At 44.5% G+C, this 72,089-nt stretch overlaps 1 protein-coding gene, 1 long non-coding RNA gene and 1 pseudogene across 2 annotated transcripts; 1 reads left to right on the top strand and 2 right to left on the bottom strand.

Moving 5' to 3' along the window:
• Positions 1 to 568: 568 nt before the first annotated feature.
• Positions 569 to 5,253, top strand: LOC126538700 (uncharacterized). The gene is made up of 3 exons (XR_007601120.3): positions 569 to 698; positions 1,464 to 1,552; positions 4,862 to 5,253. It is a non-coding gene; the product is annotated as an uncharacterized lncRNA (long non-coding RNA).
• Positions 5,254 to 27,487: 22,234 nt separating this feature from the next.
• Positions 27,488 to 60,117, bottom strand: LOC126538755 (uncharacterized). Its single transcript, XM_055074945.2, has 4 exons — positions 59,561 to 60,117; positions 50,823 to 51,014; positions 48,369 to 48,453; positions 27,488 to 28,217 (listed from the first exon to the last, which is right to left on the bottom strand). The coding sequence occupies exons 2-4, from the start codon at positions 50,939 to 50,941 to the stop codon at positions 28,038 to 28,040; spliced, it is 384 nt and encodes a 127-aa protein (XP_054930920.1). The 5' UTR covers positions 50,942 to 51,014; positions 59,561 to 60,117; the 3' UTR covers positions 27,488 to 28,037.
• On the bottom strand, positions 32,244 to 34,091 carry LOC140212905 (uncharacterized; annotated as a pseudogene).
• Positions 60,118 to 72,089: the final 11,972 nt, after the last annotated feature.

The following is a 72,089-nucleotide window of genomic DNA, read 5'->3' as shown; positions in this document are numbered from 1 at the left end:
TATGTACTTCGCAAATCCTTATGGGCTAGCTGGAAATGGCAACGAAGCACAATACAGGCATCATTGAACACTCAATAAAATGCAGGGCTTTCCCTTTACTGGTTATTATAGGTGTCGACATGACAGCTTCGGACACTGGCCTAAATACTGAAGTCCGATGTTTACTGCCGTAGCCACATGTCATTTTCAATAATTTTATAGTAGTCCATGCGGCCGCTAGAGTTTTCCTTCACGTATCTTCCGTTTTAGAGTGTGATAACTATGTAAATTTCTTAGTTCTACTATGCTTCCCAAATAAAACACGGTCTATATGGGCTGTAGGCAGACAATGTAGGCATCGGGAAATCAATCGCATTAATATGTCGACAAATGCAAAATGAAGGGAAATAGGCCGCTTTTACTTGCTGACTCATCGTGGTACGAAAATTCATAACGACGCATAACGTTGCTCTCGGCGAGAGTGCTCTTTACCCTGCTCGACCACGTTCGTTCCGAACGATAGAAAGCACTCCCATCTATCCCTCCGCTAGAACATGTACACGCGTATGTTGTTGCAAACGTTGCCAGGTGGTGTGTGCAATACATGACTTGTGCTGTCAAGGCTCGCGTAGCTTCCCGTTAGGCCTCGCGTTCGGGTTCCGTCTAGGTGGAACGTACTGGCGTGTGTTGCTTCGGAATAATATGAACGCCTGTGCAAGGTCAGACTCTTCTTTTTTTTTCATATAACAGGCTCTGTGATTGTTATGCGCATTTATAATTGGGTACACGTTTGTTGGGGCGTTTAAATGTCATTATAACGGAACTTATGATAACAATATAAACAAATATAAAGAATACTGCAAAGGTTGCAGAGTGGGCGTGTAGGTATAACATACTAGATGTTGGATTGCACAACAATGTGGCGGGACGCACAGGCGAGAAACACAACGGAACGCTACTTGCAACTACCGATTTATTCCCGTTCAGGCAAATGTACTTATTCCGCTGACTAGGGACTAAATCTATAGTTGCAATAGTGCTCCGTTGTGTGTGTTTCTTCCCTCTGTCACCAAATTGTCGCGCAATCCAACATTTAGTAGGAATACTGCATTTTCATCCGGTTCATGAACATTTGCGGAAAGCTTAGATTTTGGCTAATGCACTTCAAATCATATTGCGTCCTTTTCAGTCACTTTCGGACTTCTAAATGAAAACTGGTGAAGTGACAATTGGTAAATCAAAATGCTCTGCGAAAGATATTCCTTAGTGTGGTGCGAGGGTCTGATCACCACCGGAGGTCTGCTTCAGAAATACGTAACAATGTTATTTATATTCATGTGTATGATTTGATGTATGGCCATTACTACGATCACATTCATGCACAAGGCTAGAGGGGGAAAATATGAAGTGGATCCTTATATGTTGCCACTGTTAAAGCATATGCATCTTGCTATTCATAATTTTTACGATTCATTTTTCATCAGATGGACGTGTTCCAGCAGCGTGTATGTGAATTGTCTTAGGAAAATTACCCATATTTTTGGGCTCTGCAATTTTATCTCGGTGGCAGTCGGTAGGTGTTTCCTTCATTTTTTTTATTATTCAGTGAATGCTCATGACGGTGAAAAGCTTTCGTAGTCGGTACCGGGGTTCGTCAAAGTAGTAATCACAGTGGCTCTATACCAAGGGGTTGGCTAGCTCTATGATGTTCTGTCGCGTAGCACAAGCTAGTGAGCTCTCTCGCTGGACAATTGCCTGTGTTTTGATCAGGACAAAGTGAAGAAAAAAGGCGTTCGTGTAGTTCAGTTAATGTGCGTGTTGAAGAATCCCCGCTGTTCAAACTTACGTTGGAACCCTTTACAAAGGCCACCCTCACAATCCCAATGTTCTTTTGCTACTATAAATCCAATTATATAGATATAGCGGTTGATCTGTATGATCGTGCACGAATCTGCAGAGGCACAATATTTTGTACAATGAAGCTTTTTCATTTTTTTGTCGAACCACGCACAATGGCGTGGCACCTTTTCAAATAAATACGTTCCTAGATATTTTTTTCTGCACAATAATGCAATTCACTTCAGCAGTTAGAACACACATGATAGCTAGCCTTCGACAAACCGGCGCAGATAGGAGGGCCCCTTCAGTATGTGCCTGCACACAAAAAAATGTGTTCAGCATTCACATGTGGAACTAGACCTAGCAATATTTTCAAGATCATTTCTATATAATTCTGCTTGACTTTGTATAGTTAGAAGTTCTGGTCTGTGTTCGTAGATTTCCTTGAAATACCTTGACTGCATTTTCCACATGCGCTGCTTACACATTTTCCTTATGTCTAAATATGTTTTATTACAGTGAAGTTTGGTTTTCGTAGTACAGCATAAATTAAAAACAATATAACGCCTTCATGCTCCTATTTTAGCGAAGTGTCTTGTTAGTCGTATGGGCAAGTATAGTTATGTTGGAAACAAGCACAAACATAAGATGAACAAGAAAGTACAATGTACACAGGAAAGCAGCCGCCCTAAGCCCCTCCTCGCTTTTCTTCTTTTTGTGCTGAATTATATGATTTTACTGCATCAAAGAGTTCTCTACCTCTGCGCCATGCTTCGCGTTTTATTCGTACACCTAATACGAGTAGCACTATCTCGTAGAGCCTACCTTTGCTACAGCTATGATCGCACCATGGCAGTAGCATTACTGCGCAGGAAAGCAGTGAAGTAATATTAGGGTAGACAGAAAGCGAGTCGGTGCAAACCACCACATTTTGTGTTTGGTGCTGTTGCATAACACAGTACATCATGGAATAATCGTTTACATTATACGCGTGCCATACCCGTTTTTATATATGTCCGAACTATTTTTAAAGTCAACGGTAAAGCCTGCGTTGGGCAAGCTTCTTTTTTCAATTCCAATTCCGGTGACCAGTGTTTAAAGGCGGAAAAGGAAGCAACATAACTGAGTACCTCACTGGTTAATGGTTTACATTATACCATAGTTTTTAGATATACGCGAACAATTTTTAATGTCAATGGTAAAACCTGCATCGGGCAAGTTTCCTTTTGTTCAATTCCAATTTCAGTGATCAGTGTTTAATGGTAGAGAAGGAAGCAAAATAGCACAGCACCTCATGTACTAGTCCTTTACATTATACCATAAGCGCTTTTAGATATGCCCGAACTATTTTTAAAGTCAACGGTAGAGCCAGCATTGGGCAAGTTTCCTTCTTTAAATTCCAATTCCAGTGACCAGGAAAGGCGCAGAAGGAAGCAAAATATTTCCGTAGGAAATTTCCTGTTGCAGCCCGGTGAAAAGCTTGATCAACCTAATTGAGAGTTAAAATGTGATTTCCGATAGCACTTGTTGCAATGAAGTTGTCTAACGTTTTACACCATACATCCGAGCGTGCTGAACATATGTTTTGAATTTTAGCTGATTGAGCGGGAGAAATGCTCTGTCCAGCACCTAAAGGTCAGTGAGGTGTTCTAGGTGCATTATGATAAAAGACTACTATATTTCTTTTACGACCAAAGCATAGAAGAAACGAGGAACCTTGCTTGATTGTAGAACAGCAGCTGGGAGAGGGCAATAAATACACGCATGAGTACTTTGTATATGGTTGCGACTTTCTCATGATGACTGCAGAAAAAACTCAGTGTCGCGAGCTTTCTGCAGAGTCACTGCCTTAAATGAATGCAAGAATCAAAAGCGTGATGAAGGGCTGTGTGCGTAAAATGCTCCAACAAGCACGCTGGTACCATATATGCGCGTAGGTGCAGTGAGAGTGAATCAAAAAGCTCTCTATGTAGATTTTTTCTGTTCTTTATGATCAATGTAAATATGTTGGTCAGCAAAAAGCATCTCTTGCAACCAGTTGATTAAGATTAGATATTGCACTTTCTTAGGCAAGGTTCCAGTTTTAGCGAAACGTCTGCACACTGGTATCGGATAAGATAGCAACGTAAAGGATACTGACAAACATTCTCTTTGATCCAATTCGAATAAGTAATGTTCATTGCTCCACAGTGCACATATTTATTGATCTCAATTTCTCACATCGTTCCGTGTCTCTCACACTTTCAGTAAGTATGTACTATCACCTACCATTCTGTAGTGAGGAGTTAGTGCGCGGGCAGTGTACTGTCGTTGTATGCATGTGTTACAGGTATCTAATTTCAATAATCTTGCACTTGATTTTCTTTAGTTTTTTTTTTTCATGTTCTGGTGGGTAAGTACTACTATGTTTACCTCAGAGTTGCCACTTGGGTCAGTGATATAGGCTGGCCGAAAAACATTTCCAGCCTTTACACCAGATTTCTGCTCATAGCTAAGGAGAATAAGCCATACAGTTTCTGGGGTGTATAATGCATGCACAGATGACCTTCCGCTTTGCAAGAAAGTTACCTTTCATAATAAGAATATTGAAATATATTTGCCGAGTTAAAAATATGGAAGGTCTTGAAGAAGTGGTTTCCAATTCCCGCCCCTTATGCTAAAATTGGCATACATGTATATCTAGTTAAAGATGCCTAAATAGCAGAAATTTATTTTGATAAGATAGTGGTGAGATACATAGGCGTTAGGCTGTATGTTAACTACAGCCTTCGGCCAATCATACTGTTAAACGGGGGCGCGTCACACACTATAGGTTGCGGCAAGTTTTACGTGAGAAACTTATTATTTAGAATGTATAAATCTATGTAGGAAAGCCCGCAAATGGTATCTTACAAATACATTTACCGTACGTAAATATATTGATAGCGCATACTACTCAGTCGTGCATTAATAATTTCATTGCGCCTAAATAAAGACATCTTATTGCAATTGCTAGAAGAAAAGCATGGCATGATGACCCGTTTTTTTTTTCATTCATTCGCAGGAATATTTTTCATCGCCTCACAACTACTGGGAGCAGGAGTATGCAATGCAGCTCCATTTACTAATGTCGACGTTCCAGGTTCCCAGGTAGAAAGCTACCCTCCTGTAGTATGGGACGAAGTTGACCCCTACCTCCAATAATAAAAATTAGCGTGAGAAACTTCACCTGAATCTTTTTTTTTGCTTGCGCCTATCGTTATAAAGGCCATACAAAAAAACGAAAGGTACATAAACGTTAAAGTAAGCACATATCGGCTGTTGATGTTGGCGTATTTAGGGAGCTTATTGCAATATCCTTAACAGCTGCAGTGAAGCAGACCAAATTCGTGCGTACACGAAGAATAACAATTCGTGCATCCCTGTATAAGCTAGTTGTCAGAAACAAATTGCCGCTTATCAGTAGTTGACATGAAAACAACAACACAAACTACTTAACTATTTCGTTGCTTGTGGACTCGAAATACGAAAAGTTTTATTCATTACTTAGTGAATATACCTGTACACAACTTTCGCGCAACTAATCTCAAATTAGGTCCTAGCGTTATGTTTGAGGTTTGAGAGACCAGAATAAGTTCAGACTGCAGAATAAGTTCAAACCTCGTGATCCCAAGCGCAGCGTCCAATTTCTGTCGCGAGGTATTTCTTTTTCTTTGTTAAGCTAACATCCCCATTTACCAATTTGCTCGCATGGCAGGCAACGAATCGGGCGCAAGTGTTGCTGCTCTTGAGGTCATTGAGCTCAGCATCTGTGGCATAGTTGCCTGTCAGGCCATTGTTGCGGCTTATTGGAAAGTAACAGCTGTCTTTTTATCTATTACGCTGGAGCAACTGTTCTCGCTTCGCTGGAGAAATCAAGGAACCAGTCATTATCAGCTGCAGCGAAATTGAGGCAGAATTGAACAAGAATTAAATCTACAGCAGGAACATTGCTGCAGGAAAATTTGCTCTATGGACGTGTTACGGCGATGATAGATTATTGAAGAGCGTCTATAAACAAACACCTGTACATATATTGCCAAAGAATATTTATTCTACGGATAAGATGATTGCGCCCTATTACGGCACACTAATCCTCTCAGTGGGGGCGCACAGAACTCATCTGGCACGCAACACGTCTCACTCTGTGACAGTAAACGGTACATCAACAACGAAATTTTCTATGCCAGATCGCCATCCGTGCAAATGAGTTTTACTCACTCACCCAACCAAAGCAAACAAAACTTACTATATTCGAATATAAACATTATAATTTGAGTTGCTATCGTTGAACTTCAAGGCATTAGCAACAGATTTTTAGATTCAGATGTGTTAAACGGCTGACAGAGGATTGACGAGCTTCGAAAAACAACCACTTGTATATACAATGCCAGTGATTATACATACCACGGCATATATATGGCTACCACTAATAAATGGGACCCCCATATAATCGAACTTACACGCCTATAAGTCAAAATCTGTGGTACCAATAGCAATCAGAATACGAGCACTTAATTCAGTAGGATATCGCTTGTGCCTGGCGTTCATGATTGAGAGCACATTTTCTTCACGAAGAGAACGAGCACTTCGCAGGACCTTGATGAATGAATTTGTGTGCTTCTCGAAGCCGCTGCTAGTACTAGATAATAGTTTCCAGAATCCACTGTGCCTGTAATTTATATAGAAGTGCAGAAAGGCATGTGAAGGGAAAACTGGATATTTAGAAATACTTTGCTGAAAAAGTACATGAATGCCTTAAGTAGAAGCGGAGTTATTGGAAATCAAACGCTGCCTCCGCTGTGTTCCCGTTCCTTCCTCAATGCCTTGCACAGCAAATATTTGTTGGATTTGGCCGCACGTGCCCACAAGGCTCCGCCTACTAAATGTCACCGAGGGGGGCAGTTCAAATTTAATTGTGTATGGTAACGTAGACACCAGGGCTTTTGATTCTTGTGCCTAACACGCGCTAAACCTAAGCCTAACACGGTTGTGCTCAGCGAGCCGCAGTGTGCTTAGCCACTCCACTCGTGGCGGCATCCCACGGCGGCCGCGGGATCTACGCTGAGTAGCCGAGCGCAGCTACCAATAGCAGCCCCTATGGGAATCCACTTTATTACGAAATCAAGCGTCCAGAGGAGAGCGAGAAGCAGGCTTCAATATGAAATGCCAGCGTTCGAGAGAAAACTGGCTTTGCGCTCCTCTTGCAAGCTCCGCGCACCGCGCATGACAGTAAATCTTACCTGTACTGTCTGTGCTAGCAAACCAGTAGCTCAACCGTCGTCCTCTCTCCTTCTTGCACTACGTACGTTTAGTAGTGCTATAACTGCATTAGACTAGCCAATTCTGCCACAAACGTGGACGGAAGGGGCCTAATAGGTGTAACAGAAACAAGCTTGTCCCTGCCTTGACTTAGAAGAGGGATACCATGGGTGTCAAGCGAATTATTTTTGGAAAGCATTCTTTGGAGCACCTCAGGCATTTCGCGGTGGTGTGCAGTTAGGTTACTGTTCGCAATATTTTTGTCTTCTTATATATATATATATATATATATATACATATATATATATATTAAAAAAGTGGTAGTATATCCATCGTTTAAAAATGGCGATTGCAATGCTCCTAGCAGTCCACCTTATTATCTGTGGGTAATCTTTTATTATATGGCTTCGAGATTATTTATTATAAGGCGCGGTACACAACCAGTGACACATACCCAGCGGCCCAAGTTGACACCGGAGAGTATAACTGAAGAGCACCACTTACCGCGAATTATTTAGTCGACGACTCTTGTTGATCCGACGGACGCTTTCGCGCGTGGTTCCCTCAGCACAGCAGTCTGGACCTCTACACAGTTTAACTAGGACAATCTGGTTACACAATCGTTGGCGGTAGAGGAAAGGCACGGACATATATACATAACTACATAGATACGTGCCAGAAACTGGGGCAAGTTCCCGGAGAATGGTGATAGCGTTCAAAAAAATTCAAGTGTCTGATCGTGGCATCAAACATCAGCCTCCCAGCACATCATAATGCTGTAAACATTGTCTCAGGATAATTTTTTCCTCTCCTGATTTGCACATATTTTCACCAACAACACAACAGATCTTCGAACACGAGAATGAATATATATACATATAACATGTACGAACCAGTGCTACTGCAATCCAATCGAAATTATTGAATAACATTGAGAGCCATTCCGGAAGGCGTTGTACTTAAAGATAGGCGCTTATGCCTTCTCTGAAGTCTATCCACGTAGGTCTTGCATATGGATTGCAGTAATACTGTGCCATTCGGGTGCGCCAGAGGCTGTGATGGGCACCCAGGATTATTAAATCAAATCTTTTGCGTCGCTTTATACCTTACGCACTGCAGATTTTGTGGTACTCGTTTTTTAGCTGGCATTCGTAACAATTCGCAAAAATACACACTTTCCTGACCATGCAAGAAAACAACTTATTTTCTCATGTTCTACGCAGAATAAACAATCATTTCTCAGGATCTATGAGCAATAAACTATCACTTCCTCAAGGTACAAACAAACCTTTCTTTCAAAACAGCAGTTAATGAAAGCACTTCTGTATCATTTTCAAGAAAACTGATTTCATAGTTGATAAAATTTACGTATCATTTTATAGTTTTAGGAAAACCCTGGCCTTCCAGTACACTTCATATGAATGTGTGCAAGTGAAATTGCTGTGCCACTACACCAGCATCACAAGCCTACTTGTTTCGGGCTAAAATGAGCTAGTTGCCTGAGACGAATAGGGCGCGCACATGTCGCACTGCACGAGTGAGAGCATGGACCGGTTTCTGTTTCCATTATCAGCGACCAGTCTTTCTGCATTGAGCAGTTGCAGGAATTAAACCAACGTGACGTTTTGCTTCGAATGGTATGTTCTGGGCCACTGAAAAATTGCTGATTACCAACATCGCCTGCCCAAATCATAGTCGATAAACTGCATTGTGTGGTTCACTTTCGATTGGCAAAATGAAAAAAGAAAAGCAAGACCAGCACTAGCAAAAATGCTCGCACGCAAGCTGTCTCTCGTCTCTGAAGCATCGTAGAATTTCGGTTTGAATAACGTTATTTGATCATGTGTGTAACCAATTCGATGGTGAATCATGACCAGATGGATGGGTGCAGATGAAGTCTTTGGTGTCTCTCCCTAATAAGCATTTGCAAAAGCACCTGACGCGTAACTAGTTCAAAGGAAGAAATAGGAAGAAACTTGGAATAAATAATTACGCCGATACAACGCGCAAATAGGATTCTATGTGAAGCGAAGCTTCTAATGTAGTGGGTAATAAAGTGCTATGAAATTTTCCATTCATTTCATTCGTCGTCGGCTTACAGGAAACTGGTGCACTCGCATGTGCTATCTCGTACACGTGTTACGCAATATGACAAATGTTGTATAAGCTTGTATTCAGTACTTCATATTTAGTTCAAATGTACTTTTCGCTACCTGGGAGTTCCTTTGTTGTGGATTTTCGCTATAGTATGGGTATCATAATCATCAGGTACGTACCCAAAGGGGGCGGGGGGGGGCGGGCTCGGCATATAACGTTCATCAGACTTCTCCGCTGATGCCCACGATATGAGTGTTGGCTTCTTCCCTGCAACCGTGGTCTGATTTTGTTGGCGCACTTACCTCACCACTTCTGGGCTTGACGGCGGCGTCTGCAGCAGCATGCTTATGCCGCCGATCCCTCACGTGCTGCCTATTGTACGCCAGCTTTTGCAGCTGAACTTGTGAGCTTTCTCCGGGGGATCGTTGCATGCGTGAAAGTGTCTTCTTCCTGCTACCTCAAACGCTATCACTGTAGCCATGGTGTACTATGGCGTGCCATTTTGTAAATCCCAGCAGGGGAAGACGCCCGGCGTTTTCTTTCGCGGATTTCCTAGCTTTGCGGAACTGTGTTCTAAGTGGCAAAAAAACATTTCCCTTGAAAATCTGGTCATCAACGACAAGTCCGCACCAACTGCAGTGTGCAGCAAACAGTTTAATGAAAGCGATTATGTTCCCGGGTGCCGAATACGGAAGCTGCTTGCGGGAGCTCTACCGACCATTTTCGAACTGTATTTGTCCTGCATGGTGCCAGCTACAAAGATCGCGTAAAGACCCTGCATGTCGTGACCCCCGAGCTCCTGGAAATCCATCAAAGCGAAAAGCACAGTCAGCGTTGCCTGCTCATGAAGATTTTGGTGCCCGGGACGAGGTAACCGAGGAGAGACAGAGTGCTTCAACACAAACCAACAGTAACGACGCTCACCGAGCTAGTCGCTACCTTGTCATGATCAAAAGGCTTCGGGCTCATGTTGCCTACAAAGGGGATCCTTTGTTAAACCTATTGCACGAACAGGACAAAAGTGGACTGCAGTATCCGAATCACAGGTTCTTGGCACTTTTGGACAAAATTGTGGCTTTCTTCAAAACGGGTGCGAAGCACCTTCCACGAACGAAAGTGAACGAGGTGCTGCAACTTCTCGTTACACCATACCTTGAACAATCGCCCATCTTGAAGTGCCCAGAAGATGGCGACATTGGTCACACGAAGCGCACAGCTGGTGTGATTGCTGACAAGTTTGTCCGACTACTTCTAGTAAATTACACAAAGATGGTAACGAAAAAAAAGAGAAACCAGTTGCTTGTGTACATAATCCAGCAAGAAAATATTTTAGGCTGAATACATATGTGAAGGATGTTGGTTCCAAAATGTACAAGAGTGCACTGTATTGATCAGTAAATAAATACTTTGTACCTGTAATTTCTTTTAGTTGTAGCTTCGCAGTATATGTACCTCTCTAATAATTGAAGTGCGTGTACTGAAATAATCATTTGCCCTAAGTAACGACATGTGTATCCATTAACTGTGGGTGTTGGCTTAACCTTCTCCTTTAATCTTTCTAGCGTCGTCTGCTACAGTCTTACGGCTTCAAGCAGAAGCTGTAAGCAGTTTCATTCAAATATGTTAAATAATATGCTCCGAAAAAGAAGTGAAGAAGCCGAAGTGAGAAGAGAGCGTGGAGCCGAGCGCGCGCCTGCATTTTTTTTTTTAGTTGTTTTTTTCAAGCGTCGAATAAAGAAGACGTTCTCTACTTCGGCTCCGCTTCCTGGTTTTCAACATATGGTGCCGTGACCAGGATATCAGATCTACAGTTGAAGACCCCTGACGATGAAGCGAGCTACCTGAAGAGGACGACCGACCGACGCGATCAACGCGACGACGCTGCGACAGAATCGAAGAACGATCCACGTCATCACGAAGCCTCCGATTCCCGACGTGACGACATGGACAGACTACGACTGAAGCGTGCTACCGTTCGAGCGGCGGTCACCAGGATCATCAACGACATGACAACTCCTATGCAGACGGAATCAACGCCATATGGTGAGCTGACCAACCTTCTTTACCTATTAAAGATAGAGGAAACTATGCTTTCGGAACTTGATATCCAAGTAGAAAAGCATGTTACTGATGATAACTTTGAGGATGAGCTTCAAAGCGTCGGACAGTATCAAAAATCTATCGTCCTCGCGAAATCTCACACTGAACGCATTTTATCCGCTTTGCAATCATCGACTACGCACGCATCTCACGATGACTTTCATCAAGCACACGCATACGTTAAGCTACCGAAGCTCGATGTGCCGAAGTTTCATGGTGACCCCATTAAATGGTCAGAATTTTGGGATCAATTTGAGTCTACTGTTCAGCAGACCGATATATCACAGATGTAGACAAATTGAAATATCTTCGGAGCTACTTGATGGGTAAAGCGGAAGGTGTCATCAGCGGCCTGTCGGCAACTAACGACAGCTATAGCACAGCTATAGATCTTCTCAAAGAAAGATTCGGTCAGAAGTCACTGATTGTTAACGACCACACGCGTCGTCTCCTAAACCTACGTAAAGTTCGTTCTTGCGAAGAGTTAGAAGGGCTTCAAAGGTTCCATGACGAAGTGCAGACGCGCGTGAGATCCCTGCATAACCTTGGCGTCGATGAAAAAGAATATGGAGTGTTTCTGAAAACTACTATAATACAACATCGTCCGCAAGAAATGGTACTCCGTTATACTCAACGCATCTTGTCTTCGACAAATACAGGCGTTACTAATGACAGGCTAAATGAAATGTCTGTTCTTCTAGACTTCTTGAGCCTTGAAGTAAGAAGCCGGGAACAGGCAATATTGATGACTTCCGACAAGAGAGAACAAGCTTCAACCGCAAAACGACAATCCAATGAGCATTTCCAAGGTTCTGCATCTATGTTAACCGTGAAACCGACTCCAGAGAGTTCTATATTATGCGAAGACAAAGATCATTCGGTGGATGTCTGCCCAACGGAACTAACATTAGACGAGAAAAAAGAGAAACTAGGCAACTTAGGATGCTGTTTCCGCTGCACTAGACAATTTCACAAAGCTAAGGAATGCCGAAGCTGGAAGAGACTAAGCTGTGCGAAATGCAAGGGACGACATATCACCACGATGTGTGACCCAAAATGGAAGCAGAAGAATACAGAAACGCAGTCCACTGTTTCCAGCTCGTCAACAGACCCGCTAAAGTACAGAGTTCTTCTGCAGACCGCCCAAGTTTGGGCTCTGGGCACTGGAAGCAAATTCTTTGTAAGAATGTTGATTGATGGTAGCAGTCAACGCAGCTTCATTACGGAAGAATTGTCTAGGAAGCTGAAAGTCACTGTGTTAGCCGAAGAGCAGCTCACCATCTCGGGATTTGGAAACGTTTCAGCACGCGCGGAAATATTATTGGAGAGTGCGAGCCACGCTGCAAAGCCAGTACAACTCAAACTCACTTGAAGTAGAGGCTATAGAAGTTCTCGAAATATGCAATGACTTGTCAGCATTAAGAGAGACAAATGTACTTGCAAAGTTGAAAAGCAAAAACTTACGTTTGGCTGACGTCAACGCAGTTCAGGTCTCGTCTGAGCCTGGAATAAGCGTCCTTATACGTGCAGACTATTACTGGCAGCTCGGCCGCGAAAGAATTCCTCGACTGGACGACTCCTTGACCGCCATCAAAACTATCATAGGATGGACACTTCATGCATGGAGATACCATAACTCCACCTAAGTTCTAAAAGCCGGAAACCGTAAGGCACTTCAACATATGCCTAACGGAAGCCAATTTTTCCCCAGAATCTGAGGTCTTTCTGGGAAGTAGAACATCTGGGACTGACTAACGAAGAGACACTTTCGAAAGATGACGAACACGTCCTGAAGAACTTCGTGGAATCAACTATTAGAAACAATGGTCGCTATCAAGTTGAACTGCCGTGGCGCAACAATTGTTCCCAGCTTAAAAATAACCGGGATGTCGCGAAGAGGCTCGAGTCATTGCAGAGAACGCTACATCGAGAGCCAGAGTTTCAGAGGGTATATGACACTGCCATTAGCAGCTACGATAACAAATACTTCCCTGAGAAGGTCACAATGGACAGTACGAGTCAACATATCACGTACTATATGCCACACCGATCAGAAGTGCGACGCGACATAACTACAACTAAAGCACGGGTGGTATTCGACGCATCTTCTCATGCTTCGGACTCACCTTCACTCAACGACGTCTTGTGGACAGGGCCGAATTTAAACCCCAACATCCTCGACTTACTGATGAAGTTTCGCAGCTTCAAGATTGGAATTTTCGCTGACATCGAAAAAGCCTTTCTTCAAATATCGCTGGCTGAACAAGACCGAGACGTGTTTCGTTACTTCTGGTTTGAAGAAGGATCTTCCAATATTGAAGAACTGCGCATCACAAGGGTTCCTTCTGGCGCCTGCAGCAGTCCTTTTCTCCTTGCTACAACTCTGCGACACCACTTCCAAAAAAAAAAAAAAAACGAGAAATGCAAGCAGTGCAGGGCTGCAATGCTGGGCTCGACGAGCCATAAGCATGCATATTTAACTGCACTAAAGGAGTATGTTCATGATGGTAAGAACTTATGTTATCCGAGCGGTGAAGTTATGAGCTTGCTCACATCCTGCGAAGAGCACTTTAAAGGAATCACGTCCTGGACTGACAACCTGTTCACCCTGAAGTCTCCTCTAAAGGCTGTGACAGAATAGTTAATCATGAGGGCTCAGTGCAGTCTGAAGGCATGCCAGCGAGACAAGGATTCTCTGGAACACATGCTGATATTAAGTTATGCAAGAGTAAGGCTACGCGTTCACCTGCGCCAGCTCGAAGCTGCGAGAATTAGTGGGCATGGAAGCAAGACATGCGCTGCAGGTAATTTGTAGTGATTCGTAGCACTTGTTTTTGAAATCCTTAAAGTTCCCGACCAAATAAACAAGCTATCACATCGGAAATTGCTACCTATTGAATGCACTTTTTCTCAGTGTTGAGAAGCCGTGTGGCCACTTTATTTTAGCAGCATCGATGACCGGTTTATAGCAATTACCAGTTGACAATATATTCGTGCAGAAAATATGCTAAACAGGGCTTTATAGTCAATTACTACGTGAGAGTCGTGATTTAGTGCTATATAAGCCACATGTAAGGCACCAAATTATCTGGTATGCATTCAATATATTTTGTTTACCCTCATCTGCATATTTACAGTAAGGTAAAAGAATTCAAAACAAAATTAAGAATAACTATGGAAGCACTGCTAAACAGAATACGGCCACAAAATAAAACGTTCAATGAAAGCGCATGCTATATACTCAGCTAAACAAAATATGCGCCAGAAATGGTTCATTTCGTAGTATTAGTGTGTAATATTCCACAGAACAAGTATAAATTACGTTTCGAACTACAATGAAGCAATAAAAGCGACCCGGATGTATAGGCTCCGTAGCTATCGCGCTCGACTGCTGACCCTGAGGACGTGGGAGCCACCCAGCCGCGGCGGACGAGTTTCTATAGAGGTTATAAACGCATGGTGCTGTGTACTAGGTCGGTATCGGTGCATGTTAATAAAACCTCAGGTGGTCGAAATTTCCGATGCCCTCTACCACGGATCCATCCCACCCGATGCTACGAAATCACAACGAACGGCCGTGGATGCGATATTGGTTGAAATATGCGACGTTAAAGAATTCGCAAATGCCAGCACAGGTAACACAGACACAAACAGGTAAGACAGACAGGTAACACAGACACAAATGAAAAGCTGCCACATTCACTGCAGTTTCCGTGACCCCGAAACAACCATTCAACATTAGTAGAACATCACTTACACACGGCCTCGTTTCAACCGCAAAGTGGTTATTTGACTGTTACGATCATTGCTTTCTACTCAGCGTTGCAGCATTCAGCCGTAAATGGTCTAACTGATGACTGCTCCGAAAACAATATTTGAAAGTAGGGTGTGCGATGACAATTATTCTTTTGTCCCGTGGCAGCACGCGGTTTCTTAAACAAATTGGGGTTTCAGCCGGCAGCCAAATAGTCTTTACGCTTTGGTTAAAGGCACGAGACTCACACACAGACACAGCGAAAGACGGCGGGACTCGTGCCTGCGTATGTTTCGTGCCTTTAACCAAGGTGAACAGTCACCAGCTAGCCCAACAAGACGTTCTTTTAAGGTCTGAGCGGCTGGCGTGGAAAGCAGTTTTCTGCTGCCAGCCAGTCCAGTTGGAAATTCCGCTTTAAAAATAAAAATGACACAATATTAAATTGATACCTTCACACTGCTGATGCGAAAATTTCGTGTTCTCGACATATCATCAAAGCAGCACACGCTATCAAAGCGACCTGTACATGCAGCTGCGCGACGCCCGTTGATTGCCTACGGGGCGGGCATCATAATGGCGGACGCCGTAGTACACGACGCGGTTGTCTTCACCCTGCATGGCGGCGGAGGTGTACGAGTGCATCGAGGCACCCTACTCTAGTTCTGGCTGAACTGCTTTCTAAAGACAGTGGCGCCACAGTTCCCTTTAGTAATTATACGAAACTCTACGACTGGCAGTATAGTTTCGTCTAGTAACTGTATGAGACCGTATGGTTGCGAATGGGACGACTGAAGGAACCTGCCAGCGCGCGCCGATCTCGGAGGACATGCTGCATCTGCACGCGCTCACCCATTGACCGTGGCGCAACAGGTGGCGCAACACGGCACGTTGCACCTCGTGTTTTCATCAAGCAGCCGTGCGATGAACATTTACTTAATTCCAAGCCGAGCCGTCCGCATTTCCCATCTTCTTCTGTACAGCGTCATTTGCAATTCTACCAGTCGTGCTGGCTGTCCGCGACCGCCGTAGTCCAGGAACCCTCAGTGTCTGGCAGTTTTAGCGAAACCACCACGGACTGTGAAGTGCGCGAACAAGCATGGGTAAACGCATGCGGCGTCCGGGTGAAGACGCTCCGCTGTGCGGGCGTGCCCGCCACATGGCGAACGTTGCTAGAAGGCTAGCAACGTTGCAAACCGGATTCTTCGACGTCAAAGCCACCGGGTTCGGTGCCAGGGAGGAGCCACGTGTTGAACATGTATCTCAGCCAGTGCCGGTGGTGGAGCGCGCTGACAAAGCGGCCCAGTGCGAATTGGGGCCAAGCAGCTTTGTGGATGAAGTGTACACTCAGCACCTGGCGCGTATGGAAGAGCTGCTACAACTGAGGAAATTCTATCAAGCAAAGCTGCGCGATTTGGAAAACCAACATGCTGCCGCTGCATCGCTAAAAATCGCCATTCCAGAATGTAACGCTGGTTTTTGAATTGCCTTTTTTTTTTTTTACATAAGTATGGATTTGTTTGCTTTCTAGCTGTGCTTTATTCCGAACGAATATGTGCTCGGGAAATTTCTGACAGAATTCATTATCAGCCACATCATGCAAGCATCAATGTTACATCATAACATGTTTTTAGTGTCCCGGCAATAAAGGGTATTTGCTTCCCATTGTGTTTGTATCTGTGGTATATGTGACTGGCAGATATTACTGCCAGTCATATCATTATATACTACTTTAATATGTTAATTCTATTGCAAGTCAAGATCATTAGAACTTTCCTTCAGTTACTCTGCAATACAGACACAAAATCTTAAAAGCATGTCACACAATTGCTACTCCAACCCTTTGTGGTAGAGTTTGATTTCAAGAACTGGGTGAAAAGTAGCCATAGGAAAATATAGTGGCAATTTACCAACAAAATCAGAATTCAGGCTTGTCGCTTAATCGTAACTTGCACGGGCTTGTTGCCTAATTGTAACTCGTATTGCAGTAGTAAAATTAAAGGAATTAGTCATTTTTATTTGCAAGAAGTGTCAGTACCCCCCGGGTGGCGTGCAAGGCTAGACAGAAAGATTAAAACCCTTACGCTTGTGCTTCTGCTAGCCTACCATTGATTGGCAGAACAACCATAAAGAGAAAGAAGGGGAGGGGCAATTGAAGGACAAGGGGACACAACACAGACACGTAAACTGGGGTAGTTCATGTTGAGAGTCTCCTGACAAAGCGCCTTCACGGGCCGTTCGATGAGTGAAAGTGGCTATTGTTCTTGGAGCACATCTTTCGATCCTTCAGTGGTGGATGGGATAGGTGCTTATATACTTAGGGGAACGGAGAGGAAATCCTACACTGCGAGTGGGAGGGCAGAGGAGCCGTGGCATTTCGTCCTCGTGTGCAAAGGCTCGGGCTGAGTGGTACGCTTGTTCACACGTCATCATTTGATCTATTTCATCAGCAGCATAGTGCTGATGAAATAGAGTTTCTGGAAAGTGTGCCATCACGTATGGGTCACAGCCGCTGCATTCAGGCCATTTCGTGACGATGGCGTAGGGGCAGCTGCTTTGACGTGTCCAATCAGGCCGTATAGTCCGCCTCGGTGAGCCCTACATGCTCGTGCAAAGCATGCGTGAAGCTCCATGAACGCTTTCAACATGGGTGACTAGGTGCTGCTAACTGGTTGAGCACGCTGTGCAACCGTACTCGAGAGTTGGGAGTACAAGTGGCATGTACAGTAGGTGACAGTAGAAGCCATGTGACCACCTGGCTTCTAAACTCTGCAGACAAAACCTAGCAAAGCGAGGGGTGAAGTTCAGAGTGGCCGTGAAGGTGACACCCAAAATATTGAGCGACTCCCCAGTGAAAACACTTTTCCCTCAGGACATGCGAATCATGACCCAATGTCCGTGCACCATTTCAGAGACAAATAAGACATCCGCCGGGCATGTGGTTTCGGATATCCCACCACGGATGTGTCCCATATGGACTTTTTTCGGCATACACTTGGTTAGTCGTTCTCCATTTGAGGCTTTGTCTTTGAGTTGTCCAATAAGATAATTATGTTTTCTCGCATGTTCGCATTACAATCCGAAGCTATGACGTCTGCAGCTCGTGCGTACATCATACTTTCTCAATCAATCAATATTCTGATGCAATTGATTTTGAAAACTTCAGTTCACTAAGCCACCTGAGCTTGGTGGAAGGCTTAGAAGAATGAGGAGTATGGTGCACAACACAAGTGTGTGCGTGTGAAGCACGCACACAAACTGTTCCTGTTCTTGAAGCGTGGGCACCATGCCCATTGTATCTGTCACACAGCGTGTGCTGTGAACATAATTGACATTGCGGCAAACAATCCAAAAGGCCTTGGCACTGATGTCCGCATAATGTACGCAGCAAGTGCCCGTGATGTCCCCCATGGACACGCAAGGCATGTCTGAAGGCACTGAAAATGTGGCCGGACGGTCATGTGAGGGACATCCACAAGACACATTCCACACATCCCTACAGTATATTTATGTCCTGGAAGTGAATGTCTAGAGGATATCCCTTGGAAGTCATTGTTGTCGCTAGGTCCTGCATGATCCGGAGGCACACTATGGATCAGGTACGAGGGCTTCACTGATCCGAGGTTGCTAGAGAACCTCTTTATACTGCTTTTGGTGGGAGACAGCTTTAGGTGGTTCGCAGAGACCCAAGATTCATTCACTGCCAGGTACCCCTGCAAAATATGGCTAGTAATACTGGAAACAATAACGGGCCAGGATGGACGTGTCATCTGCATACTGCATGAGAAGAAAACAGTTGTCCTAGGACACGGTGTGAGAGGTATGTATATATGTAGGATGTGGGTGCATCCGGATAATGCCCCTTCACACTACCCTTGAACAGACGGATGATCGTAGCGCCATCCAGTGAAAAATGGGCACAACATACCACTGAAAAGCAGAACAGAAAGGAAATGGCATTGTCGCCAAGGCAAGTCCACTCGCTCATCGTGCACAGGACCGGCACGAATCTTTCTGCCTTGTTAGCGGCAAGGTGCTAGGTTACTTATGGAATGTTTGAATAGCGTGCCAGAGTACGTCATTTTAGTAGCTTCAGCTTGGGGATATGCGTCATCAAACTCGCCGTAAAAATGCACTGTTGTTACACTTACCTTTTTAACAAAATGCTATTTTATGCATTGAAGCACAAAAGTAACTGAACGCCCATGTATTTCATTCCACACTTAGGAAAGAAATATATTGAAACTGGTGTCATCGTGGAGATTCACTCCAAGTGAATACATCTTGCAACCTCACCGGCTACAATTTGTAAATTGTAATATGTGTTGTAAAGTAATTAATAAAGAAGTTATTGAGTGTCAAAATTTTTAAGTTACTTTAACATGTGTTGCAATTTTTCATGCATGTCTGCGTATTTGAATAATCCAACTCAAGGATAGGAATTATGCCATCTGCCACAGGTTATTCTTAAAAATTCCAGAAAGCCTAAATGTGATCACCCCGTATCTACATGCCCACATTGTGGAGAAAGCTGACGTGGGGAAGTTCTCACCATAACAAATTTCAGCTTGCACCGCTTGCATCATGCCCAGTTTTCTTGGAACCACTTTACCATATTTGAAAACAGAAAATCGGCTTGCTAAATTTAACCTAAGGGGATGGGTCTAAATAAAGTATTCTAATAAGCCATGTCCAATGGTGGCATGAAATCATTGGATTATCAAATACTGTAACTATCGAATCTTTGCCGAGAGATAGTTGACATGGTGTTGCAGTCTCTCTTATCACCTTAAAAAAGATAATAAAACCCCTTGGAACACTGACTGACTAATTTAGTTGTGTAATCACGACCGATTCCTAGATCTGTTGGCGAAAACAAGTTTGTCCAATGTACAGAACTGACCACATACCATTACAGCGATAATTTGAATTTGTTCGATGGACATGTGTTTCTAACGTTATAAGCCCCTTTTCACGGTTTTCTGAAAGGACTAGATCACTCACGAAGGCAACATCTTAAAAAAATGTGTGAAATTTTAGGTGCAATAAGCAAAATAATTTGCTTATCGTATTAGTTTTTTCTCTTTTTGTGTTATCCTTGAACCCCCGGTGTTTCAATTTTCACACTTCATTCTTATCTTTATTCCAACTTTAATCCACTTCCAATATTGGTGTATGCGTATTTTGTGGTGTTCTTACTACGTTTGCTGAATTGTTTATTCTTACTTTTTTTTTTTATTTTGTTTCGTATGCCCCCCCTATGTAATACCCTCTCCTAGAGGGCCTTTAGGGTATTTGAATAAATAAATAAATAAATAAATTTGAAATGTGTGCGTCAATTAAGGGCTAAAGGAATGTTGCTAAAGCCTGGTTTTCGGCAGGCTTGGAGGCATCATATGAAACACTTCAAAAGTCTTTCTGCTTCCCTAGCCGGACGAAACATGGCAGAGACTTGATATTTTGAGGAAATGAAGGCCACTTCGTGGGAGACTTGTACTGAAAGTCTTAAGAGTGTTGGTTATTTATGTTCTGGAAATACTTTCTGGACACAGTACTCGCCTTCTCCCTATCTTTACGTGTTGTAAAGGTGCGTAGTTACTTTTCCTCGGTAGCCGCAGTCAACTACGCGATGCATGGCGTTTATATTTTGTTAAGTAGGAAGCATGTTCCGAGTGATGAGCAAACATTTTTTCATTTTATTTGGAGCCTTTGTACAAATCTACTTATTCGAGTGTTCAAGGGTGCAATACTGCCATTATTCGAAATGCTTCCCAGTCTCCTAACACAACTGTACAATATACTATCGTCAACTTCTGCTAAACTGGGGAGAACTGGGCAAGTGCAGTGTATTGCAAAACTTACCTGTTTCTGCCTTAAACAGAAGCACTGCAAATAATTACTGGACCATCGTTCTATTTCTTTTTCTACTTTCATGCATCATATGAGGTTCCTAGTTTGTTTCACTGGTGAATTCAGTCCACTGAACAAGGCACCTTGTTTACATTTTCCAAAATAAGGCACACGTTATGAGTAATGTGTAAGGAGAGTTCAAATGGGTGGAATGAATGCACCTCTACCAACAAGTGACATATGAGAGTACTCCAAAGTGTTTTACAAGTGTGTTTACGAGCGGTGTAAAATTTAGACAGCTGCCCTGGCATAATTATAACTATCGCCGAGGTCGAATTTTAGGAACACGGAGCAAACGATGCACCCAATTTGTGTGCGAAGCTAAATTCGTGTTGATCAAATACCGCTCTTGCAAAAAAAAAAAGGATAATAAAGCGTTCAGGAGTTTCATACTGCCGCCATGAGCTAAACTTCCTAATGTCCCGACAAAGCTCTACATTACACAAAATTCACACGTAGAAGAAACGGGGGCACTTTAAGTGCACTGTGCTGCAAAGTTTCAACATTTCTGGCTTATTTAGGAGCCTTACAAATAATTTTTGAATCCTTGTGTTCATTACCATGCGTGAAATGAGGTTCACCAGGTTTCCTTGTTGAACTAAACAAGGCAGCTTCTTTATGTTTGCCAACAGCAGGGGCCAGGTGATGTGTAGGCAAAGTTCAAAGTGGGTGGGTCAGTCGGGGCTTTAGTAATAAATTACGTATGCGAGTGCTCTGGAGCATTGCGAGTGTGTCTTGCAAGGGGGGGGGGGGGCAGAATTTAGCCTATTGCCCTAGCAGAATACCAATGTCACCCCGATCAAATTCAGCGATAATGGGGGGACATTATGGGCCACATTCTGCAATGTTAAATGTGTGACGTATATTTACTGCCTTTTTAAAAATTCACCCATCAAGCGCTCGAAAGCAGTTTATGCAGGCAAGGTTTCAAACACAACAACCACGTACAGACAATGTTTTCAAGTGTGTGATATAATTACAGGAGACAAACTCTGATTGTGACTGCTCCATAAACAGCTTCACTTGAAATTGGGTCGTAATGGTGCTAGGTTGCACACATCTGCTGTATCTTTTTCTCGTGCATCTTGCAAGTCCTTTAAGTCGATAGTACTTTGTGGTGTATAACCTTGGCAGTCCCGTTGCTGTCTGCCGATAAATTAGTGCTATGCACTCAAACAAGTATTATTCTTTGTTTAAATATTCAGACTGTTTGTAGCCAACGTGCTTTTATATGCGCTGCAGAGGGCGCTTGGTGCCTTCCAGGCCATCAAGTTCCTTTGCAGCCAAGTCTGTCCCAGTCTCGAGAAAAAAAGAAAGGCGTGAAGGGTAAAGGAAGAGTGGCGATAACCAGCAAGAAACTTCTGCTTGACAAATTCGTGCGGGTTCTTCAGCTCAATCCACACTTCTGCATCGAATCATGTCCGAAGCGAGTGGACAAGGTGCCCACGGCGAGAATGGTAACGTACCACGAGAACAGACCAAGCTGCGTTATGGATTATGTAACAATGTTTTATGCTTCTTCCAGTGCCTGCAGGTATTTGAGACACTTGAAACCTCCACTTGATGAGTATTTCACTGCAACTGGCCAATGTGTCCTGGAGTCAGACAAGAAAGGGTAACTTGTTGAATAAACACAGAATGTTATTTATTCTATTCCTCTTACAGCAGCATTCAGTATACAACCGAATCCCCTTAGAACGATATTCAGGTGCTGAGAAAATCCCATTGTTATAATCGATAATTATTGTAACTTGTTGCATGAAAAAAGAAGAGGGGGTAACCATACAAACTTTTTTATTAGACACAAATAATTACAATTGAACCCACTTCTAGCATTATCAGCATCAACAACACTCGTATGTAACAATGAATGAATGCTGCACCGAGAACTTTTGTCTCCGTTCCATGTTATAACAGCTTGCAACAGCGTTCCCATGCCGCATTATCAGTTATAACAATTAAATCCGGCTGTTGAGAGTGTGCGTCGAAAGGTAAAAGAATGCAAAATTCTTGAAAAAGAAAACAATATGCATCGGCTGCTCATTGTTATATCTGATATATGCATTGTTAAAACCGGTATCATTTTAAGTGGGCTCAACTGTATAGGACAAATTAGAAGATGCCTGAATATCAGGTGAAGAGAGCACCATAGTTCACCGAAGGGCTTTGTACATTTTTACCTTTCTTTGCATTGTCATGATTGCAGCTGTCATCCAGTCATTTGTAAGCACTACTGTACTGCTTAAGCACTGGGAAAAGCTGTCCCAGAAAATAGTAGCCGCCTACTACCTAAAAATTAAATTATGTGCCAAAGGCACGATCCAACTATGAGGCACGCCATAGTGGGGCACTCCGGAATAATTTGGACCACCCGGGGTTCTTAAACGTGCGCCTAAATCTAAGTACAGAGTTGCATTTCACCTCCATTGATATTATCTTTAAAAGAAGGATACAGAGTGTGTTAAGTTCGTTGCACATACTGCTGCAAGAAAGCAAAGTTGCTTTGCTAGACATTTGGTGAGAAGGTCACTCATCTGTCTGGCACCTAGCGATATGGCATTCTTTTTTATTTTAAAAACTACTTTTTGACTTGTACTGCTATATTTTCTTTCTTTCTTTTCCTCGTGCTGTTCTGTGCCTTACCGTGCTTTTGTCTTTTTTTTCCCCAAATAATTATGCATAGCATCTTCGAAGCTTTGCAGTTTACTTGCTCATTGTTCTGAAGTGGTTCTTAGTGCGTGCAGAGTACATGTTGAGACTATGTGATGCACGCTCAATATGTATGGTTTGTTTCCCTGCAATAAAGCTCAGTTGACAGTCGGCACCTGTGTGGTGTTCCCTCGTTTTTCTTAGTCCTTGTCTTTTGTTTCACTGTAGCAGCCATGAACGTGTATGAACCAACTCACTCAGTTCTCTGTCCTTCTGAACCTTTCCTACATGCGGGTGCGCAGCTTCGATATGATGCACGAAATATCTCGTGGTGTGTGGCGATTCTTGAGTGCTTTGTGTCAGGTGCTCTCGCTTGTTATAATACATGGCAACCATTTAGCTAGCATATTGTGGTTTGTCCTAACGTTATTTCGGTCACTGCAGCCCCACACTGCTCCAATTTGGAAGCAAATATTGTTGGTTTACTGCCTGCCGAATGCAGTATTGTAGAAATAATGCCCCTGCTTTTAAATGTTTTCGTATGTGTGGTTCTTCCCCAGTTTTTCCAAACAACTTCTTCGAAAGGATGTCTTCCGGTTGAGGTCGACCAAAGGAAAGAACGCCCAACAAGGCCCCGGCAACAAAGATTGGTGACCTGATGAAATTACAATTGCGGGGTTTTACGTGCCATAACAACTTTCTGATTATGAGGCACGCCAGAGTGGTGGACTCCGGAAATTTGGACCCCCTGGGATTCTTTAACGTGCACCTCAATCTAAGAACATGGGCGTTTTCGCATTTCGCCTCCATTGAAATGCAGCCGCCATGGCCGGGATTCGATCCCGCAACCTTGTGCTCAGCAGCCCAACACCATAGCCACTAAGCAACCACGGCGGGTGTGAGCTGATGAAGAGGGTACGTAAAAATGCATGCAGTGTTCATAAATGCTAGTAACTACTCCCAGCAACTCTTTTTTTTTATATATAGTAAATTACACTCTGGTGCATTCTCCAGATTAGTGCTAAAGAAAATTAAATTCTGGGGTTTTACGTGCTAAAACCACGATATGATTACGGGGCATGCCATAGTGGGGGACTCCAGATTAATTTTGGCCACCTGGGGTTGTTCATCAAGCATGTAAATGTAGGCACACAAACATTTTTGCATTTTGCCCCCATTGAAGCGTGGCTGCCAAAGCCAGGATCAGATCGATGCCATAGCCTCTGGGCAACTGCGGCAAATTCAGGCTAATGTATTTTGCTTCGTGTGGCCTCGCTCGGCAATTCAGGTTAAGGTAGCCTAAGGGGCCACAGACCTTCATATTTTGAAAGGAAAATTGTCCTACACCCAAGAATTGCAAAAAGCCACGAAGCTCCATTCTAGCTTTATGCATACTTTTGGGTGGATGACTATCTTTTCCCTTTCATAAAGCTTTCTCCACCATGTGGATTTCCACAGAACTAATTTCTCAGACCTTCATATTATTGCATAGGTCTTTTGGTGTATCAACGTAAGGGCCAATGTTTGCCAATTGGCTTTCAGGCCAATTCACTGAAGGATGGGTGTACCAATAGGCTGACAAATTAATACACCAATACACTAGGATCAGTATGCTAATAGACCGATACACCAACAGGACGACACAGCTCGCGCTACCCATAAGTTTTTTTAAAATTAATATTCATTATCAGCAATTATGCCCCCAATATAGAATCATGAATACTTCCCAAAGACGTTAAATGAATATCAAGACCGCATTTCCTTGCCTCACACTATTAGCAATTGTTTTCAGGCTAGATGAAATAGGGGAATAGTGGAATGCCCTCAGATATGATGGGATCACCGAGTCATGCCCTATATTCGTTCCTATCAGAAAGGGCTCTGCAGCAGCAGTCTATCTCAACAGCAACACTCTATCTTACCATTGAGAACAGCACAAATGCTGAAGCATGTTTAGGAGCATAACTTATCACTCTAGCCCCTTTCTCTACATGTTTCATCACTTTACCTACACTTCTTTGTCTTTTGTGTTCTTTTAATCCTTTTGCTGGCTGTTTGCCTTTACCACCGGCTCCTCAGCCCCCGCCGTGTTTTTATTGCATGTTTACTCAGTGGACATTTTGTTACATAGAAGCTGCTGCTTTGCCATAAGTTTCTCCCAATACAGAATTCGCAAACAGTTAATAAATTCCTTTATCTAAAGTGTGGACGGACCTGTCGCATTGGCTCGCTGTAGTTGACCTGCCAAGACACAACGTCACAGTACCGAGAGATGTACTCCACCCGCTGTCAGAAATTTCACTTGAAAGTTTTGTGTGTTTAGATGACCTCTCCATAGGCAACACAACAGGCAGGCAATGTTCTTTGTTTGCATAAGTTGCTTCAGGAGAAGCAGGGAGTACACTAAAACAAAAAAAATTTGGAGCAGCTTCGCACTAGTGGCACGAAGACTGGGCAAACACCGAAGCTGGCAGCCCCGCCTAGGTTACTCTTGGTTCGGCTAAGTTTATGCGTGGCTACGCGTGGTTTATTCTGTGACAAGACATGTCTGAGAAGAGCCGAGGTTTCATTCACATACCGCCCTGCTACCCCGAAGAACGCATTTGCATGGATTTCTGAACTTGTCCCTAAAAGTTCTCCGCGACTCGCAGGCCCGGATCGTTCAGTAGACGCGTCTCGTTGCACGCACACTTTTCCTCGGTAACGCAAGCTCGTAACTCCCGATCCTCTGCAACTTGCTGATGTTTCGCCAGCACTTCACCGGCGTGATATTAGGGATTAGACCAAAGTCATCACGTTTGTTCTTGAGTAGCGGCGCGGTGGCTTTCGCGTCACGCTTCCTTTTCTTTGGGAGTGACGCTCTTCTTCTGTCGCCCCACCTCTCTCCATTCATCAGAGACTCGGCTCTTCTGCCGGCGCGGTGGTGGAGCAGAGCTGCTTTTGTACCCCCGTGGTAACGTCACGGCTTAGATCCGCATCTGCGCATGCGCGGCCTCCGTACGGCGCGGCAAGGCAAAGCTATGGTGAAGCGGTGCCCGTGCGTGCGATGACGTCATCGCTCGGCGAGGTTTTGCTGCCCACGTTCGCCGGCCTAACCACTAGCTTAAACATTGCATTGCTGTTAAAAAGCAAGAACAGTACTCAAGAGAAACAGGGGTGTTGCAAGGGTGGGTTCCCCGAGTTATCTCGGCAGTGAAAGGATTCAATACAGTGTTGTCGCTGGTGTGTAACTGACTCCATTTGAAGTGCAGCTGGTTGTCTCTGACGCAATAATTTCCAGGCACCGGCATCATAATGAGTTGCTCTAGGTGAACGGTTTTAACAGTGCTATTGCTTACAATTGCTGCTACCACTCTGGCTACCCGCCAGTGTCTGCATATGCTAGCTAATTTGTGCTGCGCGTACACCTAGCAGGGGATGGAGCTGATGAGCTTGCAGGCAGGCAGGCTAGAAAGTGGCCGTAACAGTAAAAATATAACTGTGCAGTAGCTGGTGAACAGCCCTTGTGAACATCCCAGTCATGTGATGGGTTCAAGCTCTAGAAGCGGCAAGGACAGTGTGCTTACACTGCCTACAACTTCCTGTGGCACAACCGGGGCTGCTGGAACCGTGGCATTCCCGGTGACAAGGTCCAGTGCTGTCCCACTAGCTGTGCTGAGCCACAATGAACTAAGCACCAAGGCTTATCTGGCTGTCTTCGGGCTCCTCAAGGACACTTGCTGTCCAAGATTGGGGGTTACGCTATTCGCACTCTCGGAGTCGGAGGGGATGGGGAGACAACAAACCCACCCCGCGTGCGTTTATTGATGGTTCAGCTGATGACCGGCGATAAGGTCCACGCCTGATCGGCCGTGAACCAGAGGCACGAGACGGGAGGCGACGTACAAACATACTCAATTTAATAAAGTAAAATCATGCCAGAGACAGAATGAAAAAAAGAATACACAAACTACAACAGACGGTGCCAAGCTTTGCGGAAGGCGTGCGGGTCACACACAACGCACGCCATGGCGCGACGCAAAGCCCACCACAGGGGAACTACTAACACTCGCGAAATAAAAAAATGTGTGACAAATGAAAAATACACGCGACAATAAACGTGGCAAGCACTACGCTAGCTGAACATACAAGAATTAACACGCGATGAAAGATGAAACGCGATAAAAAAAAAAAAAAAAGAGTCCGGCGGAAAGTTCTGAGAGTGGGCTGGACCACGAGGCTTATCTGTGGCGTGCTCGCTGAGATCCCGATCTGAAGAGCGTCGGGCTGCTGGCACCTCACTGCCAAAGATCTTGACGGACTTGCACCGTCTGTCGATCGACCGGCGAAGAATTCAGTCTGGAGATTTCAGCCTGCCGACCGCATCTTCGGCTGTCTCTCGGTGCACGACCACGGTGCACTCTGCCCGCTCGCCGAGCCGCCTCGTCCCTCGTCACGCTCCGGTGACCCATGTGACCCACTGGTGCGGCAAGCTCGAGAACAATGGGGAGCCCTCTTCCCCATCGCCGTGCAAGCGGCGTTGCGGCTGTGACGGCAATGGCGGCCCCCTCGAGAGGGACGTGGGCATGCACTTTGTCACACCTGCCCACTCTGCCCACGAATGACAGTCAACCTGCAAGTTGAAAAGAAACATGAACACCATCAGTTTTTGTACACAGCGCAGTGATTCTTTAAACTACAAGGCACGAAAATTTGTGCCCTCCTGTTTTCACTTTTGTTTACAGAGGTAGATGGTATCAACCAGTAAGATGGGGAACCAAGAGGCATTACGGCTGTTCTAGCTTGACACTAAATTAAATAATTTAGGAAAAAGAAACACCACCTAGTAAGCGTCCCACAAAAATGACACATTTTGAGTGAGAACAGCTCTTCACCAGTATGAACACTTGGTTCAGCCCGATGCATCCAGCCAGATCCCATCCGTGGCCATCCACATGCAGAGACGTGCATGTACTTCTACCACATCCTAGAACATTAGTGCCCATCAGCTCAAAAGCTGGGCATCAAATTGTACCTCGAGATAAGTGCCAAGTTTGCAAGTGATAAATCGCAGCATGTCACATGAAAACTTCCTCTGCTTATACGGCAGTGTGTTGCAGCTTTGCTGCTGGCACAAGAGGCCCACAGATTGTTTAGGGCCTAACTTTATGGTACCCTGGCAAGAAATTGTTGCACCTTGAAGTTACGCATGCCTTTTCTTTTTCTCACTGTTTGCCAGCAAAAGCCACAGCCTCGTGGCATTCGGTCAATGATATGAGACTTGCCAGTAGAGCTAGTAACTAAGTTGGAACTGAGAACTACAGTGAACTGTTGCAGCAGAGAAAAAGGGCTGTGATAGCAGATTAACAAGTACAATTTCCAATAATATTAAGGCATAACAGAATAACAATGTCTGGTTGTTACAATTGAGAGTGCAAAAAGTGCCACTACGTGGCACACAGACTGTTTAAGCTGCAGCACTTAGGCTCTTCTTGTACAAGTGTTTTCTTTTTTTTTTACCTGAAGAAAAACATTTGAATTACACTTCGAAGCACTTCGAACATCCAAAATTAGTTTCGCCTAATTTGCTGGCTTAGGGTGAAATTCATGTGCATGTTATGAAAAAACTGAAATTGGCATCCACAGGTTTTCCCAATCAATCTTAAAGGGCCCTGACACAAAATTTTTGAGATTGAATTCACGCACAGAAACTTCACATAATTCCTTGTAACTAATGACCACTTTTGCAGGCTGTATTTCTTTTTGTGAGAGTGACAAAGCAGAGAGCAACTTTGGAAGGGATGTCAGCATGACATCATTAAAGGGGCCCTGATACACTTTTCTAACTGAAGTCCCTATTAAACGATGTTGTCTCCCAAATCTCATGCGTAAAAAATTTTTTCAAATACTTCAACTACAAGTGGAGTCATTTCAACAACCGGCTTTCTTTCTCCTTTCATCTCTGCTAGCACTCTGGAAGCTTCACAGCAGAGAAACTAAGAGCGCAAAGCCCCGCCAAAAAGCTGACCATCGCAGCAGCGAAACGGCTCATTGTGGCACCCCGTAGTGGCCGCTGCAGGCTATGCTAAGCAGCATGCTACTTCTGCCTTATGAAACTGACAACCCGTTGTCTGCATTAATAACACCACCCTCAAATTCCAGCCTAAAATTAGAATTCATGGCACTATTTTCGATACTGACCTCATGTTTAATGACCACCTAAATTGTACATTCGAAAAGAATCGGACATTTCTCCTCTCACCCGCTTGGCATCTCTAGTGTTGCGCTGCTAAGCACCAGGTCACGGGATCATATCCCGCCATTTCAATGGGGGCGAAATGCAAAAATGCCCATGTCCCATGCAGTGGGGGCATGTTAAAGATCCCCTGGTGGTCAAAATTCATCCGGGGGCCCCCACTATGGAGTGCCTCATAACCAAATCGTGGTTTTGGCACGTAAAACCCCAGAATTCAATTCAATTCTCCTGTTGCCTCAGTCTCTTTCTCAAGATGCACTACTCCTTCTTATCAGCAGATATCCACCTTATCTATAGTAAGGTCCTTCTCCCTTCTATAACTCATGCATTTTCTGTTTGGAGGCCTACTTTCCTAAATTTGCAATTTAAAATGAAAATAACTTCTATCCAAAGAACCCTCCTTCTCGTGATTACTGGCTCGTTTTGCACTACGTGAACATTATCTTTACAAGTTTCAGCTAATACGCTACCAATTTCTATAGAACTGGATCATATCAATGATCATATTTCACTCATCATCACCATCATCATCAGCCTGCTTACACCCACTGCAGGGCAAAGGCCTCTCCGATACTTCTCCAACTGCCCCGGTCATGTACTAATTGTGGCCATGTTGTCCCTGTAAACTTCTCAATCTCATCCGCTCACCTAACTTTCTGCCGCCCCCTGCTATGCTTCCCTTCCCTTGGAATCCAGTCCATAACCCTTAATGACCATCGGTTATCTTCCCTCCTCATTACATGTCCTGCCCATGCCCATTTCTTTTTCTTGATTTCAACTAAGATGTCATTAACTCCCGTTTGTTCCCTCACCCAATCTGCTCCTTTCTTATTCCTTAACATTACACCCATCATTATTATTTCCATAGCTCATTGCGTCGTCCTCAATTTAAGAAGAACCCTTTTCGTAAGCCTCTAGGTTTCTGCCCCGTACGCGAGTACTGGTAAGACACAGCTGTTATACACTTTTCTCTTGAGGGATAATGGCAACCTGCTGTTCATGATCTGAGAATGCCTGCTAAACGCACCCCAGCCAATTCTTATTCTTCTTATTATTTCAATCTCATGATGCGGATCAGCGGTCACTACCTGTCCTAAGTAGATGTATTCCCTTACCACTTCCAGTACCTCGCTACATATTGTAAAATGCTGTTTTCTTCCGAGACTGTTAAACATTACTTTAGTTTTCTGGAGATTAATTTTTAGACCCACCATTCTGCTTTGCCTCTCCAGGTCAGTGAGCATGCATTGCAATTGGTCCCTTGAGTTACTAAGCAAGGCAATATCATCAGCGAATTGCAAGTTACTAAGGTACTCTCCATTAACTCTTATCCCCAATTCTTCCCAATCTTGGTCTTTGAATACCTCCTGTAAACATGCTGTGAATAGGATTGCAGAGGTCAAATCTCCCTGCCTGACGCCTTTCTTTATTGGGATTTTGTTACTTTCTTTATGGAGGACTACAGTGGCTGTGGAGCCGCTACAGATATCTTTCAGTATTTTTACATATGGCTCTTCTACACCCTGATTCTATAATGCCTCCATGACTGCTGAGGTTTCGACTGAATCAAACGCTTTCTGGTAATCAGTGAAAGCTATATATAAGGGTTGGTTATATTCCGCACATTTCTCTATCACCTGGTTGATAGTGTGAATATGGTGTATTGTTGAGTAGCATTTACGTAATCCTGCCTGGTCCTTTGGTTGACAGAAGTCTAAGGTGTTCCTGATTCTATTTGCGATTACCATAGTAAATACTTTGTAGGCAACGGACAGTAAGCTGATCGGTGTATAATTTTTCAAGTCTTTTGCGTCCCCCTTCTTATGGATTAGGATTATGTTAGCGTTCTTCCAAGATTCCGGTATGCTCGAAGGCATGAGGCATTGCGTATAAAGGGTGGCCAGTTTTTCTAGAACAATCCGCCCACCATGCTTCAACAAATCTGCTGTTACCTGATCCTCCCCAGCGGCCTTGCCCCTTTGCATCCCCAAGGCTTTCTTTACTTCTTCCGGTGTTACTTGTGGGATTTCGAATTCCTCTAGACTATTCTCTCTTCCATTATCGTCGTGGGTGCCAGTGGTACTGTATAAATCACTATAGAACTCCTCAGCCACTTGAACTATCTCATCCATATTAGTAATGATATTGCCGGTTTTGTCTCCTAAGCCGGCATATTTCGCTATTTGCCCTCAAAGTCCTAACATTCTATGGCCCCACCACCTACAGCCCCTCAAACATCCACTACACCATCGATCCTTGGACCTTTCAGCTCAGCCACAAGCATCATTTTCATTTCCACTGCCTACAACTTAACCAGATTCATACCATTAGAACCCTCCCTGTTTACCATCCCTATACAGACAGCTCCTACACCAGGGTTCGCACAAGCTATACAGAAAAAAATTCAAGCATATTCGAATACTTTTAGGCCCTTTTAGGAGGTATTTAAGGACCTACTACGAAGCTGTATTTCGTAGTTTTGCAACGTAAAAGTATGTAAAAAAATAAATATTTTTATTGCACTCAATGTGGAATAACATATCTGTCAAGATGCACCAAGGAAAGTTCAAGAGACCTCCTGAAGCTTTGCCTCATTCTCTCTGTTCAGGTTTAACACTTGCTCAGCCTTAGCTTTTGCCGCTTTTCTCATGGAATTTGATTTGATTATGTAAGTGGGGTCATTGGCTGCTTCTGCCTTTTCAGCGTAGTCATCTGCTGATGCAGTCAGGTCGCTAACAGCTCCTTCCACTATCTTCCTTTTTTTATTGAGACTGTCAAGCTGGTCCTCAGCACAGCGCATTTTTTTATTGCTTGACACGTTCTTGTTCCTGCCTTTTTGGGCAGGAATGATGCCTTGCAGCTGATACGGCCGTCCTCAAATCTTTTGTGATGACAATGTTAAAAATAAAATCTGCTTTTTTCCACTGCATCGCACACAATTCATTGCGAGATGTAAAAGAGGCCTTTCAAGTTCTCTACAGAGATCTGTCGGTTTATGCTAAAGCCTCTCTCAACAGTTGCCTGACCATGGTTTAGCACAAGCAAGGACTTTACAACTTTCCACAGCTCTGCATAAGGAGCATTGAACTGCAAAAGTTCACTAAAAAAGGTGTCCAGACTGGTGGCTTTCTCAAAAAGTCACAGTTGTTGTTTTTCTTGTAATAGCTCCATGTACTCTGCAAGTACAGTCTCGATGCTGATCTGTCAGCCTCCCTGCCTCAATGAGTGCTTCCAACACTTTCTTGAGGCCTGCCAGGCACTCATTAGGCCTGCAGCACATTTGGCAAAGGTCAAGTGACGAAAAGCCTCCAAACACTGAGAACCTCAAGGGGCTCTTCTCAAAGACCTTCTTCACCACTGCGACTAGGAACTGCTTACACTCCATCTTGAACTGAAATATATCTTTTGCACTTGCATTGCACTTCAAGATTTGTTCGACTGTGTGACCAACGTCCACTTTTTCCAGTGGTGTGTGAATTTTTGGGTCCTCTATATCAATTTGCAGCAGGCCAGTGATCCCCATTGTGGCCAGTGATCCCCACTTGATAAATTTTGTCATTAACTTTTTGACTATCGTCTCCAAGTCTCTCGCCAAAAGAAATAACATCGGCTTGTCTGTTTGGTATTCCATTAGAAATGGCTTCAGTGTAGCAGCAACACTAAGAGCAAATTTCAGCTTTGCCACTACTAATGTGTCCCGAATGAATTCAACAATGTTCTGAAAAGACGCACACTTCGGCAGACGCACTTGCTTCTTCCTTGCGGATTCTACAAACTTCTGCACATCACTCCAGAGTTCCAGAGCTCTTCTGATGACAGCCACATTCTCAACCCAGCGATGGGCAACATACTTCAGAGGAAATACTGCCTTCCCAGTGACTGCTGAAAAATCATGCCTCTTTGCTGGGGCATCCTCAAACAGTGCACTCAGACTGCACAAAATGGTCCCCACTTGCTCGCTATGATGCCTGCCTTGTAGGCATTGCGCACAGTGTGGAGGCTACAAGTACCCAAGTCAAGACAGTGGACCTGAAAGTTTTCCTACACGTGAGGTTGCAGCACCTTGAAGAACTTGAGGTTCACGTTGGGTCCGTCCATTGAGATTTGAAGAATCTTCGCCAGTATCGGTTCTAGTGCTTTCAAAAGTTGGTCTTGAATATCCTCAGCCGTTGCGTGCCCCATGAAAACAGATATATAGTACTTAGTTATCACCTTTTTGGACGAGTCCCGAAATCTTATGTGCACATCCATTTGCTTATCTTGCAGGCACTCATTAGCAGACTTATCAAAAAGTACGACATAGTTTTCGCACCGCTCTATATCTCGTTGCAGCGATGATACAAAAGAAGGTCTGAGGCCATGGCAGGTCATGTAAGCACATTTCTTCTCACCACATAAGAAGCCTTTAGCAATCTCGCTATCAGGAAGCACGCGTTTAAACAACTCGCCTGTTTCCGACGACGATCTGTAGAAGCAGTGGTATGTGACTAACTTCAGAGTTAATCAAATTTCCGCATCTGTCACCAGCTCGTCTACCTTGCACGCGCTGTTGACGTCAGATGACTGGGACGGAGTATCTACGGGTCGCGCGCTCGTGCTAGTGAAAAAATACTCGCACACCGAACCTGCCGCTGCTCTCTTTATACAGGCGCTGTGCTTTGCACTCTTCATGTGGCCTTTCAGTGCAGACTTACCCATGGCAACCAGGTTGAAGCACTTCCCGCATGGTTTGCATTTTGCTCGATGTGGATTCATTGCCTCCGGTGCCACCCAATCCTTGTAGGTGCTGTTACTGCGCCACGCGCTTTGAAATTTACTTTCCAGGCATTTCTGTGCATTGCGGAATTGCTGCAGTCACACGCAGAGAACTGTCTGAATGCACGGCTGCCCAAAGAGTCAAACGTCAACGTACACACGTGCAACGCAAAACCATGAGATGCCGAACTAAAGTGTACTAGAACATGGAGAGTGTCCGGAACGGCTGCTTTTTTAATGCATTCAAAGTGAAGCCAAACGACCGTGACGCCGCTGGGGGCGCTGCGATCGGTAGCACTCACGCGGCGTGGTGCAGAGGTAGAATGTCTGCTTCACACGCAAAAGACCGTAGTTCGAATCTCAGCAAGGGGTAGTGTTTTCTCTTTCTTTTAACACTTCATGCGTTGATGTGTATATTATTTATAGGGTTGCTTAATGCTTGCTTCCGTTGCTATCTAATGCAACAGAGTCAATTATAAAATGCAGGAATAACAACAAAATATTTTTTTAAACGTTGAATGATAATTGTTCCAGCGCCACCTCACAAGAATGAACAAAGCTATCCGAACTAAAGCATGGCCTCCGAGACCCATACGCATACACAAGCCTGCCTACTCCGGCTCGACAGGTTCCGCCGTGCGATCATTGCATGCTCTTGACTTGTCTGCTAGGAGCGGTGAAACTCGTGCGACTGTGCGCAGATGGCATGTAAAATTGTCTGCGAAACAGTCGTTTGAAAAAAGAAATAATGAAAACAAAAATGTACTATTTTTTTACTCTATGTTTCAGCTGAAGCAAAGCAAAATAAATTATGGAAATGCATTTATGTGTGTTAATTATTCGTCAATGGCCGCCTCGTTGTAGACGCACTTCTTTCATCTTTTTGCCGTCTGCTTTGATTTTAATGGCAGCGAAACAGAAAAAGGCACGCAAGGCTTGGTGTGCTTTTAATGTTCACAGATACAGCTTGCCCCCTAAAGAGGTGAGTGGAACTTGTAATTATAACATGCTGAATTAGAAAAGCGCTAACCACAATAAAGTATTGTAGCATATTTTGTAGTATGTGACATTGAATATGACAGATAGCAACACTCGGCTCCACCGTTGTCAGTAAAGTTCAAACACTGAATTGTTTAACATGAGTACGATAGCTTTCTAAAACTTTGTAGGTTAAATTAGGTGTTTGCGAACGTGACGAAATGTTTCGAAAGAACAGGGAAAGGCGTACTCATTGACGATGCTTTACATATTAGCTATAATGTATGTTTACTTGAAGGTGGGCAGAACATGGCAATAGCCGTGCAAGTGATTACATTAACTTAAGTAGATCCATGCCATTCGGACCATTTAGTGTTCCAAATGAGCATAAGCAAACATTTAATATATTTTTTTCCTGCTTGAAATTAAAATATATTGCTCTACTGCAGCCTTTTTCCCGTGTTGCACAGCTAGCCCAGTAAATGTCTCATGTGGTTTGTGTCCTAGGAGCAATATGTACAACTCCAAGAAGCTTTACATTTTGGTAGCACTTGCATGACTGTGGTAATCCCTCATTTAAACCCAGACGGTAACCACCTTCTGCTAAGATTTGGTAAAAAATATTTATTTATTTATTTATTTACCTACCTACTAACTTATTGACTTTTTTTTTTACTTAATAATATTGTCGCAGCCTAGTAGAAGACAGGAGAGCCGGTGTAGAGGACGTATGGAAGCACTTTATCAGAGCAGTCAACGAGACGTCGTTGTCGTCTGTTTTTTCCACTCGCGCGCTACTTCAGCGTCGTACTCATCGCCTGGCACATACCCGCGGCGACCATATAGGATGTGGCATTTGCCCTCCCCCCCCCCTCCTTTGAAAAAAGAGGCATCATCCCGATGCACCAACATCCGAAGGCTGTGCACAAACGGTGCCAAGTTGAGGTCATGAGGAAATGTATGGCTTCATACGAACCACATGCACAACCTCGGGCAGATGCCGCCGGCGTTTGGAGCAGTTATGGCTGTCGGGGACAACTTCATAATTAACATTGCTGATGCGGCGCAGAACTGTGTACGGGCCGAAGTATCTTCGCAGGAGCTTTTCAGACAGCCCCCGCCGACGAGTCAGAGTCCAGATCCACACCTGGTCACCGACGTTGTACGTGACGGGTCTGTGTCGAAGATTGTAGTGTTGGGCATCGTATTCCTGTTGTTCTTTGATTCCCAAATGCGCAAGCTGCCTGGCTTCCTCTGCGCGTTGCGTAAACTCCTTGGCACCAGTCTCGGAGTCACCACACTCGTGCGGCAGCATTGCGTCCAACATTGTCACTTCGCGTCCGTAAACGAGGTTGAAAGGCGTCACACGTGTTGTCTCTTGGCGAGCCGTGTTATACGCAAATGTAACATATGGTAAAATCTCGTCCCAGTTCTTGTGGTCGACATCGATGTACATACTCATCATGTCGGCCAGAGTCTTATTCATACGTTCTGTCAGTCCATTGGTTTGGGGATGATAAGCCGTGGTCTTTCGGTGAGCGGTACCACTTAGTCGCAACACGGTATCCAGAAGCGCAGCCGTGAACGCAGATCCTCTGTCTGTTATGACCACTGCGGGAGCGCCATGCCTGAGGACGACGGCTTCGACAAAAATCGCGCTGCTTCGGCTGCTGTTCCACGTTGGATAGCACCTGTTTCGGCGTATCGCGTAAGATAATCCGTGACGACGATTATCCATCTATTTCCGGCAGTAGACAGTGGAAACGGACCTAAAAGGTCCATGCCAATTTGTTCGAACGGCGCTTGCGGTATCTGAACAGGATGCAGCAGTCCAGCTGGCTTGCCGAGTAGGGCTTTGCGGCGCTGGCAATCCAGGCATGTCTGTGTGTAAGGTTTCACGATCGATGCAAGTCTCGGCCAATAGTACTTTAGCCTAATTCTTGCCAATGTCCGAGTGTAGCCCAAGTGAGCAGCTCGTTGTGACAGGCATGTAGGACTTCGTCGCGAAGAGATGCGGGAATGACGAGTAGGTAGCTGCTGCCACTAGGTGAAAAGTTCTTTTTATACAGAACATCGTGGCGTAAGCAGAATGAAGGCAGCCCTCTGGCGAATAACCTCGGCACGCTGCCTGTTCTTCCCTCTAAGTAATCAAAAAGAGGAACCAGCTCTGCGTCCTCGCGTTGGTGGCGTGAAATGGCGACAGTATCTAGCACGCCTAGAAAAGCCGTGTCATCATCGTCATGCACTGCAGTCTGAACAGGAGACCGAGAAAGGCAGTCGGCGTCGGTGTGTCGTTTCCCTGATTTGTAGACAACCGTGAAGTCGAACTCTTGGAGGCGAAGACTCCAGCGCGCTAGCTGACCAGCTGGATCTTTTAAATTAGTCAGCCAACAAAGTGCATGATGATCACTGACAACGGTGAAACACCGACCATACAAATATGGCCAAAACTTCAGGACGGCCCACACCAGTGCTAGACATTCTTTTTCTGTAGTGGAGTAGTTTGCCTCCGTCCTTGATAGCATCCTGCTGGTGTAAGCAATCACTCTTTCGGCGCCGTCCTGCGGCTGTACAAGCACTGCGCCGAGGCCGACATTACTAGCGTTGGTATGAAGAATCGTAGGAGCGTCGTCATCAAAGTGTACGAGCACGGGAGGCGTATGCAGCCGTTGCCATAGGTCGTGAAACGCCCGTCGCTGGTCGTCACCCCATACGAAGGGGACATCTTCTCTGGTTAGATTCGTTAATGGCCATGCGATGCGCGAAAAGTCCACAATAAAGCGTCGGTAGTAGGCGCAAGGGCCCAGAAAACGTCGCACGGCCTTTTTATCTGATGGCGTTGGGAAAGTAGCAACGGCAGAGATTTTATCAGGGTCAGGTCGGACACCTTCACGACTGACAACATGACTGAGAAATTGAAGTTCTTCAAAGCCAAAATAGCACTTTTCAGGTTTCAAAGTTAGACGAGCTGAGCGTGTTGCTTCAAAGACCATCTTTAGTCTCCATAAGTGTTCCTCGAACGTGACGGAGAAAACAATCACATCGTCGAGGTACACCAGACAGGTTTGCCATTTGAGGCCTGAGAGTACCGTGTCCATTAGTCGCTGAAACGTTGCTGGCGCAGAACACAAACCGAAGGGGAGCACCTGAAATTCATAAAGTCCGTCGGGCGTCACAAAAGTGGTCTTCTCACAGTCTCTCTCATCAACTTCTATTTGCCAGTAGCCGCTTTTCAAGTCCATCGATGAAAAGTAACGTGCGCTTCGTAGCCTGTCCAGTGAATCGTCGATACGCGTCAGCGGATAAACGTCTTTCTTTGTGATCTGGTTGAGTTTTCGATAGTCAACGCAGAAGCGCAGGCTACCATCCTTTTTCACCAACACGACAGGCGATGCCCAAGGACTCTTAGATGGCCAAATAACCCTGTCCTCAAGCATTGTCTTCACTTGCGTTTGTATCGCCTCGCGCTCTTTCGGTGCCACACGATAAGGATTCTGCCGAATTGGTCTGGCGTCGGCTTCGGTAACAATACGGTGCTTAGTGAGCGGCGTCTGGCTGATTCGTGACGTAGATGAAAAGCAGCTCATAAACTCATCGATGAGCTCAAGAAGGCTGTTACGTTCGACGGGTGACAAGGTGGGACTGATATCAACCACAGGGGCAGGCATGGCGACAGTGGCCGTCGCGTGCTCCACTGAGAGGCAGTCTTGTATTGAGGTGAATTCGTCAAAGTAAGCAACAGCCGTGCCTCTAACAATGTGTCGACGTTCCCTGGTAAAATTAGTCAGCAGGAGTTCAGCACGTCCGTCGTGTACGTTAATTATGGCCCTGGCGATGGAAACGCCTTGACTCAGTACCAGTGCGTCGATGTGTTCAGCAACCCCAGTCCCGGTGTTCAAGTTGTCGCAGATAACAGGTACGAGGGAACAGCTTCGCGGCGGAAGCGTGACGTCGTCGTCGGCGATACGTAAGCGGGGTCGCTGGAGGTCCGCGGGGTCGACATCGTCTGAGCTCGTAGAAAATGTGACGACGAGGTCACGGACATTAATCACTGCACCGTACTCTCTCAAGAAATCCACACCCAATATAAGTTCCTTGCAGCACTCAAAGAGAATGATGAGGGTGGCGACGAAGGTTTCACCGGCGATTACTATCCTGGCTGTGCATTTTCCGATCGGCGTCATCAACTGGCCGCCGGCAGTTCTGATGTTGGGCCCGATCCATGGCGTCTTCACTTTTCTCAACCTGTCTGCCAGCTTTTGACTTATCGAAAAATGCGAACCAGTATCGACGACAGCAGCAACTTGGTGGCCGTCAATGAAAACGACAAGATCAACGCTGATGGCATCGGTTACAGGGGGTGCGGTTGGAGACGTCGGAGCTTTAGAGACGTCGGTTGTCGGTGATGGAGGCTCTTGGAAAGCTAGACGGTTTGCAACCTCACCCTCGGAGGTCGCTGCTTCTAGTTTCCCCGGCGCGGGCTAGGGGACCTGCCCCTAGAGGAGTCAGAAAAATCGCAACGGATCGGTGGGGTATAACGAGCCGGAGAAGGGGAACGCGATCCAGGCGTCGCTGAACCTTCCGGCCGAAAGTTTGTAGAATTTTTGTCGCAGGTACGTGCAGCATCAAACACTGGGTAATTGCAGTTGGTAAACCTTGGATACCCGGCTGCGCGGTAGTGGCACGCGCGATAAACATGTCCTGCTTCGCCACAATGAAAGCACAGCGGCCGGCGGTCAGCGATGCGCCACAAATCGGTCTTTCGAAGCGGGTAGCCCACAGGGGATTTGCCGTAAGACCAAGGCGCAGCGATCGGCTGGCAGCGATACGGCATAGCTGGCGGCGGCTGTGACTGGCGAAAATACGGCATCGGGGGTGGCGGTGCTGGCTGCGTCGTAGTGGTCGACGGTGTCAGCAGCATCGAAGTCGCGGGAGGTGGACGACAGACAGCTTCCGCGTAGGTTAGTGGTCGCGGCACCGCCTGCCGGTCGGGGGACGAAAAGGCCTGTCGAACTTCCTCCCGAACGATATCAGTGACAGAAGCCACCGCTGGTGCCATAGGAGAAATCCCGAGCTGCCGGATCTCCTCTCGCACAATCTCCCGGATGACTTCATGCAGAGACGTGCCGTAGCTCTCAGGTAGAACTGAAGCATTCACCGGCGAGTTCACGCGATCATATTGGCGGTACCGTTGCTTTAGTGGCCGTTCTATAGCGGTAGCCTTGGCGAATTCGACCACTGTCGTCGGTGGGTTCCTCACGAGTCCGGCAAACAGTTCCTCCTTCACTCCGCGCAAGAGATAGCGTAACTTCTTTTCTTCGGCCATCTCAGGGTCTGCTCTGTGGAAAAGGCGGGTCATATCTTCTGCATACATGGCTACGCTCTCGTTTGGTTCTTGAATACGGGATTCGAGTAGGCGCTGGGCAGTGTCTCTTCTGTCGGTACTAGTGAACGTGTCTAGCAGCTGGGTGCGGAAGGCATCCCATGTGGTCAAACTTCTCTCCCGGTTCACAAACCACGTCCGCGCACTGTCTTGAAGCGCGAAATAGACATTAGACAGCTTTTGCTGGGAGCCCCAGTCATTATAACTGGCGACACGCTCAAATTGGTCCAGCCAATTTTGGACATCTTCAAAAGCGTCGCCATGGAAACTTTCTGGTATCTTAGGATTCTGCAGCGTCACCTGCGATGGAGTTGCAGTAGCCATGGCGGAAGTAGGTAGACGCGTTCCAGCAGGGTCCTGCAAAGGGTTGAACTTGGGCGTCAGGCCTAGCAGGCGGCGACTGTACCGGTGAACAGGAGTGTCTACGAACGAAGGTGATTCCGTTTTCGAGGTATGGCTCCGCGAAGGGGTGCCGAGCATGAGGCAATCCTACCCAGCACCTCCACCAGTGTCGCAGCCTAGTAGAAGACGGGAAAGCCGGCGTAGAGGACGTACGGAAGCACTTTATCAGAGCAGTCAACGCGACGTCGTTGTCATCTCTGTTTTTCCACTCGCGCGCTAATTCAGCGTCGTTCTCATCGCCTGGCAAATACCCGTGGCGACCATATAGGATGTGGCAATATATATCTACCATCGGAGTTGCGTAGTTTGTACTGCGAATGTACTGGTTATACAGTGTGTGCAATTAAGTTTTAAGAAGTGTCAGAAAAATATTGTGAGGGCAGTTAAAGTGATACGATAGCAGATCAGTGAGGGTGTAACAAACGTGGAGATATATGTGCTACTTCGTTGTTTCTTTAATAGCCATAAAATTCCACGTAGATGAAAACATGCGTGCATTCGCATATATATATATATATATATATATATATATATATATATATATATATATCCTTGAAATAAGCCATGATCAGTGTGAACGTGTTGTGAAAAGCGGTTAAAGCTAGTTTACCATGTGAGCCCTAATTGTCAACTTTTTATGGTCTGGAGCAGATTGAACAGACGGTTTTCGATCGAGTGTTTGCCACTATTTACTGGCCATCTACCTCAAGCCTCTTCGCTTGCAGTGTACATGAGAGTGATATTTCTATATATATTTCCAGGCAATGAAACCAAAGAGGCAGAACTTCTGCTCTGTTCCCGGCCCCCGGCAAACTCCAGGAGAGTATCCGAAGATCGGAAATGTTCCCTGTTTGTTATCCCTAAGAGCCCTACCCTGAGAGAGAAATGGAAGACAACTTGCAACTGCGCAAAGGAAGCTTGACAACCATGAGTGCGGTGTGTGAGGCACATTTCGAGCCACATCATGTGATCCGAGACTTTGTCCACGTCATAAACGGCAAAGAAGTCAGGCTGCCCCATGAGCGGCCAAAGCTAGCCGTTGGAGCAGTACCTGTCGGAGTCAGCGCAGGGCATCGACTGCAGGGCGACGGAGGGGAAGATACCAAGCAGCCGACACATCCTGATCACACCAAACTGTTCGGCACAGCAACTTTGGATGACACTCAGGAGACCCGCGAACCATCAACGGCCCAGTGCGAAAAGAGAAAAAGGACATCCAGCGCTGCGAGCCTTACGGAAAACCTGCTGATGAAGTATAACAAAGCAGATCACTCCATGAATGACGGTAGTCTGGAGATAGACTAAGTTAGCAGCCATGACGAGAAAAACACGCAGGCCCTCCTGTCTCTGATGACGCCTTCAAGATCCAGATGGACAGCTCTTCAGTTCCCGAACGTTGGCGGCGTGTTTTACGTGACCTCTAGACTGGTATCACCACCAGAAATATACCATGAATGAGTTGTATTCTTGACGTATGAGGAAGACACACTGCTGCGCCGGACACACATTAACGGCACTCTTTACGATGAAAGGAAAGGTCTTTCACTGGCAGATGCGGAAGAACATATAAAGAAAGTTGATGCAATGTCAGTGTGCCGAGGCGCCATAGGGAAGAATGAGCTTGCTGAAAGCCATATCACGATTTCAGCCTTTGGTCTCGATCTCAATCTCAGGTGCCATGGAGAAGTCTTCTACAGTACAAGCTGCCAGTGCATGGTACCTGACAAAGGTGAGCCGATTGCATACGAGTCAGATGGAGAAAGGTCTCTAAATAAAGGGGTGCGCACATGCTTCGAAAAAATATATGTGGTTGAGCAACCGGAAGCGCAAACATACCGAAACTTACCACAATATTAATCTGTACTTTTATTTTCATTAGTTTGTCTTGGTTTTCCACAGGAGGAGAAAAGGAGTGTCAGGCCACATGCATGAATATTGGATGCTTGAGCAAAATAATACACTATATGTGCATTACAGTACGAATGCTGTATTACTAGTCTATAAATGCATCTACCACTACATTTTGAACTAATGTTTCACTCTAGGTGGCGATGCTATGATATTTTGCTCCTTTAATCACCTACAAAATCTTTGATGACAGCAATGCAGATATAGTTGCTATAGCCTGATTGCATATTTGCATTTGTTAAAGAAAAAATGTAAATGATATGAACAAGTACATTGAGAGCAGCAACTAAATGTTTCAACTAAGCCACATAACAAAGAAAGGAGAGTCAGTTTATCTAATGAAATATGCATGCAAACTTGCAGCTGATCACCTGTCTTTGAAATCCAGGTTTTGAGCCCGTGTCACAACTTTCGCTTGCCTTTCTTGCTTTCATTTCATGCAGTCAAGAGGAACTAGACGTGAAGGTCACTGATATCTCAAACCGGCTTACAAATGTTGAGGCCAAACTTGCAGGTTTTGAATCTGTCCGTCAGGACCTTAATGCTGTCAAGTCAACTGCTGAACGACTAGCCAAAGAAAATTATTCATTAAGGGCCCGAATGAACGACCTAGAAGATAGATCCCGTAGAGATAACCTCTTATTTTTCGGTATACCTGAAGGCACCGAAAGCACTGAAACATGGTTTCAGTCAGAGGAAAAAATTGTGAATATAATACAACAAAATATGTCAATTACCCTTTCTAGTACCGATATCGCCCTGGCCCACCGTATTGGCATTGCAGAGTCTACGAAAACGCGGCCAATAATGGTGAAATTTTCCAACTACAAAACAAAGGAAATGATATTAAATGCTCAGCCTAAACTCAAAGATTCAGATGTTTCTATGTCTGAAGATTTTAGTCAATCTACAAGACATGCTAGAAAAAAACTGGTGGAATTTGCGAAGGCAACGGCGCCTAACACGCGCTTCAAACTGAGGCACGTAAGGTTATTTTTAAACAAGAAATGCTATACCTATTGTGCTGAAAGTGATAGCATTTGTGAACAAACTAGCCTGTATGCTACTACTTCACGTGTTGGTCCCAGTGCCGCAGGTGGTTCTGATGATTCGAGATAGCTGGCTGGGCACCTCCGTCCGCGTGCGCAGCCGATTCCTGGAATTTCAGTGCTGTTCACAAATATACGCAGTGTTGTTCGCAATCGCGATGACCTTTCTTGTGCCGCCGATACCACATCGGCCAACATTATTGTCCTAACGGAAACATGGCTGAATGATTCTGTTAGAAACACGGAAATCCTCGCTACCCAAAAGCGGTACTCCATATTTCGCTCTGATCGCGCAGTCGCACGTGGTGGCGGTGTTCTGGTCGCTGTCTCTGATCATCTCGATAGCCTTCACATTGATATTCCTACGACGCTAGAGTTTTTATGTGTGCAGATCACGACTGAATATCAGAAGCTTCTATTATGTGCATGCTACCGTTCGCCCTCTACTGGGATTGGCTTTTGCAGCGACCTTCACGACGCACTGAGCGCTGTGTGTGCCAAATTTCCCAATATTCCTGTCTTTTTATTTGGTGATTTTAATTTCCCTAATATTAAATGGTCTAGCTCTTCGTATACCACTATCAGCTCTTCGACAGAATCGTCTAATTTTGTAAATCTTTGTTCCGACTTTTGTTTAACTCAAGTAATAACGCAGCCTACGAGGGTCACATCTTCAACATCCAATGTATTAGACTTGTTGCTAACAACGGCCCCTGATGCTGTTTCCAATATTACCTATTTATCAGGTATAAGCGATCATTCTTTATTACATGTCATGTTGAACTTCCCTGCTCGAACGTCGCATAACAATATAAAAGTAATATATGATTATGCTAAAGGAAATTACACTGCAATCAATAAAACACTTGAAAACTTCCTTGACGAATTTCTGGCTAACTTCAACGAAAGATCCGTGAATACCAATTGGCAACTTTTCAGAAACAAGCTTTGTGAATTGGTCGACTTGTATATTCCTCGAAAAAAGCTTTTAACTAACTGCCACTATCCATGGTACAACCGCTCATTAAAACGTCTGGCAAACAAAAAAAGGAGGCTTTTCCGCAAAGCTAAGTCTTCTGGAAAGCGTGAGCACTGGTCAGCACTGAAAGAAACTGTTACCAGCTATAAGAAGTCTTTGAAGGAATCGAAGCACTACTACTTCAATGTGACGTTGCCAACGTTTTTAACAAGTAATGTAAAAAAATTTTGGAGTAGTGTCAATAAACGAGACCAGTCACTTATATCTCTCGTTGACCCTCAGTCAAACCCTATTTCAAGCACTGATGTCGCTGAGATCCTTAACGAGACCTTTAGTGCAGCTTTTTCAAGTACTGTAACTGACATTACTAATGTTAGAGACTATGCATGTAACATGAGCTTTCCAATGGACCCTGTCAGGTTTAGTTTTGACGGAATTATCAACATGATTAACAAATTGAAAATCTCCTCTTCTTGTGGGCCTGATAACATTAACACCAAAATCCTGAAAAATACTAAAGTGTACTCCGCAATTTTTTTACTGAAGATATGTGAGCAATCGCTTGAAACAGGAGACATACCGAACGAATGGAAAGTGGCTAAAGTGATTCCACTCCATAAATATGGCAACAGGCATTCACCTTTCAATTATCGTCCCATATCATTAACTTCCATTTCATGTAAAATTATGGAGCATATAATCTTTTCTCAGTTATCTGATTTTCTTGAATCATTTTCGTTTTTCACGCCTACACAACATGGTTTCAGGAGGCAGTTTTCCTGTGAAACACAGTTATTATCTTTCAGCAACGAGATTTATTCCATTCTTGATGAAGGTTCAGAGGCCGACGTCATCTTCTTAGATTTTTGCAGGGCTTTCGATAAGGTATCCCATAGTCTACTGTTGTATAAACTTGCTCATCTTCATATCGACCCGAATGTTTTAGCATGGATTTGTTGTTTTTTATCTAATTGCTCGCAGTTTGTCCACGTTAATGGTCTTCAATCATCTTCAATGCCGGTTAAGTCTGGGGTACCACAAGGATCGGTACTCGGACCCTTGTTATTCCTTGTGTACATTAATGATCTGCCTAACAATATAAAATCTTCTATCAAACTCTTTGCAGATGATTGCATACTATACCGTGAAATTAAAAACACTAATGATGTCCACTTATTGCAAGCAGATCTTACCTGCATTACTGACTAGTGTAATAAATGGAAAATGGTTTTAAACACATCAAAATGCAAATTTATGCGCTTTTCACGTCAAGGCGTCTCGTCACCAGCCTCTTATAGCATCAACAACGTTTCGTTAGCCCCGGTTACCTCGTATAAATACCTCGGTGTACATCTGACATCAAATTTATCCTGGAATCAACATATCTCCTACATTACTGGAAACGCGAACCGCATGCTCGGTTACATAAAAAGAAACTTTTCTAATGCGCCCATTTCAGTCAAACTCCTTCTTTATAAAACCCTGGTTCGTTCAAAGCTTGAATACGCCGCGTCGATATGGGACCCTCAAGCTAAGTCACTTATATCTGTGTTGGAAGCTGTTCAGAACCGTGCCGCTCGTTTTATCCTCCACAACTATGACCGCACATCAAGTGTCACACTAATGAAAAACACTTTGTCACTACCATTACTTTCATTACGCAGGAAAATTTCACGACTCTGTCTATTTTTTAAGATCTACAATCTGAATCCTATTTTGAAAAACGCTTTGCTCCTTTCACCCGCCTATGTTTCATCGCGCATTGACCATCCACGCAAAGTGGGCGTTCCACTTTGTCACACTACCGCTCGCTTAACTTCTTTCATTCCAACTACGTCATCGGAGTGGAATCACTTGCCAGCAGATGTGGCACTCGCCGACGATCTCGAGCATTTTAAGAATAAGTTAAGTGTCTACATTTCTTCTTCATGACATGCGTGCCTTTCGTTTTGTGGTCCCTCACGAACTCTGTGTTGCTGATTTCTAGTTTGCGTTGTTAGTTCTTGTTTTCTTTTCTCGTGTTTTTAGTTTTCCATGGATGTGCACAATTGCTGAGATTTGTAAACATCAGTGCAGTGAGCTATGTAATGCTATGTATGCAATGCTATGCTATAATGCAATGATATGTAATGCTGTGACCCATGAATGTATTTACATTTCTTGTTATTTGTGTTATTGTACGTCTTGTTCCACTCCCCTCAATAATGCCCCCAGGGCCATGAGGGTATTTGAAATAAATAAATAAATCAACTTCAGGGCATCCTGGTGGCATTCACTTTCGCATGTTTTTGTACTTGTTTCTTAGGCACATGTACCATGAGAACTGGAATGAAAATGAAAGCAATTGACTTTACATACCTAATCAACAGTTCAATGACTTCCAGTTTTCAGGTTTTGAAAGAAACTGGAAACACAGTACACAGTCAAGCATGGAGTTGCTCTAACCTTAGCTTGCTTTTTGCACTGTTTCCTTCATGTTCCAAAATGTACCAACTGAGCTATTTTAGCACACCTTTCAACACAATAGCTGAGAATTTCTTTCAGTATTGGTGTTGGTCAAAACATTAATGCATGAAAATGGCTACAGGTACAAAAATATATTATTTAACTAAATGTATATTTAACTGAGCATGCAATTAATTTTAGAAGATGTGGCCGTATTGCATACCAGATGCAGAGGTGCTGTTGGCATCTTGATATTTAGTTAATCTGCAAAGCTTTAAAACCACCACATCTCTACTCAATCACAGGCACACAGACCTGAACAGCTGTGAGCAAAAATGGTCATAAACTTAACAAAGTACTAAGAAAGGCTTTGGCAGCATGCTTAATGTTAAAAAAAATTATGAGGTTTTACACGCCAAAACCACGATCTGATTAAGAGGCATGCCGTATTGGGAGACTCCAGAAATTCGGACCAGGTGGGGTTCTTTAACGTACACCTAAATCTAAGTACACGGGTGTTTTTGCATTATGCCCCCATCGAAATGTGGCCGCCTTGGCCAGGATATGCTTAACATCTAAAAGTGCAAAAGAAATCAAAATGAAGGAAAATGAAGAGAAAATGCTCTTACATGGCCAGGCTCCGATGTGTCCCTCAGTGCTGGGTACAGGTTTACGAGGCTCCTTGCAGCAACATTGCACAATTTATTTGGGTACCTGATGTTTAGAAAAGCATGCATCAACCTTCCACATAAAACAATACACAAACAAAAACAATATGCAACAGCACTGTAGCGCAACCATTTCCATGAAATAATATCGAACAGTTGAACTGTGATTCATCAGATGGGAGAACTTAAGTAAACTGCACCATGAAAGCATTAGGTGCGTGACAAGACCGAGGTTTGAGAATTGATCAGATGGATGTGACACAGGGCAGGGGTCACATTTAATCCTTTTGTCCTGCAATAGCCAAGATGAACGGATAATCATGACCAGAGTTCACAAACTCTTAAAATACTTTCACCAAACAAGATGTTATAAACAGTTTAAATTAATATTTCAAATTAGCTTATTACTAAAACATGCACACAAGGGAAAATTGGCCATGAATACAATCTTGAAGGAGCATCTCCTATAAGAATATAGCAGGGCAGCTTATTGAGCTACTTGTTAACCCATTATCCTGCGTGTACAGTGCAAATGTTAAACGAGGACGTAGAGACAACCACTGATTACCAGTGGATGTTTTATTGCGAATTTACACAAAATAGCGTAAATTCTTGATGGTCTGCTTTGTTACACAAAACAAAGCAGACCATCAAGAGACGCACGAAGAAATGTAGAGTCGCATAAAAAATGCTGGCCGTAGGTATGACTTCCCAGAAACTTGAGCTCTCTTTCTGATAAGGCAATGGATGGCTTGCTGATGCATGCACTCTGTTCCCATGCCAATTGTGCTACTTCAAGTATGATATGGGTATGACCATCCCTGCGCTTGTGAATAACTGACATTCTTTCAAACCAAGGAGTGCAGCCACACATGCTAGTGTGATGTGCCAGAAGAACTTGCTCTGCCATTGCGCACATTATATGCATGTTCGCACAAGTTCTCATGAAGGCATCTGGCAGTCTGCCCCATGTGACAAGCGGTGCATGAAAGAGAAATTTCAGGCACAACCTTTTATGTGGAGTCAACATGCCAAATCTTACTCTTGACCTTGCAGATGCCTTTCTGATTGCCCTAACAGAAAAAAGAGCTGAAGTTTTTCTGGAAGTCACGCGTACGGCCAGCATTGGTGAAGCAATCTTACATTTTTTTTTTTGTGTATCACGATTTCCTGCTTTGTTCATTTTTTGCCCACTCGTCTGTTTTTCTCGTTTCTATCTTCAGAAGTTATTGTTTTTGAGAAAGCTCTTTCACTCGCTTGTGTAAATTCAGCACACTGGGTAATAACATCTCAGTTGACAGTTGGCACTTTTGTATATGTACTCGTTTACCTTTGTGTTGTACGCTACCTATAAGAGCTGTAACCAGCAGCTAAAGAAGCTTTATCCAACGCATCATTCTAGCCCCCTCGCCCACTCATTAACCCAAGACTTGTGGCAATGAAGCCATGGACGATATTGCTCCACTGAAGCATGACAAATTATGACTGAGCGTTAACCTTTCTGTAGCTTTCATGACTGTTTTTTGTGAAGAGAAGAGGAAAGGAAGTAGAAGAAATGCTGCTGGTGATAACTGAACCCACAAATTTCACATGACTCATGCAGCACTGTACCAATTCAACTAGCCACAACTGTCTTTCCATCCAATTCACTTGGTATTTGTATACACACATTAAATGTAGCGCTGGAATTGTTAGGGTTCGTGTTGTTAGCTAAAATTTTAAAAATGGGCTCAGGGCTTCAATGTCGACATTGCCATTGAATATTTAAATTTCGAGGTCAGAAAATGAGTGAACTGTAATTCAGGACTAGTCAACAATGTATCAGTGATAAAAACATTTTCTAGCAACAATGCCATATACACTGCTAAACACTTAAAAGGTACTAAACAATTTGGACATTGCTCACTGCCCCAGCGCAAAGCATTAGGAAAAAAATTTCTTTCCCCTCGGTTATCGAGAGTTTTCAAGGGGAACTGCACAGCAACTAAGTTATAATCATGAATTAGACAACAAAAACTTGTTTTGATTATAGACACCTCCCACTTGCCTCAGTGACGTAACCACCTGAGAATGGAGGGCCATACCCTTTCTAATTAACATTGTGCTTAACATTCATATTGCAATACAAGGTTGGGAAAAATGTGTGACCGAACATAATTGAGACACTTGCTGTGGAGTGAATTCTCATGAACTACATTCGATCCCAACTTTATTTACATCTGGCATAGGTCGGCAAACTGACACATGAGTCGACTCACTCAGACTGATCTCGAAAGTGAGCGTCAGTGAGTCCGGCTGAGTTGAATTTTGGTGAGTCTTAACCCGAATGAGCCCAACTGAGTAGAATTTTGGTGAGTGCAAGTGAGTTCTCATTATTTTGATGACCTATGCATCCAGGTAATTGTTGTGACTTACATTGTCTGAGATGACAAATTGTAGGCAATCCATTCAATTTTCTTTTGAAGATTGTCAGGCACGTCTCCTGCTGCGATATTTAAGAGGTGTGCAGCAATGTCAATGGGCATTGGAGGCATTGCGTACGTTGACAATTCCTTGTACTGTCCTTTGACTACATTCTCCACATGTTCAACTGCACTACCAGACAGCCTTAAAAAGAGAAGTATTCATTGAAATCAACAACAAAATCCAGAGCTAGAGAAACGAAAGATATTGTGTCACAGACTATCACTCCACATGCTCAAATTTCCCTACTATATTTAGTGACGAGCCATGAATACAGGAAGGGCTCTTCGTAAATATGGGCACATTTGCCAAGGCAAATAGAGCCCACTGCTGTTCAGCGATAATGATGGACAAACAGAAAAAATCACTGACTGAGACAACCGACTCATTACAGCATGGATGGGTTGTTAAGACCATATTTGGAGAGGAGTTTTACCACCCCCTATACAAATACCTCCTTACCAACAAATCATGACCCCTCTCCCCCTTTTCGCATTGGTACCATGCACAAGGAAGGTGCATTACTGGTCCCTTCACAGACATGCGCACCATGAGCAAAAAGCTCCCCCACCAAGGTGAAAAAAGCAACCAGACTGATGCACCTGCAAACATTCCTTTTGAGGAAAAACTTGTTGCTAGCTACATTGTCTACAGAGGTATTGCTTTGTGAAGGACAAGCACTGGGCCATAAAGTGCCAAGTCTAGACTAGCATTAAGTCTTGGGAACATCAACAGAGAACAAAAGTAGGTCAGAAAAAGGCCAAGGATGATATGATAACACAAAAATATACTAGAACATTCTGGTTCTCGAATACACAAACTAGACTGCTTGTGTTTATCCAAACATTACTAACTCCCTATTGCATTTCTGGTGGCTAAAGAATGAATATTTCAATGAAATTTTTTTTTTTTCTGATAACTTCTTGGTGCCTCTGCTTATAAGCTTTTTTTGTGAAACATGGCCATTATTTCAAAAAGGAAAACAAATTTTCCCTCAGCATTACATAAATCTGAGCTACTGAGATAGATACAAACATCAAGGTCGGGTAAGACTTTGAAAGGTGATATGAAAGGATTGAGGAGTCCCGAACATGATTGTGCTTCTTAAGCTCTTCATATATCATCAGTTACATTTGGGCTGCCTAGACTGCACAAAATTAAAGAAACAATGTATTGCAGCTTTTTGTTTTTATGTTTTCTTAAATACACCTCATTTGCAATATCTATTAGTAGCAGAGCATTCCAATATTTAACAAGGACAGTGGTATGCTATAAAAGTGGAACTAGGACTATATCGATACATAAAAATATTAGGGGGAAAAAACTTTTTATTTTTACATAGTGGAATTGCCCCTATGGCATGCATTTATTTGTTTACTAAATTCCCATGAGCTTATTATCCAAAGTTAAGGTGCAACCAAGGGCAGAAAAAAGCTTTAGGACAGGAATGAGTGTCACTTGCTACTACTTTATTGAAAGCAAAAAGGATCATATTTATAGGTGAAGATGGCCATGTGCACACATGTTTGCGCACAATACTCAAACAAGTTTGCATCATTATTCAGTCATACAGTGCAGAAACTGTCGTTCAGTTCAGTTCAAGCCACAGATGTATCGCTGACATAGACGTCACGTTTCATGTTGATGAAACAGGCCTCCATTAATTACCATGCCAGGCAATGTTTCTTTTACCAAGAATGCAGATATGGAAAAGATATGGCTCATACATGCGGGAATCGCAGTGCATAGGCAAATGTGCATAGGCAAAGGTGCATTAATCTTATTCCTCACAGACAGCTCATGTTCCGTTGCCAAATCGTTGATGCAACAGCCTGTCTGGCTGATATGCACCCAGCCGCAATTAAGGTGGGGGTACTACAGCAGCCATCTTGCGAGTAGTTCATATTCCCCCACCAGGCGACGCCACTAAGTCATGACTGAAGGGATGCTCTTTTCCGATGCAGCGCAGCGTTCGCTCAGAGCAGGACACGCCTGCATGTATCCGAAGTTTCTCGAGTTGTCGATGCTTCCATCCGTTGTCTGTTGTCACCGACGCTTATGAAATCTGATTGTATGAGCGACGCGAATTGTCTAGTACTTACTGGAAGACACGCGGGAAGTAGAGATTACTCTTGAACCTTCGATGACTGATGTATAAAAGCCGACGCGTTTCGCCGCTGATCAGATTTCGACGATCGCCGACTGTGCTCGCCACTATCGTTGTGCTTCAAGTGCAACTTGCTTTTGTGGGCACAGAATCGCCCAATAAAGTCCGTTTCGTCATTCACAGTTTTGCGACTGTTTTCTTCACCGTCACTACTACGTGGAATACAACTGAACAATAGTATCACAAAATCCTTCACACCATGAAGCTCACTGCAGGTTGCCTTTGCAGCACCACTTGATTAGTGTCTAGTTAGGAATCTCAGTAGCGTGAAGGAACACGACACAAAAGAAAAGCAGGGTAGTCTGTCGACCTCAGTGTGTCCGCGACAATGAGACATTACCGGAAAGACGAATGCATCCGTGTCCCGGTTTCTTTTTCTCCTTTCCCTGTACTTGCCACTGTCTGCCTGGGCGTCCTGATGCTCTTACCACGTGCAGATGAGAAGGCGTGGATTTTGTTCGTGGTTGTGAGAAGAAAAGGCTGAGGGAAGTTTCGCTGGCCTGACGATCTGGATGGCTGACAGCTGAACATCGGCCAGCAGGAGCATAGGGTAAATAGTAGAGAGGAGGGAAAGTGATAACTCGGCGCACTCTCGCATTGCGTGGCCAGCGCTGTCTTGTTCCGCGCGACATACAGGCCATGGACAGAAGCGCGCACGTGCGCTTTCGTCTGCCGAGAGGATGCTGTTCTCGTACACATCGAAAATTTGAAGGTATCTCGTCAAAAAGGCGCATTTTTGTAGGTCAAGTTTCGCTATTACTGCTTTCTTCCTTTTTTTTTTATTTGAAGGCTTTGCTAAAGCAGAAGTTCGTCTTCTTTATTGATATGTGATGTATGTAAGGTTTTCACTCTATTACATTCCTAGCTTACTTCAAGGTCATAAAAACTTGCTACAATGGATTGAGGTACAAAAAAGCGAAGATAACGGAAGCACGTAACGATGTTCTTTGTCGCACTTTCTCAACATGTATGGTATTGTGCAAAACAACACATACGAGATACGGATCCCGTCATTATTTACATGTTTTGGGAGGAGGGGGTATGAGCTAGCGAGAAAAAACACAAATAGATGGGGCATTCACAATAAAGCTAGCCACGAGGCTCCTTTTTCATCTTTCTCCTCCGTTGATTTCGGGACCCTCGTCTGCATACTGCATGTACTAAACTAATGTTTTATTATGTATTCATCATTATCAACATATGAGCTGCTCTTTTTTGTGCGCTTCGTCACGTGTTCTCTCCTTGACGTTATTTATTATGGCAATGCAATATGCAAAACGTCTTGCAATAAGTTTACATTCGACTTTTAGTGAAGTGTTAGAATTGTACATTGAAAGGCGAAATTGCACATCAGGTTTCGATAGTCTGCCAAAAGATGTCGCAATCGATAAATATGATCTCCACGGCATTCGTTTTTCGGAATGGTCAACTGTTGGTGAGTTTTCCTTAGAAGGTAGGGCATTTTAGGGCCGCCAACTCCCATATATTTGCAAATCGTCTGTTAGGATCATTTGTAGTCACAAATCAAATTGTAGGGCATGTGCGATCTCCACTTCAGCAGTGCATACTCAGGTAGATTTTATACGGAAACACTGCCAGGGTGCACGTGCGCAAATGACAAAAAAGAACGCATCGATTAGAAACGTGCGTCAATATAGGCAGGAACACATTATCTAAAACACGACACCTATAAGACAGAATGGAATCTTTGACAGGATTTTTTTAAATTTTCTTTCTCTCTTTCGGGAACTAGATCTTGAGGTAAGCTATTACAATTTATGTATTCAAATGAAGGACAAAGGAAAGAGCGTACATACAACAAAAAACCCATAGTACACTGCACAATTTCATCACAGCAACATATATATATATAAGGCTAAGTCACTTGGCGGTGTTCTTGCCCAATTTCAGATAAGCAGGCATGAAACAAGCCATCGGCTCCACAATCTTGTTAGTAGAATATGACTCGCGCATATTTCACAACATGTGCTTCCTTTGTCATGTCACCCAGGGTTCACAATGCTTCAAACAAGGGTAATTGTGCAGATCACCGCCATCGAAATGAAGCCGGTACGGCCTGGTGTAGAACCAGTGACCTTAACTTCAGCAGCGGACACGTGCGTCACACGAGTCAATATTTTTCTCAAAAAATATGGTGAAGAAATTCTGTTGGACACACATTCAAGTATCATCGCACTGAGTGCGTTTCTGGCTTGGACACGCCAGTTTGTGCTGCTGACAGGTGACAGCCGTGTCATTGCTAATTTCTGAAACCTCTCATGAAAAGTATTCCCGCGCTGGTCATAATTCATCCGTGTCAAGAACTATTTTGTCGAGGCTGTCGGCCCTTTCACCATAACCGTGCGAGCCGTGACTGAGGGGTGTCGCGGAGTGAACGGCCGATCACAACAGCCCGTCCACCGGCTCGAAAGGGGGCAGCTCATCGGTGCCCATTGAAGAGGCCTTGGCCGCTCAGCAGGCGCAGCTCCGGCTCGAAGTCCCAAACTCGCCAGGAGGATCGAAGGTCGATCACAATGCGTTATCCTTTATTCTATGCTAGTCTTATCCACCGCTCACGTCCGGTTGATGCCGTTGATAACATGAGCGGACCGTCGCTCTAACCACTGACCAAGCGCGAAAAGCACGAAAAGGCATTATCATCGGAAAGGCATCGCTATAATACCAGCCCAGGCCAATGGGTGAAACCACGTGGTGTGGATGGGGTGCAATTTGTTCTCTACAGCCTCGTCTTACTGCGCGTTGAGTACTACAGCATGCGTGCTTTTCGTGTCGCTCATAAAATCAGATTACATAAGCGTCGGTGACAACAGACAACGGATAGAAGGAACGTTTCGTTATCTTGATGAAAACGCAAAATTGGATTTTGCAGAACTTCCATTTCCTGGCCAAAATTTCAAGGCACGTGAGCTCTTGACAGCCAGAGAGTCAACATGCGGATAATGGCGGCCGCGCAGCCGCCATGCGTGTCGAGAATAGCACCCCGGTTCGCTTCACCGCTTACGTCACTAAATAGGCCACTCCTAAGCCGGAGGTGGAAGACGCGACCAATAAACGAGAGGGTGCTGCCTCTGAAGTGTACGTTATCATATGACGAGTTGAGAATTGCAGAATGTTTCTTCTTGCTCAATAAATATGAACTATTATTTAAATATTGTCCTGAAATATTTCAATTATAGCTGCGTGTTGACATATTCTTTTATTGTACATTAGGCAATATAATATTACCATTTGTAATTGTTCGTTGCCAGGTGGTAATCCACGCGTTAAAAATTGTTACCACTGGAGTTTGCAGAAATTTTGAAAGTTGGTTCTTTATTCTATGATATCGTCACACAGGGACATTTTCCTCAGGCCACACGTCTCGCACCGGCAAAGGGCGATGGCTGCTCGTCTCCAGTTTGTCACACAGCCATCAGATGGTTCCCTTTCACAGATGATAATGACGCCAAAACTCCTCCTCTGTCAGCTCTGATAATGCGTCTAGCACCTCCAGTCATTGACGGGTCCGGGAGAGCAACCCGAGGCAAAGAATGAGAGGGCGCCGCCATGTTTTCATGTGTATGAAGTCGCACCTCAGAGATGATCAACGCGCGTGAGCGCCCGCCACCCGCGAGTCTCCGTGGTGGCGCGGCCATGGTCACAAGCAAACATCCAAGCTACAGCAACGGAACCGAAAGCGGACAACCTCTTCGCCGGTTCCACTCATGGCCGACGATGGGTTCGCTTTGAAAATTATTGACAGGTGCGTGACCTGTTCAAAATTTGCGGTACCGCAGCGCTGTCTCTGACGGCCGCTAACACAACCACAATTCTGACCAATCACGTGAGGGCAAGGGAACCATTTCTCTTTCGGAACCATTATAAGATTTCACCCCAGGAATCCTTCGGCGGAAAAGTCTAAAGCGTTCGTTCCTGAGGTAAAATGTTTTGGCCCGCCACATTCGAAGAAACTGTGAACTTCTCGGTCCTGCACTTTTGTGACAGTCGTATAGATGGCGCTAGGTGAAAATTTTGCATGTAAGTGCAAAAGTAGTATAAATTTCTTCTTTTATTTGCAGTTTATCGCTGTGATTAAAGCATATTACAATAACAAATGACCATAGCTGCTAATGTTTGAGATATGCGTCCTTAGATTGTGGTACGGTTTTAAGTTTGCGTTGACTTTATCGATGTTACCAGTGGAAAAAAATAGTAAAATTCATGCGTCCCATACAGCGTTTCTTTTTGCTTTATTGGAAAAGTATGCGTTGAGATTTTGAATTCTAGCTTCTAATTGTCTCATCCAAAACAGCAGCTTCATACCTTTAGTACCTTCCTGCAAAAATGGGCATAAGTAGGACCAGAATTCTAAATATTGCTTAATTTCGGTCGCATTATTAGGAAAGCTAATAAAGGTACATAAATGAAATTTTGTGTTCTAAATGTAAATTCCTTGAACTCTAAATTATCCAAAATTTAGCTTCCTTGAGCGTGTACTAGCCGGGCTGTTTACACTAGAAGTTGCGATATTTGGCAATCTTCAAAAGCAAATTATCCAAAAAGTAAAAATTCAACATTATTTTGCTGCGTCTAGGAAATAGATAAATATGTCCTAAAGCTACAGGGCAAGCCGCAATGCAGTAGATGCGGTAGTTTCTTCTAAATATGGTCACAACTGAGACACAGTTCGCGAAAACCATGTATCTCATGCTTGTCCTAGAACATTTCTAAATCACGATAATCAATTTATTTTTATTATATATAGTTAGAATATATAAGAATTAAGCTTTTTTATGGTATGTACGACAGCTTTATATCCTAAGTCGAAGAGCCGCCACGGTTGCTCCAAAAGTACTGAAAACGGTGGGCCCGTGCCGCCGGAGTGGGACCGCCACCTAAGTGGAATTTCGTACACGATTCTGACCGCACAAGTCGCATATGGCCTTGTATGATTTTTACCACAAAGGGTCAGCTTCTGTGGGTCTGAGATGCGTGGGGACAGGCCAGTAAGCTTCCGTGGAGCCAAAAAAATAATAGGTACTTTGTACTCGCTGGCCACTTTCTTTAAATCGTGGGCCATTTCATGCATGTACGGAACAACATGCGCCCTTTTCTCCACTAGTGGCTTGGCAACTGACATCCAAGCGTTCTTTTTGGTGGTGACGGTCGCCTCCTTAAATCATGGGTTTGCGGCACAGCAATATTTCTATCTCAGCTATTAATGAGCCAATTTGAAAATTTTTGTGGTAGAACGCTCCCAAGAGGGCACCTAACAACTTCCAGCGTATAATTAAATTAGCTATATGGCCTGGTGAGGGGCTATTTAAAGTACTGCTCAAATACTGGTATTATGGCCTTCCAGCATACGACAGATTTAATATTGTACAGAGTTAATGTATGAGTACAGATTGGATAAGACAGGGTGCATACGGCTTTTTTGGTGCCTCTGATGCTTTGGAGTCGCTTGGGGAGACAACCAAGTTAATCACTGCTCCATCATACACTGTTGTGCTTTCCCCCATGTCGACGTAGTACTGGAACCGGTCATTGAAGATCTGAAGGCACACCCAGAGGGTTTATCAATAGTTTTGCACATTATGAGTGAAGCATTGGTCACTGAACTAGCATTGATTAATTAAACAGCCTTTTCTATGGTTGCTGTGCTGTCCCGAACATGTTTGTTATTTGGAGCCATCACAGCATGGCACTAATCCTGCTGCCCATGTGTGAGCTAATTACAGGACGGATTAAGCAAACAAGGCTGAGCTTATTTAACAATGTCAGCAACCATCAGTGTATAAGAACAGATGATTTCACAAAGATAGAACCATATTGCTGATTGCACAAGGTTTTCATAGTCCTATTGCTGAAAATATCAACAATTTTTTGCCTCAGTTGGTTCAATTTAACTTCATTGCTGCGTGATTCCTGCAGCTTAAAAATGATGGCAGAGATTGAATAGGCAAACAACAAGTCTGTTTTCCTCGTCTTGTCTGTTCTATAGGTTAATCTCTGCAGAAATTTGCAGAATATGGCATACTGCGGCCAGTTACGTTAACTAAAGCACCATTAGATTGACTGAAACAGTTACTACTTCACCTTCTCCCACCAAATAGGGTAGCGATTGCACACCTGACCTCAATATCAGTAGTAAACCAGCCACACAAGTTTTCAGAGGATGGAAGTCCTGAAAAAGGCTAGTTTCCTTCCGGCTTCTCGACACGGCAATAATTATAGTTGAGCAACGTTGTGTTCGTACGGGCAAATATGCGCTACAGTTCTCAATTTAAGGTCAAGCGCATTGGCTGCGACGAAACATAAATATTTGTAGTTCGCAGCACAGTGAAGTGACACAGGGCAATTTCGTAACACTCGATCTGCCAGTTCAACGCGCGGCAACCGAACAGCTTACTAATCGTGCTCGACATTTCCGCTACGCATACTGTTGCTACTTTGCCCATATGAACCAAACAATGACCAAACCATCTCTGCGCTCCATAACGCGCAGTACATTTACGCTCACCTGTATTTGAAGATCGTTGCCTGTCATCAGGTACGCGAACCCTCCTGTCAGCGGACTTTCGTGGAGGTCGGAGAGTTTCCAGGCGCCTGTGAGGTTCACGATTTTCTTTGATGGCCCGTGCGAAACGAGGCAAACCGCTTCTTCCGCATCTGTCGGCGAGCGTTCAGTTGAAGGCGGATCGGACGACATGCTGCCACCGCTGTAGGTTTCACAGGCGCAACGCAAGCAAGAATGCCACTCGCGTTTAGATACTCTACCGCCGTGGTTTCAGATTCCATTGCCGCGCTTCTCACGGTTGCGAATCCAAAGAGAAAGTCGAAGTAAATACGAAAGCCATAAGCAGCCACTGGACAGGATTTCGCTGCGCGCGTTCGCAAAACGATATTCCGCTCACCGCTACACTATCCATGCTCAAATTTTGCAGAACGATCACATTTTGGCGTCTACTTTGTTTAGTACAACACTTAGCACAGGTGATTACCTGATTTTTTCTTAAATGTAAATTTTCCGGCGCTTATGAGAATGCGAGCTGCTGCCACGACGGTGCAATCATAAACTTGTTTCGCCGCCTGCCGTCAGCTGCGGAAAGCAGCATTTCAGGGAGCGCAGCCGCAGGTTGCCCGCTCCTGGAACAGGCGACTGTGCCCCCCCCCCCCCCCCCCCCTCCCATCAGACGCTGCTCTTTGCAGCTAACGGCAGGCGGCGACACAAATTTATGCTACCACAGTCGCGGCAGCTGCTTGCATCCTCGTGGGCGCAGACAAATTTGAATTTTTTTTTCTTACAAACAAGGCAATTAACTGTGCCAAGTGTAATGTCGACACCAAAATGCGATCGCTCTGCAAAATTTGAGCAAGAACTGTGTAGCGGTTTGCACATTTTTTGCACAGCGGTCTGCAGAACAGTGCACGAAGTTTCCACATTCCATTATACGCTCCTGACACTGCCCAGGCGGCGCGTCCGAGCAGCGATCGTCATGCAGTGCCTCTTGCGGCACCTTCCGTCAAAACTGACACTGACGGACCACGCTACTCAGGCCACCGTTACTCAGCTGCCCACGCGGATCTGCCAACGTGATCGCTTGTTCATGCTTGGTTTGAAACGACAAATGGCTCAAGTTTTGCTGTGTGGTTTCAGACCAATCTTAACTTTAGACGGTCGGATACGCTCTGCCATCCGTCGTAAAGGGGAAAAGCTCTACGCTGCCGGGCACGTTCACAGCGTGAAAGAAACCGCCGGTGTGACTGTGCTGGCGAAGTAAACGAGAAGAAAGGGGATTAGCCGAGGGGCCCGATTTTTTTATTAGTCATATCATAAGAACTGAATCATGAGATGTGTCACTTCCACCAAGGAAAACGCAACTGCAGCGTATCTCTACCTGAGTACACTCAACTATCATATTATGCTTTGATCAAGCAGCTCAATTGAGTGTGCAGGCGTGGCTGAGCTTATTAAGCGTTAAAGAAGGGAAAATCAGGCATCCACCCTTTCGTAGTAATTGCCACCAGGGAAACCCAAACGGGTTCCTCGAAAGAAAAACCTCAAAGTTGAAGAAAAATTCGTCCTGGTCCAGCACTCGAATCCGGGACCACCGCCTTTCCGGGGCAGCCGCTCTACCAGCTGAGCTAACCAGGCGGCTAGCAAATGGCAGGGCGAAGTCGAATTTGTCGACAACACGAAGCAAAGGCAAGAGTTTGACGTAATAGTTCCGCGGAAACCCGCAAGGTGGAGAGAAGTAATTAAAGAAGGGAAAATCAGACGCCCACCCGTTCGTAGCAATTGCTACAAACGAAACCGTAGGTGTTCTTATCCAACCATTTGAGTTACCGTAGACCCGTGCCGTAGACAAAACGTGTCCTTCCGTGGTACTGTTTTGACACGCTTGCAAAGCCTCATTGGCCAGGGATTATAGGCGCCATATCTTTTAGAGTTAAAAGGCTCTTTTAAACAACTTGCACAAAAATTTTATTAGACTGCTATATTCTGACAGGCAACCACAGTACTTTGTTTACAACTGCCGAAGCACCGGCACGACCAAGCTTGGGCCGCTCCAGCCTCCAAGGCTCGGGTGACCGTATCCCGCAACTTGAACCCAAGCAGAGCCACACAGCGTGAAGTGCTGAGCGACTCATGCAAGCCAGAACACCTGCGGCCACCACGCAGTACGCCTCGTATACAGCAAAATAAATAGCTCTAAAAGATATGGAGAATTTGAAAAAATATGTAAGCCGACCGCCCGGCAAGACTCTTTCTTCACTAAAAACTTCAGTCTACTGACTGCAATACTTTCTAGTGCGATCACCCAGGAAGGACGTTAGGATGGATAGTTGGGCGTGTTGGTTAAGCATGATCTGAAGTGAAGGCGCTAAAACGACGGTGGACGAAGAAAGAACACACAGGAAGGAAGCGCGAGCACAAAACCACGGCCGGCCAGGAAATCTGTAGAGTCGGAGAGCAGGCAGCCCTGGACGGCGTTACAGCCTTTGACGCCGCAGTACCGCCGTCCCTACGCTTTTCTTCCTGGGCTGTTTTCGATGTCTTGCACATTTGCCATCGTAAAAAAGCGGTATGAGAACGTTTACCCGCAGGACGGTGGCGCACGTGGTTCAGAAGCTTCGAATCACACGCAGTATAACAACACGTGCGCCACTACGCTGTCGACTGAAGTTTGATCAGTACCAGAGTTGCGTTTTCGACGCTACAGGTGGCGCGGCCGTCGCTGGGAATGATCGTAGAAACAGACCACCACAACCCACAGAAGCCTTCGTACGAGGCAATGCCCCGCTAAAGGGCACTGCTTCACAGAAGTGGTAAGGTATGGTATGAAGAACTTTATTCAGGTGCTGAGGGATCAGTCTGGGACTGATGCGGGCCACTCCCATATCGGTACAGAGAGGCCGAGCCCCTCTGCCGTCACACGGGCCCTCTGGACACCCCCAAGTTGTGTGGTGCCTTTTCAGACTTTTGCCGCAGATTGTCGCTTCTAAACTTACAGAGCGAAAGGAAGAGTGATAGGTTTACCTCCTACTCAGAGAAGTTGTAGACATGCTTTTGTCTCATGAGCTTCCCTCAGAGTCCCTCGTTGATATGAAGGTGGAAATTCAAGAATTTCTCCGTTCATTCGCTACCCGCTACCCAGAAGCTCGCATAATCCCAAAATTGCATCCCCTTGTGCACTATCCACGTACGTTCTCTCTTTTCGGACCACTCAAACAAATGTGTATGAGGTTCGAGGCTAATCACCACGTACTTTAAGAACGTGGCATCAAACACGAAAAATTTCAGAAACATATGTAAAACACTTGAAGAGCGTCACCAACTTTCGCAAAACTATGAATTTAGTGAGATTGTCTTCAACCAACGCCACACCGTGTCAGGCCTGAAACCTATGCAAAGAGCTGTTTTACATACGTGCATTGAGGAGCTTGTGCTGCAGGTAACGTATGGCAGGTAAAGTCAGTCACTATGCTGCATATGGCATACCATGTAGAAAATGTGCATGTAACGGCCAAGGGAGACGAAATTGACCTATGGGGTTTACGTGCCAATGCCGTAGTGGAGGACTCCGGAAATTTCGACCACTTGGGGTTCTTTAATGTGCACCTAAATCTAAGTAAACAGGTGTTTTCGCATTTCGCCGCCATCGAAATGCGGCCGCCGTGGGCGGGGTTCGATCCCACGACCTCGTGCTCAGCAACCCAACACCATAGCCACTGAGCAACTACGGCGGGTAAAGGAGACGACCCACAATTTGTACAGATTACATGTATTTTTGCTGCTCAGGATGAGGTTCTGTTCTTGTTAGACAAGGTGGGACTTGTTGAATTCAGGAGACTTCGATATGAATTTAAGGTATCTAAAGGCAATGTAGTCTGTGCGGCGAGGCCAGGAGATGAGGTATTACCAGAGTGTCAGATCTTTATCTGGCAAGGGAGGTGGCACCCAGATGTCAATTGGTGTTGTTTCAATAATAATAGTAATATTTGCTTAGCCTTATGTCATGAACTCTACGTGGTGTACTTCAAATTTTTGTTCTATTGACATTGTGTGTATATTCTTGTTATATTTTCATTTCTCCTTTTCCATTCTGTGCATGTTCAATCAATATTTATGTACTCCCCCGTTAAGGTATATTTATATACGAAATATTTATTATAGTACAGTGTGTCGCATATATACCATCCAGAGTTTCCACTTTTGGAGTTTGGCGTTGTACCATCCTGCTTCTATTGATTCTTACTGAATAATTAAAAAAACAATTTGTATTTCTTGTTATGCTGATTATGCAGTAATGCAGCACTGCATGAAACACATTTTACTTTTCGCGGTTATAGGGTTGAACTCAGGTAGTTACATATTATGCTGTTTTCTTTGGTATAGTCAATCAGTTATTTGATTGAATTAACCAATGAATTCGTATTTGTTGTAACCTATAACATCATATGTACCTTTCACTCACTCCCTTCAAGGTGCATGGGAGTCCTCCATTTCATGCGTCCGACTTGACTTCGTTTTGCGACTACCGTCGGAAAAAAAGGTAGTCAGCGACTGAAAAAAAGAGAGTCGAGGTAGCAGTGACCCTCTTTTGAGTCTATTTTTTAATGAGTGTACACGGTGTCCGCATGGTATCTTCAGCCATTTGTCGATCCAGTTCGTGATGGCTCCACCAATTAGTTTCGGTTAAAATATAGAGGGAAAATAACGGCTGGCTTGCGTTCCGGTTGAGCGCCAAATTGCAGTTAAGCTAACTTTTTAAGCTAATTCCCAGTTCGTTTCGATGTCCTGGTTAGCACACATGTACTGCTTCCTGCCTAATATTACGTATACGGTCCTAAAGAACAGGGTTAGGATGCAACTGGGAAAATGTTAGAAGACGCCAACGATTCGGAACTGTGTCAAACACCGTTGCAAAATCTAGGAAGATGGCATCGTCTGGAATTACATACCAACATTAGAGCTTACTACGTTCATAGAGTTAGTGGGTTTCGCGACATATACTATTCCGAAGGCATCTTAGTTAGGGCGCAGCAAGATTAGACTTTCTCATCTTGTGCACGCTGATGGTACGCAAGAAGACATGCGCACAACAAGCAACAAATGCACATTCCCGTCAGACGACGCTTCTCCGCCTCTAGGACCCAGATGGAAACCACTCCGTACCTAAAAACTGATCCCCCAAGTACCCTGAGATGATTATAATCTCTCCGTGAACAACCCATACTTGATTACACAGTCTCCTGTTCGGGCCCATTATACTCGACCAGAATGCCATCCATACAAGGTGAGTGAAAGCGTCAAGGAAAACTGATTTATAGCAAGCACATATGATTGCTCCGACGGGCAACAGTAGCCAACAGCGCTTTTTGGCCTTAAAGGGAAGCTGAAGAGTCTGTCGAATTCAATAAGACGCTCATATACGGATGCGGGAACCTTATAAACCATGTAGGTAAAATTTTGGGTTTTTTTTTCAATTAGGAGCGACGTAGTCGTCGGTTGAAATTGCTCTGTAGCTCCGCCCCCCGTCGAATGCCGCGCGCTGCTGCTGACGCTGACGATGCGAGCGGAGATCGGAAACCGCGGTGTTGTGACGTCCTCTAGTGTTTCGTTCCTTCGCAGCGTCCGCGACCGTGCCTGACCGTGCTTGTTTCTGCGTGCGTGCCATCGTAATCTGCTTCGATCGACCCTGCATTCCTTTGTTGGTGCGTCTGCGTGTATGTAGAGTGGTGGTCAACGTGCGTGCTAGTCAACGTGAGTGGTAATCAACGTGAGTGGTAGTCAACGTGGTAGTCAACAGATGAAGGTCACTCGTACATGTAGGGAGTAACGCCGAACTCCTCAGAAAAACGCAGTCTCTCTAAATTTTCCATTACCGTCTCAGAAAAACAGCACAAAACTACCTGGCACCGCGCTTCATGTGTAGCGGCAGCGGTCGGTTACTAGTGTTGACGTCACGAGGCGCCCGACCAATCACAGGCGGAAACGAGACGCGCGAGCTGGACGTGTCCGCTGCTGCACTCTTCGTCGAAATAAAATATATTTGCGCATTCTTTCGCTCAATTTCGACACGATATTCGAATTCGGAGGGTTGAAAACCATTATGTACAGATGTTCACTCATTTTTTCTGGAAAACCTTTCAGCTTCCCTTTAAGGCTACCGGCTCTTGCAACGCTACTTGTCTATTAGAAGGTAAATTTCGTCGGCAAGTGGCGAGATAACTTTTACTGGATCACGAGTTATCATTCTCAGAGGATAAAAATTCATGAAAAAACAAGCATTTTTGATTACATTCATTGGTCATATACTGCAGAACGTTATGTGCGTGAACACTTACGTAAACTCCTCACATAACACAGCACGCCGATGACAGCCTGGCTTTCGTATCTACTGACGTCTTTTATTTAGTGTAAATGACATTATTTGCATGATACATCGTTAGCAGTTTCTGTCGTAATTATTTTAAAGCTTTTGAATCCCGAAAGTTCTTAAAGAAATTAGAAATGAAACACCTGGAAGAGGACATCTTATTTGATGCTCATATGTGTGGTCAAAAAGAACAGCATCTATAAATTAAAAAAACGCTTGCTTCCATAGGTATGATACTAATACCATAACTTTTGCCAGTACAGTGCTTGTGCTCATCTGTTTCATAACGATCGACCATCTTTCGCTCGACCTTGCAGTGATAATGGTAAGCTTGTTGGCTAATGGTGGCTTTTTAGTGATAATGGTAAGCTTCCGGTAAGAATCCTCAACAAATTTTATTCTTTAAATTTCCTTCTCATGATCAGGGCACCCAGTGTGTAATTGTCCTAGGTAAACGTGCTCAATCGCACATTCGAGAAGCTGACTGGCGATCCTGAACTCTTGTCCTCTTTGCAGGCTATTGATCATTATCTTTACTTTCTGCATAATAATCTTCAACGCCACTCTTGCACTCTCTTTTTAACGTGCTCAATCATTTGCTGTCACATGTCCCCATTGGTGTGGAAAAGGACAATGTCATCTGTGAACCGAAGGGCGCTGATGTATTCGCCATTGATCATTACCCATGTGCCTTAAGAATATAATAGCTTGAATACTTCTTCGAAGCACGCAGTCAATAACGTTGGAGATGTGTTCTCCTAGGTATCTTCCTACTTTTCTTGTGTAGAATTAGTATCGCTGTGGAATATTTGTAGATATTCCCAAAAAATATTTATGTAAGCCTCCTCTACGCCTTGATTACGTAGTACCTCTATGACCGCTCGTATCTTTACTGAATAAAAGAAGTACACGCGTCACTATAACTATGCCAGCTTTTTCTCCTAGCCAATATTGGTAACTATTGCCAGCGTATACTTAATAGGTGTAAAGGAAATAAAGTGGCACCTGCCCACATGTTGAAGCGCGATACAACCAATGTCACACTACTTAATAATCTGGAGCAATCTTCGGCTCACCCGCCATCTTGGTGTAGTGGCTTTCGAGTTGCGCTGCTAAGCACGATCGTGCTAGATGAAATCGTGGTCGCAGCGCCTGCACTTCGATAGAGTGAAAATGATAAAAGGCCCGTGCACGGTGCATTAGGTTAAATTGAATGAACCCTAGGTGCTTAAAATTGATGCGGAGTCCTCAGCTATAGGTTGTACTATAATCATACCATGATCTAGCTTGGCAGGTAAAACCCCCATATGGTTCAATTTTTATTTCTTTGGCTCATCATAGGCATCTTATTCTGGTCGGTAGTTAGGTGTCTGTATCGCATTAATACAGGCCTCGGCATTAGAACAAAAAATAACTTCAGTGTGCAACACTGCGATCAAACCTTAGGCCCCGAGCTCAACATCTCGATCTTCTAAACGTTAGGTCAGGATAAGGTTTCTTGTTCCTCATTTCCTGATTTGGACATGCATGCATCAACAACACATGGAAATAGGGTTTACGAGTGTGCAACGACATGTACTGCTTATACCAACCCGTCCTACTGCATACTCCTGAATATTCAATTGGCGTTCTCAGGGGTTAAAACATCGACATATATTGCAGAGGGCATTTTACCTCCATACACGCCGTCAAGCTTTCTCTGAAGTTGATCCGCGCAGGTCGTGCATCTGAATTGCAGTACTACTCAGTCTTGCGGCGGTGCCAGTGTCTGCAAAGGAACAGCAGCGTTAGTAAATAAACAAAAAATTCGAACCCTAGATCCAATACATAATAAAAATATAGAAATGATTCTTTTTATCTGGCCGTTTTACCACTTCCCAGAAATCCATCCCTTCCGGACTATGCGAGAATATATAATCTATTTTCCCATCTTCCCTGCGGTATAAATGATCAGTTCCCCACGATGCAACCCCAGCCTTTCATTTCAGAACTGTATTCTCTGAGAAAGTTCTATGAGAAAAAGTATTTTACTTCTGCGGAAATTCGTGTACTCTTCACTCTTTTAAGTACATTATGGCTTTGACTATTAGTATAAATCATTGCTGTACCGTAAGGCCAGGGCCCCACGCATGCTTGTCTGGTGCCAACGCGAGCGAGCTCTTTGAGAGGTCTAATTCATGCGGCACCATGCATAGCACGAGCGAGAACGCGTCCCGGTTTCAATATTTAACGCTCAACCTGTCTATATTCAGGATAATTAGGAGAAAAACCAACGTGATGTTTCACTCCCTTCGACATGATCTAGGCAACAAAACTAAGCAAATTGTCTAACCGACTGATAGTGAATCTTGTGGATTTAGTAAGTTTGAATTTAGAATATAAAAAACAAAGCGAACTTGACCCGCCCCTGCCAGGATGCTGGCTGGCAAGCTGCCCCATCGTCCCTCAAGCTCAGTGCAATTTTCATTTCGACAATGCCCAGGGACCATCTTAGCAGCTGATGCAATGGCACCCCACGAAGTAAAGGACGCGTACAGGTGGCGCCTCTTCTAATTCCCCATAGTAAATATAATCAAACGCATGTGAAAAGTCACTTCTTAAATAGTCACGTTGAAGAGAACGTGGAATAACACCTCCTTCGGTGATTATGGTTCATTTTTCGAGGTACACAATACAGCGCCGTAGGAAGGAGAAGGCGATAACTTTAGCGAGAAATAGCACTCGGTTCACGAAAGATACAAAAAGCAAGGTGACTGAGATTGACATATTGGATACGGACGTTCAGGGGAATGTACTTGAAGAGAACACAAAGATCAACACATTCGAGGTCATCGCCCGAATAAAGCTACCCTGAACGTTTTGACAGGTACTAGAAAATGTCGGTCGGAAAGGAAGTCGTAAAATCGTATACGTTGCGCCGCCATCCGTAAAAAATCTAAGCATGTTGCGAAGGTGACTGTAGGCCGAATCGTCTGCTAAGGTGGCGTATTGTGGTGCTAGAGACGTAAAGATGGGTTGGCCTTTCTCTAGATCTGGTGACTGTAGCCAACCACGACAATCCAGAGGAGTTGGTACAGATCCAACAGTGCTACTCCCATATAAACCATGTAGGGGAATTGATGGAGAGAGAAATAAACCGCTATTAGCAACGCTGAGCACGCAGTAGCACTCTAAGACGATGCCCGTAAACCTGACAGAGTGCCTCATAATATCTCTATGTGACGGAATACTTCGTGTATAAAAACACAGTGTTTACACATTGGAGTTTGAGAGATGCCATCTAGGCAATACATATTACCAGACATTAGTGAATCCTTCAGCTTTGAAACTATTAATTACGCGAGCGCGAGGCCGTTACAGGGGTCAACATCTTTCTTGGAACTAGCTTTTTTTTGTGGCACTAAAGTATTTATCAGAGAGTGATGACGACTGTACGTATACGATACCCGCATGTATTCCTGTCATCAAATGCGCTAGGTGGAATCCTGCGCGAACAAGCGCAACAATCTACGATCTATTGCACCCCCCCCCCCCCCCGCCCCCACTACAATCGGTGACAGCGCAGCGGAAGGCACGCCATTCTAATGAAATATGCATCTAGGAGTGGCTACAGGCTTTAGGTACGTTACAGCACAAAAGCTCAGAGCAGAATACGCGAAAAGGGCACAAGAGCCGGCCTTCGAATCACCGAAATAACGAAAAAAGAATAATTCGACGAAAGCCAGAACAATTTTGATACTTTAGCATATATAATAACTGGTAAAACGATTAGGTAGGCTTCGTGAGTAGCTTATCGGTAGCATCTCCGATTTGCCACTGTACAGTTCCGGGTTCGATTGGATGTCGCGCTTATATATTTTTATTGGGACATCTTTTATTTTTTATTTCTTCAGCCGCAGCCTCTGTGGTGTTGCGAAGAACATTTGCCCCACTTACGTCTGACAATGGCCAATGAAAGCAAGCTTAGCGTCGCCACTGTCGCTCGACATGCTGATCTATTGCATCGTTTCACTCGTACAAGTGCACCTATTGCGCTGCTTATACATTGAATCTATTTCACTGTTCTTACATGAGCTCTGTAGTGCGCATTTGAACAGCAAAATAAACCAAAATAAATGCGTGACTGAACAGTTCGATGCGTGAGGCTGTCCGGCTGCAGCGAGGATGCGCCGCTCTTTGTCATCCTCGATTGCCTCATGCAAAATATACCCTCAGCACGTCTGACAAACTTTCTCACGCAAGAATAAGATAATAAAAAGTAGTGAAGTAATATCTAGCCCAGGTGCATAAAATCGGTGATCCTACGGCAACTCTAAACAATGGCGGGCTTCCAATCGTAAGAGTATTTTTTTAATATTAAACAATTAGCAAACCACTTAGCTCGACCTGTAGCAGGTCGCAATCGCATAATTGGTCCATTTGAGAGAAGTACAGGTTGTCATAGCATCTCGTCGAGGGGCACTGAATGCAATGCGTTCCGTTGCTATGAAAGCGCGCATCAACGCTGTGGGAGCAGATGCTGCACTTGTTGCAGGAATGGTGAACATGCCTATGCATGATGCCTGCGCCTACCCAAGCCCGATACGCAGCAAAACGCACAGAATGAGCGCTGACGCAAGGAGAAGCTTTTCATAATTATCCTGACCGGCGTATCTTCAAACGAAACACGTAAACAACAACGAAATACGTCGGAAGTACTCCCATAGAAACGCTGCCGTATCCGTGTAACGTACCTGTAACAAAAATTGCAGGGAGATGTCGCACATGCCTTGAACCACAGCCTTCCCGGAATTCCCTCGGCGGCAATGCAGGGATGTTTGAGGCATCTAAGATGTGTCGAGCACCTACTTATTATTTAAGGTATCTTGGGAAATATGACAAGCACCGCTACTTCCACGAAAAGAAATCGTTAAAGCACTGCGTTGTGGTGCAAATAATGGTAGAGCATGTTCCGATTAATTTGGCACGCCATGAATTTTTAATTAGGCGGTAAGGAACGCCCGCTTGAAGTACTTCATTTTCTACATGGTTGGATTTTTATGTCGTCTCAATGAAACAAAAATTCTTTACGATGAACATAGACTATGAGCTTCATTCGCTCTTATTGATGGTTGAATAAGGTATGGAATTGACGTATGTGGTTTTCTTTTAAAGGCGTGATCCGAAACCTTGCTATACGTATTTGCACTTACCGAGAAAGGTTGGTCACCGTAGTTGGATTGAAACTAATATCTGTGTGAGAAGCATTATTTACAGCGAATCCGTGTACCTCTATTACCCAATGCATTTCTAGTGTCCGTCAATACAAAAAAAAGAAGCAGAAAGTTCATTCTTGCACATAGCGCTCAATGCAAGCGTTTCTCGGTAAAGATTACGGTTGCTCAGGCGAGGTAAGACGCAGCAGTTGCTGCCCAAAGCTTGCCAGTCACTGTTATGATGCCTGAAGAACTGTGCGAATATAATGAGCGACGAAAGGAACAGCAACGTGAATATGCATCAAGGCATCGTGCCGATGCTCAGCAGAACCCAGTTTCTGTCGAATCAGGACATACCACAGCTATGCAGGCCAAACCCCTTCCCAGCGTGGATTGGTGCCATAGTTTTCGTCACATTGGGGCATCACACAAAAACTGACAGCATGCTAATTCTGTAGGAGCACCTTCACTGTGCGTGCGCTTTGCATGACTGTATAGTAATGCTAGCGGGGGTGTCGCGGCCATGATGTTGTCCTGAGTAACCTCGAATGTAATACCCACCTTGTATGCCGCCTCTCTACTGCTAACAGAAAAGTGAATTGTCAGGGACGTGTTCATACCCCACAATGGCAGATATTTAAACAGGAGCTTGGAACCATAATAAATGATGACGCTTCTGCAAAAGTCTTGCGAAATATGGGAGCCTACATTGATAGGCATAATTTTTCTCGGAGCTACTTGATATTTTCAATCAGTATTCAAGATTCATGGTGTAAACTCCATTTGCAGGCAATGGACACTCAAAAATACGAATGTTTTCTGGCAGAAGAAAAGAAGCATCGACTTCTAGAGCACCTGCCATGCGGGCACTCGCGTGAACCAACGCAGGCATTATTGATGCAGAATATTCCCACAAAATTAGATGGCAGCGGTATCAGTCATTTTGTTTTGTTAATCGGAGCATTCGCCA

This window comes from Dermacentor andersoni, chromosome 8, assembly GCF_023375885.2.
Source record: "Dermacentor andersoni chromosome 8, qqDerAnde1_hic_scaffold, whole genome shotgun sequence".
NCBI classification, from domain to species: Eukaryota; Metazoa; Arthropoda; class Arachnida; order Ixodida; family Ixodidae; genus Dermacentor; species Dermacentor andersoni.
This window is presented reverse-complemented; position numbering and strand designations above follow the sequence as displayed.

Coding starts and splice junctions, on each gene's coding strand:
- LOC126538755 (XM_055074945.2), bottom strand. CDS start 50,941: ATGCCTCCAATGCCCATTGACATTGCTGCACACCTCTTAAATATCGCA. Junction 48,454..50,822: donor AATTTGTCATCTCAGACAAT/GTAAGTCACAAC, acceptor TCTAAACATCAG/GTACCCAAATAAATTGTGCA. Junction 28,218..48,368: donor ACACATCGGAGCCTGGCCAT/GTAAGAGCATTT, acceptor TTCAACTTGCAG/GTTGACTGTCATTCGTGGGC.